We start from the raw sequence: 72,089 nt of genomic DNA, 5'->3' as shown, positions 1-72,089 counted from the left end.
ACTGATTAGCTTGGAGCCTGGAGCCTGCTTCGGATTCTGTGTCTCCCTCTCTCTCTCTACCCCTCCCCCACTTGTGTGCTCTCTCCCTCTCTCTTTCTGTCCCTCAAAAGTAAATAACATTGAAATAAATAAAGTCAGAGGATTGAGACATTTTTTCCTATTTGAAAGAAACAGAGCAAGAAATATTTAATGGATACTAAAATTTAAATCTGGAAAACCATAAACTCTTCTCCTTGGATATGAGATATAATCACAGATTTATCTTTTTAAAAAACTGTTTCCTCCAAAAAGAGCACGGACTACACTGATTCATATCCTTTTCTGAACTTCTAGTGATGTGGAAATGGTGTTCAGAGATTTCAGAGTCTTAAGAACAATGGGCTGTTTGAAGAGCTTCCCTCCAAATGAATTTAACAATTGATGTATACCTGAATTGACATTATTATGTAGCAGATAACATAACACATATGTATTTCCCTATACAATTGACCCTTGAACAACACAGGGGTTGGAGCACCAATCCCCATGTAGTCAAAAATCTGCATGTAAGAAGCCTTACCCATATATAAACAGTTGGTTAACACATTTTGTGTGTTGTATTCTACAATAATGTAAGCTAGAAAAAAGAAAATGTTAAGCAAATCATAAGGAAAATATATTTACAGTACTTTACTATAAATTTACTCAAAAAGGAATCCAAATCCATGTATAAGTGGACCTACACAGTTCAACCCCATGCTTTCAAGGGTCAGGTGTACATATATAATATATATGTAATTATTATTATGATAATTTCTCTCTCTGCCCACTGACATGCCTAGACTCAATGGAATCTCAGGTGGGACCAAACTAATATATAAATAGGAAACCCAGATTATATTTATAAAATCAATTTTCTGTGAAAAGGAAACAGAGGTTTTTGGAAGAATAAGTGATTCCATGTCTGGGGAAGGAAGGTATAAGACAGTATAGAACTCCCATCTGTGGCCCACCTGGGATCGCTTAATATTAAAAAAAAAAAAAAAAAGACAGTATAGAACTTCCTTATCAGAAGACAAGATTTCATCCCAAGTTTAGTGAAATCAAATAAAAAAGACACAGGAACCAAATTATAGAGGTTTGATTGTGACAATTTGAGCATCAAAAATGAAATAATGATTGTGGTTAATTAAAAAACATTAAATCTATTCAAGTCTTGAGTCTATTACACACAAAGATATATATTAATTTAAACACAACAAAGAAGGTTAAGAGATCAGAATATATTCAGCATATTCGTACTGGATTTTATTTTTAATTTTTTTTGGTATTGTTGACAAATTTACATGTTGATGAATGACACAGATTCTAGTAAGCATTAAATACATCATTTAGAAGACCTTTTCTGTCTCAGGAATGGCCTCATATGTATAACATCAAGTCAGATGAAGACCTATGACATCCATAATCAATCTGCTATTATTAAAATCAGTAAGATTTGCATGTTTTAAGAATAGGAATGAGCAGAAGATTGCATTAATGTTTTAGAGTCTTTAAAATTCAGGGGATGGGGCTCCTGGGTGTCGCAGTTGGTTAAGCGTCCGACTTTGGCTCAGGTCATGATCTCATGGTTTGTGGGTTCGAGCCCCGCATCCGGCACTGTGCTGATGGCTAGCTCAGAGCCTGGAGCCTGCTTCAGATTCTGTATCTCCCTCTCTCTCTGACCTTCCCCTGCTCACGCTGTCTCTCTCTCTTTCTCAGAAATAAATAAAAAACATTAATTTTTTTTTAATTCAGGGGAAAAGATATTTACAGATAAAATGTTCTAATCAACTACATATCCTAGGTAGGGCTGCAGACTTCCATGAGACAGAATTATCGCTTGAGTAACTCTTGTGCTGAAAATTATTTTAAAAATTGGCATAATAGTTAAAAAGAAGATTTGAAGTGTTTCTTCAGGGTCATAGACAAGAATCTAAGATATTCCCTTGGGCTAACTCTCTAGAAGCAAATAACCTAATTAACTGGAATATTAACTGACTTCCATAATTAGGTTAGCACCTTTTGGCCCTAGGGAGACTAGGATGAAAATATAGATACTTTCTGTGGAGAAGAAAACAGAGCATTAATACTTTTTTATATTTCTATGTTTGTAATGGGTAAGAGAATCTGAGCTATTACAATGGTAGCTTAGAAGCTAATCTGAAATATGTAAATCAAGAAATTTATTTAGGTGAAAGCTTGCATTTATATTTAGTATTAAAACATCCTAAAAATAGATGGACGGTATTCATAAACATAAATCTTACTCAGATCAGCAGTGTGTGGCAATTCCCAATGTTCCACAACCACATACAAAATGAGTCAAATCATATATCAAGAAGTTCTGATTTTTAATTTAACACATTTTAAATGAAATAGAGCATCTTTGCATACTGGTTGATATTTGTTTCCTCTTCTATAAAATGTCTGTTCATTATGTTTTATTCATTGTTTTTTTTTTACTTGATACACTCTGTTCATTATTATGTTCTCTGCTTTATATTTTTTCTGTTTTTATTTTTAAATTAATCCTCTCAGTTGTGTATCTTGCACAGAACAGTTAAAGCTCTATTGTCTTTTTGCTTCACATTCTCTATAGTATCTTCAATAAATATATCAATCCTTTCCTTTTGACTAGCAATTTCTGTGTTAAGAAATTCTTTTCTACACTAAAGTATCAAAGATATTTCTATATGTTTATTTCTAAACATTTTAATATTTTGCTTATTCATCTGTCTTCTTTCTTGCTGGTATTGATTTCTGTCTGTGGTGTAAGATTTGGATCCAAATCAATTGCTTAGTTTTTATGGATATTAAATTGTAACAGTATGATAGATTGTCTTCTCCGTGTGATCTCTGTCATGTGTCAAGCTTTCATTTCACATGAAACTACTTCTGAGCTACATACTTGACACCATTGGTCAATATGTCTATCCCTGAGCCAATACCATATCATCCCCAATATTATGGCTTTAAGTCTTGATATCTAGCAGAATAGGTTTCTCGTCTTCCTCTTTTTCTGTATAAATGTTTGGAAATACACGGACATTTGCTTTTCTATATGAATTTTTATCAGCATGTCAAACTTAAGATTTTCAATGACATGTTATTGAGTCTATAAGTAATCTAGGAACCAAGAGGTATCTCTATGTGATACTGAGTTTTCTATCTGTGAAGTGTTTTCTCTCTCCATTTATTGGGGTCTTTTTTAGTTGAATTAAGTAATATTTACAATTCATATGGCTGTCACATACCCTTTGTTTATTAGAAGGCAACATTTTTTGTTAATATTAATGATGTGTTTTTAAAGTGTGTTTTCTCTTTATTGCTCTTTTAAAGAACTTCAATTACAATTTGTATAACGATCTTATACCTACCCACTTCGGTAAACCTTTACTAGTACTAATAATTAACAGGTTTTTTTTTTTTAAATTATTATTGTATATTTTATTTCCAAGTAGATACACTTTGGGGTATCTGCTTATCTCTGCTGAGACCCCAAAAGGAGTCAGGATTTCTTGACAAATATTTTGCATCATATTCCTACCCTGCTCCTGGCCACAGTTAATGGAACAGGGAACCCAAAGTGGACCAAATATTTTCACTTAGAAAATAAGAACTTGGAGTGAGAGTTCTCTTTTTATCTGGGCTATTCGCTGAAATGCAAGAGGCACAGACTTGGGAGGTACAGAGCAGCCACCTTCCATAGATCTTGTAGATAGAGAAGAGGAGATATCTAGTCCGCAGGGAATGATGAATGCAGCAGAATGGAGCAGAGGAGAGGCCAAGAGACGCCCTCCTGATTCTGGAAGCTCCAAGCCCTGCAGAGGCCAGGCTGCCTTTAGATTCCACATGATAGCCCAGTATCTGTGAAACCGACTTCCCTGTTGTTCAAGCTTGCTTGAGTTAGTTTCTGTAACTTGCAGTTTGGAACACTGACTAATGCTGTGTTTTACTGAGATATGAAGCCATGTTGAAACTACAAAAAGTTCACGTTTTTCTTTTTTTTTTTAATTTTATTCCTTTATTTTTTTTTATTTAGTGATTCATCACTTACATATAATACCCATTGCTCATTATAAAAATTGCCTTCCTTGATACTCATCACCCATTTAGCCCATCTCCCACTCACATCCCTCCATCGACTCTCATTTTGCTCTCTGTCAGTAAGAGTCTCTTATGGCTTGTCCCTCACCTCCCTGTCTCTCTATCTCTGTTTTTTCCTCTTCCCATATGTTCATCTGTTTATTTCTTAAATTCTACATATAAGCGAAATCATACGGTATTTGTCTTTCTCTGATTGACTTATTTTGCTTAGCATAACACACCCTAGCTCCCTTCACCTCATTGCTAAATGGCAAGATTTCATTCTTTTTGATGACTAAGTGATATTCCAGTGTGTGTGTGTGTGTGTGCGCGCGCGCACGCGCGTGCATGTGTGTGTATCCCCCATATGTCCTTTATCTATTCATCAGTTGATGGACATTTGGCTCTTTCCATAGTTTGGCTATTGTTGATAATGCTGCTATAAACATTGGGGTGCACATATCTCTTCAAATCTGTATTTATGTGTTGTATCCTTTGGATAAATACCAAGCAGTGCAATTGATGGATTGTAGGGTAGTCTTCTGTCTCTCTCTCTCTTTTTTTTAAATAAGTTTACTTACTTTGAGAGAGAGACAGACAGAGAGAGAGACCTGTGCAGTGTCAGTGTAGAGTCTGACACAGGGTTTGATGTTACAAATCAAGAAATCATGACCTGAGCCAAAATCAAGAGTCAGAAGCTTAACAGCTTAACTGACTGAGCTACCAGGTGCCCTTAAGGAGGGTAGTTCTATTTTAAACATTTTGAGGAACCTCCCTACTGTTCTTCAGAGTGGCTACACCAGTTTGCATTCCCACCAGCAGTGTAAGAGGGTTCCCCTTTCTCCTCATCCTCACCAATATCTGTTGTTTCCTGTGTTGTTAATTTTAGCCACTCTGACAGGTATGAGGTGGTATCTCATTGTGGTTTTGATTTGTATTTCCCTGATGATGAATGATATTGAACATCTTTTCATGTGGCTGTTAGTCATCCGGATGTCTTCTTTGTAAAATGTCTATTCATGTCTTACGCCCATTCTTGACTGGATTATTTGGCTTTTGGGTGTTGAGTTTGAGAATTCTTTATAAATTTTGGATACTAGCCTTTCATGAGATATGATTTGCAAATATCATTTCCCATTCCATAGATTGCCTTTTAGTTTTATCAATTGTTTACTTCACTGTGCAGTTTTTTTTGTTTGTTTTTGTTTTTTGTTTCTTTATCTTTTTTTTAATGTTTTTATTTATTTCTAGGAGAGAGAGAGAGAGACAGCGTGAGCAGGGGAGGGTCAGAGAGAGAGAGGGAGTCACAGACTGAAACAGGCTCCAGGCTCCGAGCTGGCAGTCAGCACAGAACCCGAAGCGGGGCTCGAACCCACAAACCGTGAGATCATGGCCCAAGCGAAAGTCGGACGCTTAACCGACTAAGCCACCCAGGCGCCCCTTTTGTTTCTTTATCTTGATGAAGTCCCTATAGTTTGATTTTGCTTTTTTTTCCCTTGCCTGTAGTGACATGTCTAGCAAGAAGTTGCTCCAGTAGAGGTCAAAGAGGTGTCACCTGTGTTCTCCTCTAGGATTTGGATGGTTTCCTGTCTCATATTTTAGTCTTCCATAAAGTCTTTCATTCACTTTGAATTTAATTTTGTGTATGGTGTAAAAAAGTGGTCTAGTTTCATTCTTCTGCAAGCTGCTTTCCAGTTTTCCCAACACCATTTGTTGAAGAGATGGTCCTTTTTCCATTGGACATTATTTCCTGATTTGTTGATATTAGTTGCCATATAGTTGTGGGTCCATTTCTGGGTTCTTTATTCTATTCCATTGATCCATGGGTCTGTGTTTGTGTCAGCACCATAATGTCTTGATGACTACAGCTTTGCAATACAGTTTGAAATCTGGAATTGTGATGGCTCCAGCTTTGCTTTTCTTTTTCAAGATTGCTTTGGCTGTTTGGAGTCTTTTGTGGTTCCATACAAATTGTAGGATTGTTTGTTCTACATCTGTGAAAAATGCTGGATTTTGAGAGGGGTTGCATTAATGCATAGATTCCTTTGGGTAGTATAGACATTTTAACAATGTTTGCTTTTCTAATCCATGAGCATAGAATGTTTTTCCATTTCTTTCTGTCCTCTTCAATTTCTTTCATAAGAGACCTATAGTTTTCAGACTATAGATCATTTACTTCTTTGGATAGGTTTATTCTTAGGTATCTTGTTGTTTCTGGTGCAATTGTGAATGAGGATCAATTTCTTGATTTATTTTTCTGCTGTTTCATTGTTGGGTATAGAAATGCAACAGATTTCTATACGTTGTTTATATCTTGCAATTTTGCTGAATTCGTATATTCTGACTAGCAACTTTTTGGTGGAGTATTTCAGGTTTTCTACATAAAGTATCATTTTATCTGCAAATAGTGAAAGTTTGACTTCTACCTTAACAATTTGGATGACTTTTATTTCTTTTTGTTTTCTGATTGCTGAGACTAAGACTTCCAGCACTGTTAAATATTAATGGTGAGTGTGGACATTTCTGTCTTGTTTCTGAGTGTAGAGAAAAAGCTCTCATTTTTTTTTTTTTTCCTATTGAGGATAATATTAGCTGTGGTTCTTTTGTATGGCCTTTATGATGTTGAGGTATGTTCCATCTATACCTACTGGTTGAGGTTTTATATCCAGAATTAATGCTATATTTTTGTCAAATGCTTTTTCTGCATCTATCAAGAGAATCATATAGTGCTTACTTTTTTTAATTAATGTGGTATAAAATGTTGATTAATTTGCAAATATTAAAACAAACCTGCATCCCAGGAATGAATCCACTTGATCATGATACTTCTTTTAATGTGTTGTTGGATTTGATTTGCTAGTATCTCGAGAATTTTTCAACCATGTTCATCAGAAATATTGGACTATAATTCTCCTTTTTAGTGGGGTCTTTGTCTAGTTTTGAAATCAAGGTAATGCTGACCTCACAGAATGAGTTTGGAAATTTTCCTTCCGTTTCTATTTTTTGGAACAGCTTCAAAAGAATAGGTATTAACTCCCCTTTACATGTCTGGTAGTGGGGCGCCTGGGTGGCTCAGTCAGTTAAGAGTCCGACTTCGGCTCAGGTCATGATCTCATGGTTAGTGGGTTCAAGCCCTGCATCAGGTTCTGTGCTGACAGCTCAGAGCCTGGAGCCTGCTTCAGATTCTTTGTCTCCCTCTCTCTCTGCCCATCCCCGACTCATGCTCTGTCTCTCTCTGTCTCAAAAATAAATAAAACCAATGAAAAACAAAACAAAATGTTTGGTAGAACTCCCCTTAGAAGCCATCTAACCCTGGAATTTCTTTTGTTGGGAGTTTTTTGATTACTGATTCAATTTCTCTGCTTATTATGAAACTGTTCAAATTTTGTGTTTCTTACTGTTTCAGTTTAGGTAGTTGGTGTGTTTCTAGGAATTTATCCATTTCTTCCAGATTGCCTGCTTTGTTGGCATATAATTTTTCATATTTAAAATTCATTCTTTTTGAAAAAATGTTTATTTATGAGAGAGAGAGAGTGAGAGAGAGAGAGAGAATGCATGGGGGAGGGGAAGAGAAAAAGCCCTAAGTAGGCTCTGCACCACCATGCAGAATCCAACATGGGGCTCAAACTCACAAACCGTGAGATTATGATCTGAACTGAAATCAAGAGTTGGATGCTTAACTGGGTGAGCCACCCAGGCACCCCTGTAATATTCTCTTACAACTGACTGTATTTCTGTGGTGTTAGTTGTGTTCTCTCCTCTTTCATTTGTGATTTTATTTACTTGAGTCCTTTCTCTTTCCTTTGTGATAAATCTCGCTAGGTGTTTGTTAATTTTAATTCTTTCAAAAATCAGCTCTTAGTTTTGTTAATCAGTTCTACTCATTTTTGTTGTTGTTGTTTCTATATTGTTTATTTCTGTTCTAATCTTTATTATTTTCCTTCTATTTTTTAGTAAAATTTTTAATTGTTATTTATTTTTGAGAGTGACAGAGCATGAGTGGGGGAAGGGCAGAGAGAGAAGGAGACACAGAATGTGAAGCAGGCTCCAGGCTCTGAGTTGTCAGCACAGAGCCCGATGTGAGGCTTGAACTCATGAACGGTGAGATCATGACCTGAGCAAAGTCAGATGCCCAACTGACTGAGCCACACAGGCACCCCTATTATTTTCTTTCTTCTGATGGCTTCAGGCTTTATACGCTGTTCCTTTTCTAGCTCCTTTAGCTGTAAGGTTAGGTTGTGTATTTGAGACTTTTATTGCTTCACCTGTATTGTAATATTTTTCCCTCTTAGCAGCACCTTTGCTGCATCCCTAAGGTTTTGGACTGTTGTGTTTTCATTTTCATTTGCTTCCATGTTATGTATATATGTATGTATGTATGTATGTATGTATGTAAGTATTTTTAATTCCTCATTAACCCATTCATTCTTTATTAGGATGATCTGTAACCTCCATGGATTTGTTTTTTCCAATTTTTTTTCTTGTGGTTGACTTCAAGTTTCACAACACTGTGGTCAGAAAATATGCATGGTATAATCTCAATCTTTCTGTACTTATTGAGGGCTTATTTGTGACCCAGTATGTGACGTATTCTTGAGAATATTCCATGGACACTCAAGAAAAATGTGTAATCTGCTGCTTTAGGAGAAATGTTCTGAATATATCTATTAAGTCTATCTGATCCAGTGTGTCTTTCAAAGCCATTGTCTCCCTGTTGATTTTCTGCTTAGATGATCTCTCCATTGCTGTAAGTGAGGTGTTAAAGTTCTCTAGTATTATAGTATTATTATTAGTGAGTTTCTTTATTTTTGTTATTAATTGATTTATATATTTGGGGACTACCAATTTAGGTACATAAATATTTACAATTGTTAGATCTTCTTGATGGACAGACCCTTTAGTTATATTATAATGCCCTTCTTCATCTCTTGTTACCATATCTGGTTTAAAATCTAGTTTGTCTGACATAAGTATGGCTACTCTGGCTTTTTTTTTTTTTAAGTCCATTAGCATGATAGACAGTTCTCCATCCCGTCACTTTCAATATGCAGGTGGTATATTTAGATCTAAAATGAGTTTCTTGTAGGCAGTATATAGATATATAGATGGGTCTTGTTTTTAATCCATTCTGATACCCTATGTCTTTTGATTGAAACATTGAGTCCATTTACATTTGGAGCGATTACTGATAGATATGATTTTGTGCCTTTATGTTGCCTCTAAAGTTGGTGTTTCTGATGATGTTCTCTTTTCCTTCCTAGCATTTGTGGCTTTTGGTGGCTTTTTCCCCACTCAAAGAGTCCTCTTTAATATTTCTTGCAGGGCTGGTTTAGGGGTCACAAACTCCTTTAGCTTTTGTTTGTCTGAGAAACCCTTTATCTCTCCTATTCTGAATAACAGCCCTATTGGATAAAGTATCCCTGGCCACATATTTTTCCCATTCAGCACACTGAATATATCCTGCCACTCCCTTCTGTCCTACCTTGTTTCTGTGGACAGATCTGCTGAGAAACTGATCTATCTTTCCTTGGAGGTTGAGGACATTTTTCCCTTGCTGTTTTCAGGATTCTTTCCTTGTTTGTATATTTTGTGAATTTGACTATGATCTGTCTTGGTGATGATTAGCTTTTGTTGAATTTAGTGGAAGTCCTCTGTGTTTGCTGGATTTTGATACCTGTCTCCTTCCCCAGATAAGGGAAGTTTTCAGTTACAATTTGCTGAAACTTCTCTCTCTTTTTCTTCTGGGACTCCTTTGATATAAGTGTTACCATGTTTTAAGGAGTCACTGAGTCCTCTGCGTCTATGTTCGTGATCCAATATTTTCCTTTCTCTCTTTTTTTCAGCTTCATTATTTTCCATAATTGTATCTTCTATATCAGTCATTTGTTCCTCTGCTTCATCCATCCTTTTTGTTATTGCATTTATTCAATTTTTCATCTCGGTTATGGCATTTATTTTGGCCTGACTAGTTTTTAGTTATCTTTGAAGTAAGGGATTCTCTCGTATCTTCTATGCTTTTCTCAAGTCCAATTGCTTATAATTGTTATTTTAAATTCTGGTTCAGACATCTCACTTATACCTGTATTGATTAAATCCCTAGCCATTACTTCTTCCTGTTCTTTCTTTTGGGGTGAATTCCTCCATCTTGTCATTTTGTCTAGGTTACTGTTTTTCTTGTGTGGTTTTTATGAAAGCTGGTTATATTCTTGCTCCTGAGTAATGCCTATATTAAGAAGCAGTCCAAAAGAAACATTAGAAGAAGGAGAAGGAGAAGGAGATCCTATACTGTCCTGGGCCTGGTGCTTCAGGAGGTGTTTCAGAGTGTGTACTCTGCTCTTGTGTTTTGCCTGCTCCTTCCCTCAGGTCGGTCATCTGCAGAGTTTATCCTCCTCTGCAGTGAGGGGTGTTTGGAACTTGTCCACTGTGTGGCAAGTTTTAACTAGGTGTGTTTTCATCTGTTTGTTAAAAGAAGCTAGATAAAAAAAAAAAAAAAAAAAAGAAGCTGGTAGATCCCATTTCCCCTAGAGCTGAAGCTTTGTAGCATTCTATGATCAGTAAACTTGGTGCGTGCAAGGGTTTTGTGCTGGTTTTCTGAGGAAGGCTCTTGCTGCACTGATTCTCAGATTCTTAGGTGGAGATGCACCTGCAGGGTGCCATGGGGCAGGGCTTTGTGTAAGCAGTTCCGGCCTCCATTGGGTGGCAGGGTGTTGCTCCCTGAAGTAGGTCAGTGCTGACAGGCTGGGGGGGATGGTATGACCCCAATGTTTCCTCCTTGGACTGAGGATTTCACACCCATCACTCTTCAGGAAGCCCTCACAAAAGAGCAAACAATCACCCCTCTTGTGTCCCTGTCTTCTCTCAGATCCCTGCCTTTACCTTGTCTCTGTCTGAAGCACAGTGCCACCGTGTTTTAGCTCAGGCACACAGCTGGCTTTCAAACTTCCAAATTTTAGGGACCCATGTGGCACACCTGTGCTGATTCTCCAGGGGAGAGTCTAGCCACACCATGGTGGTGCTGGTTTGTCCCAGAAGAGTGACTGCACAACTGTGTAGAGGTTCAGAGTTTCCAGTAAAACACAACAAAAAGGAAGCTCCAAGGCTCCAGGCCCTCAGCTGTGTTCCTATACTAGTGAACAGGGCAGCATGTTGGTGCTACCAGGTTTTTTTGACCCCAGAGAGTCGTTGCCAGCACTCCCAAATAAAGTTCAAGAAAGGATACTGTCTTTCCCAGCCTGATCTAGAGGATCCTCAGACCATGCTCTCCACTCCCGGGCCTCTGCCCTCCTTCCCCACCAAAGCACCACTGAACCCACCAGGTATGACCCAGACAATGGCATGGACTTCTAAAACTTCAGACTTCATACTCCACTGCTTATAAAAGTGTGCATAGTCAGTCCCTCACTTTTTCCCATTTAATGGTTTTGGGGAAGGTTTTTTTCTTTTTTTTTTTTCTTTTTTTTTGGGGGCGGGGAGCACTCTCTTGTGTTTTCACTTTTCCTCTCTGTCTTTCTCTCTTGCTGGTCTCTCCATGATCAGGGCTCCTCCCCTTCACAGCACCCATGAGAAAGGGCATCCTTTCTCCTTCAAATCAACTCTCTACAGCTCACACCTTCCATGAGGTGGCTGTTTTTCTACCTGTAGATGTGCAGTTTGTCCTCTCAGTTGTCATAATGATTTCTTGGGTGTTCATAATGAAGTGACATTTATCTAGCCGTGTTCAAGGGACAAGACAAGCTTAGGGTCCCCTACTACTCTGCCATCTTAACTCCTCCCTGTAATTTTTCAATATAAATAGTTTTATGTAAGATTAATGATAGTTTCCTTTTCTTTTCATTCTTATGCTATCCCCTTTTCTTCTTTATTTTACTACCCAAGTCAAGAATTTCAGTGCAGTATTCAATAGGTGTGTTGATAATAAACTTCTGACTTGGTTCCTGAAATTAAAGGAAATTCTTCCTTTTTTTTTTACCCTTAACAATAAGTTTTGATATATTATTGATCCTTATTTTGAATCCTAGTATTTCCCAACTCTTTGGGCATAGTAAAGTCCACAGAGGAAGATAAATCTTTTAGGGCACTTTGAGGTAAATGAATGAGGTGGTTCAAGGCAGGAGATGAGAAAGCCTACTCCAGGCCCCAGCTGTTGCACCTAAGCCTGAGGGATGACACAGCACAGTGGCAACGTGCTGTTGGTACAACAGGTTTAAAGCTTTACTTTGATCTGAGGACCGCAACCACAAGGACCAAATGTGCTCAATATTTTTGTTTCTGTTTTTCAGTCCTCAGGTAGTTTTGGCAGCAGTGGCTTCAGTTACTGAGGAGACAAAGCCAAATTAAGAATATGTATCATGCCTATATACCGCCTTCAAATCCTCTTGAAAGAACAGGGGAAGAGTCAGTATGATCTGATTTGCATGTTATGTGCTGACTCCTCTTCCCTAGAAATATTTCCCAGAATTAGCTGCAAATATTGCATTTCCTGTTCCTGTTGCCTTTCCTGTTCTGTGTTGCAACACAATCTTAGTAATGAGTGCAGGTTCAGCATATCCCAGTGGGATATGTTGCCATTCAGCCTATCACAGCATGGTTTGAATTCCAGCATGTTCTTACATGGCCTCACGTTGCCACTTCAAGAGATAGAGCTGGAGCATCAGTTGGATTCCAGCCACATACAGAAACTAGCAGTTCTTTGGTGAATGTGAATAGGCTCTACTTTGATTGCACTCAGAATTGCCATAGTGACGTCCACAGAGTGGTACCTGACACAGTGGTGTCTTTATTATCCAGTTACCGATGGCCCACTAGCCAGACCAATTTGCAAGTCCATAAATAAACAACAGTCCAAGTATAAGTATGCCCCCAATTGTAGGAATTGTATTTGTTCCCGATAGTTTCTTTACTGTAACTCAGCCCATGGGCTTCTCATTTGTTTTGTCTCTTTCTATGAAGAGTTTATTATCTGCATGGCACGGAGCAGCTGGCAGCTGGCTCCCATGGAGCCATGGCACTCCATTCTGGAACTGCCACCTATGAACCAGGTGAGTCCCCTAACATCCTTTGGAAATTGGTGGAAAGGTGACACACATCAATAACAGCAGCAGGTAAATCTTTAGATGCTTTTTTCATGAGGTCCTAGTGGAAAACAGCCTATGTGCTCATGAATACGTTGAGTCCTACTATGCCCCATGGCAGGATGCTTCTATAATACCATTTTCATTTTTATGATGGACATTTGTCTCCTTGTTGGGATTCTTTTTTGACATTACCCATCACATGAGAGGTAATTCAGGAATTGATACAATGCTATGTCCTTCAGTTAGTGGGGCTCTCTTAGTAAATGCCCAATAACTAGATAATTACTGTCTTTCAAGGAAATGTAACAGATAATTTTCTAGCCCCAAATCCCAGAGATCACTGTTAACTATGATTATGGGTTTCTGCCAAAAACCTGAGTCTGCATCAAGGCAGATGGCTGACATTTCAAGTATCATTTCAGCATTAGTACCTATATTGGTCATCTCAGGACGTTATATCAAAATACCATAGACAGGGTGTCTTAAACAACATATATTAATTTCTCAAAGTTCTGGAGGCTTCGAAGTCTGAGATCAGGATGACAGCACAGTTGGGTTCTGATGAGAGCATCCTTCCTGGCTTGATGACACCTTATGTCTCCCTGTGTTCTTATATGGGGGAGAGGAGAGAGCTCTCAGCTCTCCTTTTCTTCTTATAAGGGCACTAATCCCATCATGGCGTGGGGGGGGGGGTCCCACCTCCCATGACCTCATTTAATCCTAATTATACTCCAAAGACCACCTTTCCAAAAAAGCATCACATTAGGAGTTAGGGCTTCAACATACAAATTTGGCTGGGGGGGGGGGGGCAGGTGAGGGAGGGCAAAGGGTGGTGCACAATTGAATTGTTAGCAGTAACAGAAGGAGCAAACAGGATATCTTGGGCTGCAGCTTCTCCAGTTCCAACAAGGCCTTCAGGCTTCCAATCAAATCTTACCTTCTCCCAGGTGATTTAAATGGATCAAGCCCAACAGTATCTTTAAATGGGGGATATGATTTCTCCAAAAGCCAAATAAGCTGACAAGGTATTAGGTCTCTTGTTTAATCTATGAGGCAAGGAGCAATGACATTTTATTCTTAGTGGTTGGTGGTGTGACACAAGACACTCTAGCCATGCAGTCCTCCTAAATTTTAGAGCCTATACAGTATCAGAGATTTTTTTCAGGGTTCATTAACCATCCTTGATCAGCCATGTGACTTACGATCACAATGAAGTTGCTATTAGGTTGGTCCTCAGTTTCAGAAATAATCATAATATCATCAGCATAGTGCATGAGAACACTTATGGCTGTATTATACGGGATCTGTCTCATAGATTGTGACAACGCACAGAGGAGTCCAAATATTCTTGAGGCAAATGTATATTGGAGACCATTCCACCCAAATGTGCATTGCTATTGACGCTCCCTAGCAACTAATATTGAAAAAAGTCATTAGCCAGATCAACTACAGAAAACTGGTCACCTTCAGCTTATTAAAATAATCTGTTCAGTATTTGAATAATTTGGAACATACCTGAAGTTATTAGGGTTACTTTTTATTGGAGTCCCCTCCAGGAGCCATTGGCTTTCCTCACTGGCAACATCAAGTGACTGCAGAGTGAGTGTATAGCTACTAACACACCTGCATCTAACTCGTCCTTAATTAAGGGAGTAATTTTTGTTGCCCTCAGCATATAATAGGATTTCAAATTAACTATTTGAATAGGCTTAGATAGCTCTAACAGCTCCCATATTTCATACCCAATTAGTACTAGATTTAGGGTAGATCTACAAATTATTTGTTTTTCTCACTTTAGCAGTAGAGAAAAGACTTTTTAGCCAATCATTATATCCATACCAATTACACATTCAGGCGAGGGAGATATCCCCACAGTATACTCTTTAAAATCATGTATTTCAACTTTTAATGAGATTTTAATTTTTATTCCTTTTACAGTAGCATCTCCCTGTTCCCCTAAATTAATTCTATCACCCCTGAGGGGCTCATTAGCAGGCCTAGACAGTGCTCCTCTAACCAGCTGACCTAAAAGAATTTCTTCCACACCTACAGGCCATTTCGCCCACACATTTGTCAAAGGCCTTGGCTCTGCCATAGGGATTGATTTAGGTGGAGACCCCATCCTTCTTGTAATGCTCTTCCTCTGTCACCACCTATAGTAGACAAAATTTTTAAGATTCCTCTCAAGAGTCACATACTATCCTTATTCACTCAAAAAATAATCCAGGCACTACTCTGAAAGGACTTTGCCAATGGAATGAAGGTTACTAAGGTGACTTTAGGGTAGGGAGACCATCCGGGGTTATCCAGGTGGACCCAAGGTAGCCACACAAACCCATAAAAACAGAAGAAGGAAGAAGGGTCAGAAGATTGCAGCAGAAGGGGAAGTTAGAAAGATATGAAGCCTGGGAAGGACATGATCCACCGATGTTGGCCACAGTCGAGGAAAGTTCTCTCCAGGAGCAGAGAAGAACTCCCAGCCATGAGCTAGCAAGGAAACAGGGGCCAGAGTCCTGCAGCCACATGGAAGTGAATTATGCTATAAACATGAGTGAGCTTGGAAGTGGGTTCTTTCCAAGAGCCTTCTGACACCTTGACTTTTGGCTTTGTGGGACCTGGAGCAAATAAAAAAGCTTAGCCTATTGGACTTCTAATGTGCAAAACTGTGAAATAAATTTCTGTTGTTTTAAGTTGTGGTAAATAGAAAAATGATATCTCACCTTAGTATTAAAAATTGGTATTTAAAAACTTGATGTTGTAGGCTCAGTAAAACTTTTCTGTATGTGGAATTCCTCTAAACTCAGATAAGTATATATGCTTTGGTATTTTTATATCTTGAGAAGCTTGAGGAGAGGCAGTTGTGCTTTACTGGCTTCTTTACAAGTCTATCCAGGTTTCAGTGTACACTCCACCAATTTCCCCACTATTTATTTAATTAATTTATTTATCTGAGAGAGAACACCAAACAGGGAGAGAGGAAGAGAGAGAAAGGAAGAGAGAGAGAAAGAGTGAGAATCTCAAGCAGGATCTACACCCAGTACAGAGCCCGACATAGGGCTCAATCTCATTACCGTGAGATCATGATCTGAGCCCAAATCCACAGTCAGATGCTTAAAAGACTGAGACACCCAGGTGGCCCAATTTCCTCTTTTTTAATGCTATTTTAGTTTAACCATCTAAAGACCTCCACATCATTCAGTCCTGAATTCTTGTCTTTTTCTTTTTTGGAAGGTGGGAGTGGAGGGTTTTTATTTATTTTCATTATTTTATTTCATTAACTTTTAATTTTATTCTAGCATAATTAACATCCAGTGTTATATTAGTTTCAGGTGTACAACATAGTGATCCAACAATTCCCTACATTACTCAGTGCTTATAAAGATAACTGTACTCTTAATCCCCATCAACTACTTCACCCATCCCCCCACCTCCCCTTTGGAAACCATGAGTTTGCTCTCTATTATTTAAGAGCCTGAGTTTTTGTTTGTTTGTTTTTTTCCTGTGTTTGTTTCTTTTGTTTCTGAAATTCCACATATCAGTGAAATCATATGGTATTTGTCTTTCTCTGACTGACTCATTTCATTTAGCGTTATATTCTCTGGATCTATCCATGTTGTTGAAAATGGCAAGATTTCATCCTTTTCATAAATGAGTGATATTCCATTCCACATCTTCCTTATCCATTTATCTCTTAATATACACTTAGGTTGCTTCCATAATTCGGCTATTATACACAATGCTGTAATAAACATAGGGGTTCATTTCTTTTTGAATTAGTGTTTTTGTGTTCTTTGGATAAATACTCTGTTGTGGAATTACTGGATCATATAGTGATTTGATTTTGAGAGTTCGGAAGAACCTCCATACTATTTTCCAGGGGCTGCACCAGTTTACATTCTCACTGACAGTGCCCAAGAGTTACTTTTTGTTCACATTTTCACCAATGCTGGTTTCTTGCATATTTGGTTTTAGCCGTACTGAAAGGTGTGAGGTGATATCACATGGTTTTGATTTCCATTTCCCTGATGATGAGTGACATTGAGCATCTTTTCATGCGTCCCTTGGCCATCTGGATGTCTTTGGAGAAATGCCGGTTTTTGTCTTCTCCCCATTTTTAATTGGGTTATTTGTGGGTCTTTGATGTTGAATTGTAGAAGTTCTTCATGTTTGTCCCTTTCTCATCTTGATCTCCTTTCCTTTGTAAAACTGCAAGCTTTATATTATCCTGAAGTCTCACAGAAGGGAGCTGGGATAGAGAATCTCGGAACTGCCTCTTTACATCATCTGAGCTCTGAGAGCAATTGTCACATGTGGTTTCCACTGGTAGGGTTCCTTTTCCCATAATATGAGTGAGGGGCATCCCATGCAGGGCTGATTTCACTGTCCTACAGCCTCTTTAGGACAGTCCACATCCACAGCATTATTGGGGCTTCAGGAGCCACTGACATTTATTTAAATGACGAGACGGGCAGAGGAACTACCCTTCTCTAGCAGGAATATCCCTTGCCTTAATCCATTCTAATCAGCAAGGACTGCTCAGTTAAATTATCACTAGGAAGATAGCAGCCCAGGGAAGATCCAGGATGAGTGGAAAAATCCTCTCCACTCAACAGTATTCAAAACCAGAAACAATGCTCCTTAATCTAAACCTCTCAGGAACCAGTTTAACAAAGGTCATCAGGACCGTGCTTATGACCATCTACAAAAGGCCTCCATTTTGTTAGCAAATAATCCCTTCCTTTATAGCTTTCCTCCATCATCAACAGCACTAATTACCTTCTTAGTTGTAATGGGTCTCAAAGGCTTAGCTGACCCGTCAGAAGTTACAGTGCCCATGTTCCTTTGGTTGGAGCTCCATTTGCAAGAAAGAGAGGACAGAGCTCAATGGAAGGAGATTGTGAACTCTCCCTCTAGCTCATGCTCATGCTGAAAGAAGCCAAGTAGGAACTGATTCAGCCAACCTGCCATCAGTTTACACTTGTCTTTGAATTTTGCTAGCTCCTGTCATTCAGGTTCTGTCATTTCTGTCATGGAAAGTCTTACTATCAGTCACTGATTTCAAAGCTTATGCTACTTTGAACCAAGCCACGCTGGACAATCACCTCTGCATAAATAGTTCCATTCCATCCCCTTATCAGAGTCATCCTTTTACTTTCTAAATAATGCCTAGACCATATTTTTAACAAAGAATGAGTCAAAAGTCTGCTAAGCAATCCCTCCTCTAATGCCAACTGCACTAAAATAGGATTTGATTCAGAAGACTATTAGGACCCCAAGGAATAATACTTTAAATCTATAACTCCTCAGAGGTAAAGGATACCATATAACAACAATGCTGAAATAAGAATTTGGGTCACTGTCCAATGTTGTCCCACAACAAAGCATCTGCAGAGACCTGGCACAAAAGTCCTACCTTCTGAAACAGCCATGGCTGTAAGCACTTTCTCTCTTGGATCACGAACCCCCTACACTTGCATAAGGCATGTTGTAACAAGGGACTCTGGGAATCTCAGTGGGCTTTTTAATGTTTTGGTGGTTACATATGCATATTCCTGGTACAAAATAGGCCAACAGCAGAGCACTCTGCGAGGGGGAATCTCATGAAGACCAGATGCAAATCAATGATCTCAATCTTACCAAGAAACAAGGCTAACAGACTGTTAAAAACTAGCATAAAACTCCTTAGGTCCATGGTTACAAATGCAACATTATTAATCAACATGTTTCGGGTGTTGCAAATAGATGTTAGTGCCCAGCAGAAACTTTTATCGCAAAACAGCTCAGCCTAATTCCAGGACTGCTAGAAATTGACCTGAACAGAATATTATGTTGAGAAATTCCTCCTCTAGTCCTGGTTTACCATTCTGATTGAAGGTTGATGTATATCAAATTCATATTATTTCATTTCATTTGTTTAAATGTTACATAAATTTCACCTTTCATCTTTAATTGTGGAATATTTACACTAATTTTCTACCCTAGTGTGAATCCACATTCGTTTTTCTGGACAAAGAAACCCAATTTAATCTTTTTTTTTTTTTGTGCATTGCTAGATCCCATTTGATAACATTTTATTTGGAATTTTTTGCATTTTTGTTCATGAATGAATTGACCTGTATCATTCTTTTCTCACAAGCACCTCCTCCGGTTTTGAAATCAACTTTATACTCACTTTATTGAACAAATTGAGGAGTTTCCTATTTTTTTATTCTCTGGAAGAGTTTGTAACAGACCTTATTTTCATAAAAGCTGGATAGCACCTTTTCTTTATAAGACACTTTTAAACTTCTGATTCAATTTCTTTCATGTTTATCTTATTATCCTTCTAGGTCTTGAATTCATCTTGGTAAATTATATTTTTATAACTTTTTGATTTTGTTTAATTTTTGTCATATTGTGTTAAAGTTGTTTATCCCTTTAACCTCTGCTGTCTATATCTATATCCCTGTTTAGGTCTTAATGTTAATGTAATTATACTGAATGAACTATAATGGCAACATAATCAAAATAACTGATTTCCTTTTATCATTCATTTAAATATTGCTGTGTAGGTATTCTTCCCCACTGCCTGGATTAAATTCTAACAAGTCCATCTGGATACAAGATGTAATTAAGTTGAAAGCACAATTCAATTATTTGTATACTCAGTCCTTAGTATTAACAAAATTCTGAACTAGATTTACCATCAAAAATTTTTCCCTTTCCAGTCCCAGAGACTGCGTTAGGCTGGAAGCTTGCAGTGGGATGGGGGGCGGGGGGGTGGGTCTTGATTCACCTTCTCACTTTTTTGCCTTTCCCAGCTAGCTAACTGGGGCCTGATGCTTCAAGAGTTGACATGTAGACAGGGGAAACGAGATGGGTGAAGGTCTCTTACCTGAACACCTGAAATTGGCTTCCCCTTCTCTGGGCCTGAAGGATGACTCAGTCTGCCTCTTGGAAGGTGTCTGGGGTAGGATTTCTGGATGCTTTAGATGTTTTCTCATGCTATTTCTGGACTCACTAAAACAAGAAATTTGTCCACTTTATTGCTTGTTTCAAAAAACACACTTGGGGGTGCACCAGTGTGGCTCGCTTGGTTAAATGTCCAATTGTTGATTTTGACCTAGGTCATGATTTCATGGTTTATGGGATTGAGCCCTACATTGGGGCTGCTTGGGATTCTGTCTCCCTCTTCTCCTATCTCTCTGGCTCTTCCCTGCTCATGCACATGCTCTCTCTCAAAATAAATGAACTTAAAAAAAATAAAATAAAAACACATTGTTTGGGACTTCCTTTGAGTCTCTCTGTTTACCTTTTTTCCCTCTTTCTAAATGAGTTAACATATATAAAGCATTTAGAACACTACCTGACTCAATATAGAAGCCTTATAAGTGATAACTCTTATGACCCACGAGGAAGTGAACTGCACCAGAGTCCAGTTTATTCACTGTTATGTTCTCCATGCAGTTTCTGGGAAATAAAATGAACATCCCTGTGTATCTTTTGTGCTGTCCTTTTTCTGTTTTATCACCCACTTCGTAAGGAGAATATTTAGTTCACTGATTTTCATCTCTTTGATTCTAAAATAAAAAGGTATTTGCATTTATACATTTCTCTGAGATTCTGCTGCATCCTACACTTTTACCAGGCATATTTTGTTTACTTCTAAGTATATTTTAGGACCTATTTTTTTTTTTACAAAGATATTCTTTATATGTGTTCTTAAATCTCCAGATGTGGGAGATATTTTTATCTTTTATAGGTTTATACCCTTATTGTGTTGTGGTCAGAGAACATTGCTAACACAGATAAGGTTGATAACACCATTGATAACACCATGTTTTTTTCAATCTGTTGAAATTTACTTTATGATATGCTAGGTATATCATTTTCTTTTACCTCTTCAATGTATGATTCTGTATCCATTCCCTACTTGTTTAATGCAGATTTCTATAAATGTCCACTTTGTTTTTAAACTTTTGTTCTTAGGACCTTTGTACATTCTTAAAAATACATTGAGAACTCCGGAAAACCTTTATTTAGAATGTGGGTTATATCTAATAATATTTACCAAATAATAAATTAAATCTGAGACATTTAAAATATCATTAATATTTTTTAATGTTTTAGTTATTTTTGAGAGAGAGAGATAGAGACAGCGTGAGTAGGGGAGGATCAGAGAGAGGGAGTTATCAGAATCCAAACACAGGCTCCAGGCTCTGAGCTGGCTGTCAGCACAGAGCCCAACATGGGGCTTGAACCCACAAACCATGAGATCATGACCTGAGCCGAAGTCAGACGTTTAACCGAGTGAGCCACCCAGGCGGCCTAAAAATATCATTTAAAATCAGCAATAGAACCATTACACACCAACAGGAAATAACTATTTAAAAAAACCTGATTTTATTTCTACATTTTTTTCACTTCATATATTTTACACAAAACAACCTAAACAATGAATGGTATTTTCTGAATTTATTTTTCTTCCACACTAAATGAGATCTGCAGACCAGAGCAACAGAATCCAATGGGAAGTTGTGAGAAATACAAATCCAGATCTACTGGTTCAGCTTTCGTAAGGAGTATTCAAAAACTGTGCTTTACCACATTCTCCACACAAATGGTTACAATTTGTGAAGCCCTGTTTAACACCATATAATGGTCACCTTTCCATTAAAAAAAGAAAAAGAAAAACGTATATACCTTTATTTCCTCTTAAACTCTCATTGTTACAGTGCATATAAAGAAAAGTACATAAGCTGTAAGGGCAGAGCTCAATGCATTTTCACAAAGTGGGCACATCCATACACCCAGGACTCAGATCAAGAAAGATACCATTACCTGTACCTCAGCCTTCTAACGCTTTTAATTTCCCTTTTTAAGCTTAGGTATGGAAACTCATACAGCGAGTACCTTGCTTATGAAGCTGGAAAGAACCTAGCATAACTCCCAGGGAAATTGGTCAAACATTTGCACGGTTAGCCAAAATAGGCTGACTTTTTGAAAATGAGAGGAAGAGGGAGGGAGAGAATTCTCCAGCGGTTAAGAGATCCTGCCAGGCAGTGTGGAGTTTTACAAGCAGAACAGCAGCTCTGGAGTCTGAAACATTGTTTCAAAAGGGAACCACATTATTCAGAGCTATTAAGCAAATTACCTTTTCTGAGGCCCAGGGTATATAATCTGTATTTTTGAGAACCTGTAGGAGGATTAAATACTTCTGTATGTTAAACTCAGAATAAACTAGTCACTCAATTAAAAAGTCTGCAGGAGGCCTGCACTGGATACCATGGTGTAATAATAAAATGAATGACATCTAGGGCTTGCTCTCAATCAGATCACAATTTAATCTCCTAGTAATCAGGAAAGGAGCTTTATGAGATCTCTGCCTCTTGGAATCTTGACCTAAAGTGAACTGGCTGACATCATAATCCACTTCTATTCTCATAATACATGTTCAAAACTGATTTAATCTAAATGCTCTGGTATTATATGTCCGATAAAAATTTCATCTGAATTAGAGGTAGGGATTGCTGTAGGAATACTTATAATATTTTTGTTGTGTAGAAAAACATAACAATAAATATTTTATAGTATTTTACTATCAAAAATAATCAGAAAACACGCAGAAATTATCAATTACACCGTAAGATCAAGTTGTCTCAGATTCCAAGAAAAACATTTTTTTTTTTAATGGGACTCCTTTAGTTGGCAAACAACGCATTGGTGGAGCTCAGCACCAGAGTACGTCTCTCATTCTGCAATGAGAACTGCAAATTCAAGTAAGATTCCAAATTCATTTTGGAAATAGACGGGGGCTCACACAGCAATCCACAGCCTCCCAGCTTTCTGCGCACTGCTGACACCCACCTCTTTTCACGAATTTGATCGCTCGCTGCCCACGAGCAGCAAGGGAAAGATCTGGCCGAATTAAACCTCAAGCTGCCTTAGAGTTTGCCTCACTTTCCCCTCTAAGTTTAGCGGGAGTGTAACTTCCCGGAAACGCCGCTCCGCCCCCACAGGAAAGCGCCCATAGGCGCTTCCCATAGGTTCCCACGCTCCCGGAGGCAGCCGGGGGCGCACGAATTTGAAGGAGCGACTGCGCAAGCGCTGCGGTTGCGCGCATGCGCAGCGGCTCCGCGCATGCTCAGAGGCGGAGGCCGGCAGGGTCCTGGGAGAGCAGGGGAGGCCCGCCTGCCCCGCCCCCGCCCTCCGCGCGGAGCTTCCCTTCCGCGCGGCGACTGCCAGCTTCCCTTTCCGGGAGCTCAAGCAGCGGCCGCCGGTGTCTCTTTCTTCTCCGCGGCGTTTGCAGCTTCCCCGGGGCGGGTATGGCAGCCAGGAGACGCGGGGCCGGCCTGCGGCTCTGCGCCACTGGTGAGGACCGCGCGGGGGGCGGCGGGGGCGCGGGCGCGCGCGGGGACCCTCTCCGGGGCGCGGTCGGGCCTGGGCAGGGGTCTCCCGCCTGCGTGCGGGGAAGCTGGGGGCTCCGCCGAGACAGCCCCCGCCGCCGGGTCCTTCCCCCAGAGCGGCCGTGCCGGGGCCCCGTGCCAGGAAAGGATGCGCCTGCCTTCCATTCGGTTCTCTGCTTAGTGTGGCAGGAAGTTTCTATCGCGCTGACTCCACCGATGAGGCGCCGCCACCCCAGCTCGGGGCCAGACCTTGCTTTGGCTCTAGGTTCCGAGTCACGTCCCTTCTGATGAGTTTTGGCCCACCTGCGGCTGAGAGAGATGGCCAAGGAGGGGTCACGGTCAGGTCACGGTCAGGTTGCCCCCTTGTGCACTGTGAACCGTGATCAGGGCACGTGGGGGCCTTTCGCAGCCCCGTGCCGGCGTCCCCTACTCTGGTCCGCACTGGTGGTGTGTGCGTTTACCCGGCCGCCGTCCGGCTCCCGCTACGTGCCAGGCTGCGAGAGGTGGAGCTCCGTGTTGTTTCTACCCACACAGTGGGGGGAAGATAAACCAGGATTTTGAATGGCAGTTGGTTTTTACTGATAGTTACTATTGGAGAAATATAGAACGACTTCTGCGTTAAAGAAAAAAAAAGGTAAAATGACAAAAAGGAAAAACAGGATGAAAGTAAAAATATATTGAAAGAGAACCTCTGTTTCTCAGACTTACGAGCCTACATAAACCTTGCTGATCACTGGATAGTTGCCTGCAGAGTGAATATTTGTTACACCGATAAACTGCTTAGACTTCTGCATTGTTGGTGCCTCAGAATGGATCTGTGATGGTTTTTATGGTTTGTAAAAAATCCAAAACATTTTATAGATGACTAAGCACGTGGCACGAAACAAGTAATGAATAAGTCCGCATTTATTATAAACATTTCCCCCTGTTTTTTTTTTCTTCCAGTTTTTTTACTTGATATGGCTTTCTGTAAAGGATTTGTAGAAGATTTAGATGAATCGTGAGTATACCTATTTTTAAATAGTGTTTTAACTTCTTTAAACTCTGATATCTGAATATTTCCATGAACTAAAGTTTTGATAACAGAGGTAGTAATGACGGGTATTTATATAGCACTAAACTTGTTTCACGAGTTGTCCTGAGTGCTGTTGTACTTAAGAGTTTACTAACAATTCCATATTCTGCTTTATCATTTTTCATTGTATTTGTTACGTTTTTCTGCTTAAATCACAACCGAGCAGGTGCTGGAATTTGGAAACCATACTGTATACTTATTTTTCTGGTGCCAGGGCATGAATCACAAGGCCTTGCATATAATAGGCAAATGGGTGAGGAGTCCAGCTCCAGAGAGAACAGAATCCTGTGTGTGACTCTCAGGCCTGACCCTGGGCGGTTACAGGACCCTTCCAGGCAGGCCTTAGCAGGGAAGCTGTCCTCCCCACACCAGACTCAGGGCGCCAGTGCATGGCAGACTCTGGAGGGAGTTGTAATCACAGACTTGGGCCCCCAGGCCAGCCATGCTCACAGGCATATGTGCATTCCAAGCCCAGTTGCCTCATTTGGAGGCTTCCTTATTTGGGGCCCCATCTGGGGCGCCCCCTAGGCATCTCTGCTGACACCTCATTATGTGGGGGCTTTGCTGAGGCACATCTCTGTGCTTGGACTCAGTACTTTTCCACTCGTGTGTCTTTCCATCTTTCACTCTCCTGCCCACGTGTCCGTAATGAAGAGAAGCCTTTGGTTCAGTGCTCCTCTCCAGTGAGGTGAATTCTTTTGTCTGTGCTGCATCCACCCGAGCCTCACCTGGTACTGTTCACTTGGAAAAAAGGAACACTAAGGAGCTAGCACCTTTTTTTCCCCCCTGTGGGCTTACATTGTCACAGTAAGTGAGTAAAGGCTTGATGATTACTTTCAGTTTGGTTTGTTGTCCTAATTAACTGCCTCCTCACAACAACCTTGGTACGGTAGTGAGGAGGTCATTTGGGCACTGTGCTGTTCTGGAAGAGCATGATTCCTGAGGATCCATGGAGCACTAGCTATGCTGATGGATAACTGGAGAGTGACGGCAGATTGTGTGCAGAGTTCTCGATTCTGAAAGGACCCATTGTTAATGTGGAGGTAATCTGGTAAAATTTGGCAGTGCCTTGAAGGCTGTGTCAGAATAGATTTTCTTCTTCAGACTGCTGTCACTGTGGTGGCTTTGGCCTAAGTAGGAGGAAGGGAAAGAGGAGCAGGTGTGGAGACCAAGACCCACACCCGGCTCGGCAGGGTGCTGTGTGAACTTGCCAGGTGCAGCTCACCTGTGACAAGTTTCCTGTCACCAAAAAACACATCTGACCCACTCTCAGAGGCTGCAGTGGTCCCGCGAACCATCCTGACGGTCCCTTGGGTCTACGTTGAAAGATTAGGAAACCGGGGATGATAAGAGTATTACCCAGACTCAGATTTCTAGGTTTCTCTTTGATGCTCCTGCTTATTACCAAACCCAGGTAAGCCTCCTCATCTAATCAGTTCGGTCTGAGACACGGTCCGAGTCTTCATGGACACGGATACCTAGACATGGAAAAAGCAGCCACCAGCAAGATAGCAAAGATTGAGCAGCACAAAGAGTGATGTAAGACGGGGAACCGAATACCTGCTTTTAGGCAACCCGGGCATGAGCCTTTCCTAAAAACTCTCTGGGTCTGCTTATTCAGTAATGGGGTCTCAAAGGAGGAGATTGGTAGGCTCCTCACCAGGGACCTCATGGCCAGATCCTAAGCAATGGGGGGCCTGGTGGGCAGTCCCCACGAGGGTCAGCCTGATGACAGCCCGTGTGACTGTATGCGCAGGTAGTATCTCCTGCAGGTGCGCGGAAGAGCCCGGGAACGTTTCCCCACAGCCTCAGAGGGATTGGGTTGAGTCCCTCTGTCCCCAGGGTGGGCTGGAGGCCTTGTGCCACGGTCAGAGTTCAGAGGGAAGGTTGGGGAGGATTGTACTTCTTGGGCCTTTGGGATATCCGTGCACACTGATCCTGCTACCAGGGTGACGAGGATGCGTATGGGGCCCCCAGCTTGGGGTCCATGGCGACCAGTACAGCACTTTGGCCAGGCCTGGCCCTGGGTGAGGGCTTTCCGGCCCCTGCTGCTAAGCGTATTGTTCATGTAGATGTATTGTCTGTGTGACCTGCCATTCACCTTTGTCCCTAAGCCCCAGTGGGAATGGCTGTAATTCGGGCCATTTTAGTGGAGCGTGCGGAAGACTGAACCTGCTCGACTACCAGCTCTTGGTGCCATTTTCTCCCCAAAACAGTGTTGGCTGCCTGGTGAGTAAACAGCCACCCTGGTCGCTGAGCTGAAGGAAGACAGGGGTACGTGAGACTGTGTCTCCATTCAGTAGCCCCGTCTGGCCTGCGCGTGAAGCTGCGGCTACCGGGAGGCCGGGTAGTCGTTACAGTTCCCTCGATAAGAGAGTGCTGCTCTTGCCCCTCGAGGCACCTGACGTCGTGAAGAGGCTACTGGAGGTAGCTTGGGAGACAGTTATTGACCTTGGACACGTGCAGAGCAGGCTCAGGAGCAGAAATCCCAGGCTTGTCCCTAAACAGGGCCAGCTCTGGATCTCCAGTGGAATGGACAGGGAGCCTCCGGGAGCCCAGCTGCCGTCTTGCACCTTCATGGAAAGGTCTCCCAGGCATGACACCGAAGGAGGCGCTGCGTCCTCTGGCCCAGCGGGGACCTGATAGACCTCCAGGACCACCGAGGGGCCTGGTTCACTAGTGGCTCCTGTGGCTTAACTTGTGGGAGTTGGACGTGGCCGCCATGCAGCCCGAAAGCGACCTGTCCTTCAGCGCGCATGGGAAGGGGCCCCTGCGCGGCAGGCAGCTTCATGCGGTGGGAGCTCGTGAAGGTATCTGCCCCCCGGCCCCCACCTCCTGCTCATTGCTCCAGCCCCGGCGCAGGAGCCCTGCTGTGTTCTCGCGGGCTGTGGCTCACGCTTGGCCGCTTGGTTGCGTGGCAGATAAAACAGGATCCCCTGGCGAGATGAAACACTGGGTGAAGATCACTTCTGCTCCTAATAAGTGGGTTTTCCCGTAATTATTTTTACGGCATACAGTGTTATGTGAGTTTGAGGGTTGCCTTATATGAGTTTTGTGCCTTATGCAGTGCCCCCCCCCCCCCCATAAAGTGTTTTCTAAGCTGTGTGATTGCTCAGCCGAGAGGCCCGCGTGCTGCAGAAGGAGACCTAACCAACGAGCACAGCCTGCGTTTAGCCAGGTGTGGAGGCTGAAGCGGGCAGAGGACGGCCCGTGGGAATTCAACCTGCTTCAGGTTGGCAGGGCACACGGCCACTGTCGTGAGAAGACACTACACCGTTGTGAGAGGTGCGTCCCGCTCGTCAGGCTGCAGGCAGGGCTGTTCGTCCCGCCGCAGCTGGCTCCGCACGCGAGGGCTAGGGCGCGCCCGCACGCGGTGGCGGGGCGCCTCGTCCCTCCGCACGAGTCCACGGCATCTTGGGATCGCCGACGTTTCCTCTGCGTTTGGCCTAGCCACGTCCATGCCTCCGCGTTCCACTGACTCTGGCCACGCTCTCGGGCCCGGCGAGGTCACGTTTCCTGTTCAGGGTCCCTGGGAACTGCATCCGATAGCAGCCCGGCTCCACAGCAGCAGGCGCAGTCATGGAGCGTGTAACGGACTCTCGCGCTGCGGACCGCTCCTGACCCACAGGGTAGCTGAGCGCTTTGATGAACATTTGAGGGTCGGGCTTCATCCACGGGCGGGAGGGGGCAGGATTACCCCAGCCTGGGCTGCGCGCCTCGGGTCGCAGCAGGTGGCCAGCAGCTACTTCTCACCAGTGCTGCGTGGTTGCCCAGGCTGTCGTCTCCTTCCTTCAGGTTGAAAGTTACTGACTCTGCAGCCTCTCTGCCCTATAAAGGACCTCCACACCCTCTCAGCTCCTTCCTGAAGACTCGGGTCCCCGAGCGATGAAAAGACATTAAGGACTGGGAGACAGTAACCTCTTCCATTTACCACTGGGTGCAGAATGTGGGGTTTTGCCTCAAGAATAGTGACCATCAGTTGGAGAGCTCTCATTCCATAATTGGCCTAAGGCCTGGGCAGCTCCGTGTGATAGATACCAGTATGCACAGTAGTTTTTACTGAACAGAAGAGGAGCAAAGGGAGAAGGCGTGGGTTCACCAGCCTGGGAGATTGAGTAAGAGCTCCCACGGCACAGGACAGACTGCGTCCCGGTTGGACAGATGCGAGCGCCTGTGACCGGAGAGCTCGGCTGCTGGAGATGCGCTCTCTGTCTTAGTTGTAGGTTGAAGAATCTTACTAAAATATCCCCATAGAGACTTTCTGTCATTTCATTCGGTGTAGATTTTGAATACTGATTGCTGTGCAAGGTATTAGGAGATGAAATGAGCATTTTTATGGTTGGATAATACGTAAATAACTACGGTGCATGTGGAAATGGATGCGATTCATAAAGAGGATGAAGCTGATACGGAAAGATTGTTTCTAGCTGTGAGGAATTTAGGAATGCATTATAGAGTAAGGAAAGCTTTTAGCTGAATAGGATGTGAACGTGAAGGAATGTAGAAAGTCAAATAAACCTTTTGAATTTAGGGGCGCCTGGGTGCCTCAGTCAGTTAGGCATCCAGCTTCGGCTCAGGTCGTGATCTTGCAGTTTGTAAGTTCGAGCCCTGCGTTTGGCTCTGTGCTGACAGCTCAGAGCTTGGAGCCTGCTTCGAATTCTGTGTCTCCTCTCTCTCCCCTCTACTGCTCTCTCTCTCTCTCTTTCACTGAAATATTAAATTTTTTTTAATTTTAATAAAAATATTGTGAATTTAGCTGTGATACATACCACAGGCTGATTGGAAATCGTAGGGTGCTCATATCTGAGCAGAAAGAGAAGTTGGAGCTAGTACGTGAGTACGTGTAGTATTTATACTTCTTTTTGTTGGTGCTGGGAGGATATTTAGAAGGTGTCACATGAGATGAACATGATCAAATGAGCAGAATCGTGTTTTAGGAAAATTCTGTGGCTGTAGGGTATTGTGTCAGAGGGTCTAATCCCTCCCGCCCCCACCAGGTTGGGTGATTGACCAGGTGCACTCAGAGGACTCAGCCTGTAGTCGAAGTCACAGCTATGACTTATTATAGAGAAGGGACTCCATGCAGAACCGACAAAGGGAAAAGCCACGTGGGGTGAATTCCAGAGGAAACCAGGAACAAGCACCCAGAGTCCTCGCCCAGTTGACTCCCCTAGGAGATGCTAATTCCTTTATCCGGAATTGTGGCTGCAGGCGTGAAGTGTTATCCACCGAGGAGCTCAGGAGGGACTCAGTGCTCAGGGATTGTTACTGCGGGGTGGCCATACAGGCGCCCTCCTGCCCGGTCTGTACCAGGCGTTCAGACACCCACAAGGAGAGCAGATGTTCACCATAAAATCAAATTGTTTGCATGGCATTGGAACAATGAGCCATCTTTTTTCTTTTTCTTTTTAATGTTTAGTTTTGAGAGACAGCATGTGAGCAGGGGAGGGGCAGAGAGTGGGGGAGACAGAATCCTAAAGGCTCCAGACCCCGAGCTGTCAGCACAGAGCCCAGCACAGGGCTCAAACTCATGAACTGTGAGATCATGACCCAAGCTGAAGTCGTACGCTTAAGCACCTGAGCCTCCCCGGCTCCCGGAACAAGGAGCCATCTTATCAGGATGTGGTGGAAACCCTCCTGAAATTCAAGTTCCCAGATACTGACCGAGGGCCGAACTTTTTCAGGAATGCAGCCTGAGCTTAGCTGTGGTAACTGCAGTGCCCGGGTGTCAGCGGAGAGGCAGGAGCCACGCATCCCCCTGGGTTTCTACCGGGTCCCACCTGAGTTTTATTTTTTACTGTTGATTATTTTTTTAGTTCTTTACTTTTTTAAAGATGTTTAACGGATAACGTTTAGAGGTCATTTAGTAAAAGAATTACATAAAAATTTTGTGGAAAGAATTTGTTCCGTGCCCCAATATTTATCAGTTTATTATCTCCACCTGCTGTTCAGTGGAAACAGACACACAATCAAAGGTTGGTTTTCTGATTTTTTTTTCTAGGTTTAAAGACAATCGAAAAGATGACATTTGGCTTGTAGATGTGAGTATGTAAATTTTTGTACAGTTTTCTACCTTTGCTGTTTTGTTATTTTCTAGTCTCTTCCACATAAGCATGGTAATGCATGGTTAGTGCTTAGTGGATATTAGCCAGGTTTTGTCAGGTAGTACTCTTTGGGTTACTGTGTTAAAATGAACCTCAGAACGTTTGTGCTAAAATTCTGAAGGGGCCGACACATGGGTTATGGTGAGGGAGATTGTGGTCTGATTTTACTACAGAATTCACTCTGAAATTATCTGTATCACCTGATAGTCGAAATCATGTTTTCATCTTAATAGGGAATAAAATCAAATCTTCATCTTCCTTCTGTTCCTCACTTTCAAGTTTGGAATTTATTTAACCCTCATGTTTGGGCTTCCTTCTAACTTCCCTCAGTAAAGACTTAGCGGCACTGAAAGATGGAATGAGCACAGCGGACGTGACAATTGCCAAAGCCACGTGATGGGGTGCGAGAGCCGCTGTTCAATTTTTCTCTCTCCTTTTGTGTCTGTTTGAACATTTCCATAGCGTAATATTAAAAGATAGCTAAGTCCTGGGGTGCCTGGGCAGCTCAGTGGGTTAAGCGGCTGACTCTTGATTTCAGCTCAGGTCATGATCTCATGGTTTCTGAGATCGAGCCCTGCATCAGGCTCTGCACGAACAGCACAGAGCCTGCTTGAGATTCTCTCTGTCCCTCCTCCACTCGCACACTCTCTCTCAAAATAAATGTTAAAAAACAACAACAAAAAAAACAGATAAATCTTGTTTCTTGAAGGCACAACAGTCTGTTACCCCTTTTCACTGGAGGGACCTGATTCCACCATCTGGTGATATTGAAGAAAGAGGAGCTGTGGTTTCAGTTTAATTATTTTTTTAATGTTTTATTTATTTCTGAGAGAGAGAGAGAGAGACAGCGTGAGCAGGGGAGGGTCAGAGAGAGAGGGAGACACAGAATCCGAAACAGGCTCCAGACTCTGAGCTGTCAGCACAGAGCCCGACATGGGGCTCGAACCCACGAACCGTGAGATCATGACCTGAGCTGAAGTTGGACGCTTAACCATCTGAGCCACCCAGGTGCCCCTGATTTCAGTTTAATCGACCGGACTTGTCCTTATGCCAAACCAGCCATCTGAGTGATCCCCTCCTTGCCTTAGCAGGAGTTATGCCTGGCATAGCAAAGGTACCTCCTGTGCTGGGATTTTTGTAAGAAAAGTCAGAAGTGTTCATTCTGAACACTTAAGGGCTGTCTGTGTCACGTGTGTGTATTTGGTGGTTTCATTTTATATGTAACATAGGCTCACTGTAAAGCAAAGGCGTTTTTCTCATAAGTTATTTATTTCAAATAGGAATCCCTAATCATTTTACATGAATTTAAGGTAAAACCAGTGTTGAAGTATATGGGAGTTACACTGTCTAGACTCATGTTTGCATGTTTTATACTTTATTGTGTACCCCCTTTAAAAATTATATTTAGACGTTTTGTCTATCAGATCATTTAGTCAAAGTGATTCTTTAAACACTAAGATTGATGTACGTCATAACACAGCATTTTAGTAGTTGTCTTTTCTTCCCCCCCAACAAGTTTTATGCACCGTGGTGTGGCCATTGTAAAAAACTGGAACCGATTTGGAATGAAGTTGGTCGTGAGATGAAAAGCATTGGTTCTCCAGTAAAAGTTGGGAAGATGGATGCTACTTCCTATTCTAGTAAGCATTTGCTCAGTTTATTGTGTTACTGTTCACCTAGTGAAAATGCTGTAAGTACATGAAGCGGTACTCAAGGTAAGAAGAAGTACCTGTTTTTTGCTCATATAAATTAAGGTTAACTTAAAAATTGAAGATTATATACTTTATTGAGGTAAGTGAATTAGCCATCAGGTGTGTAGCTTGCTGTGTGCCTCACTCGTGTACCTGACCTGCTGGGCCCGGCCCCCTGGAGGCGTCCGTTTACCTGAGGCAGCTGCAGACCTTTAAGTTCTGTGCCGGTGTGTTGTGTGTCGCAGGATGAGAGCTGCTGTGACAGCAGCCTGACGCGCGTGCTGGAGGAGGAAGTAGGGACTTCAAAACGTCAAGTTGAGTTAGAATAAATACAAGAGAGGATCTCTACCACATTAGAGAGAAAGTTACAGCAAAATCTTAGAGTTGAAGCTGGGTAGGTGTGTTCCGGACACTGGCCGGTCCCGGAGCGGAGGTGGGCAGGTCACAGCCGTGGGCACAGCCGGCCCACTGCCCGCGCTGTAGACAGAGCGGCGCCGGAGCCCAGCCACGCTCGCTTGTTCACCACCGGCCGTGCCCGCTGCCGCGTTCCGCTGGCGGCCGGGCAGGTGTGACGGAGGCCGTCGTCCCGCGGCGCCTGGGGTACTTGTTACCTGACCCTTTACAAAAATAGCTTACTCGTGCCGATCTGAAAGGATTTGAGAAAAGAGAATTAACGTTTAATGAAGTATGAGGTATCCTAGAAATTTGGAAGGAGCAAGGCTTCACAGAGCTAAACTGTAGTCACATCCTGCTGCCACTTTAACTACTGCATTGCCGTTGTCTTTTATTGTTTTTTTTTTCTTTTGAGATTTGATTGATGTAGCACATGTAAAGTCCCTTGTGTTCATTACATACAGGTTCCCTTTTCCTTTAGTTAATGAACAAAGTGGAATTAGGTAGTGCACGTTTGTTTTTAGGAAATCAAGATTGTACTTGGCGCAGCTTTGGAAGAGTACAGACCTGTCGGGGTTTTTTTGTATTTTTTTTTAATGTTTTTTTTATTTCTGAGAGAGAGAGAGAGACAGCGTGAGCAGGGGAAGGTCACAGAGAGAGGGAGACACAGAATCTGAAGCAGGCTCCAGGCTCTGAGCTGGCAGTCAGCACAGAGCCTGACGCGGGGCTCGAACCCACAAACCGTGAGATCATGACCTGAGCCGAAGTCAGATGTCCAACCGACTGAGCCACCCAGGCGCCCCAGACCTGTGTTTTAATCCCACATCTCCTGTGTGCTGCTTCCGGGGCTTTGAGGGAAGCCTTAACCTCGCCATGTTCGTTTCCATGTCTGTAAGTGGGCGAGGAGGAATCCTCAAGGCTGTGAGGATCATATTAGCATTTCCTATTCGAAATCCTTACCACAGTGGCTAGCGCATGTAAGATGAAGTATAAGACCAGATTTCAGGGGTACCTCACGTCATAGTGTTTTAGATTTCACCAGTTGTAAGTTAAGAGTAATACACATTTTTGAGAAGGCAGATGACTAGATAACAATGTTTTTGGCAGCAACAGGTAGGATAGAAAAGAACAGTTAGAGACAAGGTCATCTAAGGCGACTTTCGTATGCATCTTGGTGCAGGATGGTGAGAGCCCAGACGTGGTGGGGACAGTGGAGTGGAGAGGAAACAGTAATCCTTAGACACAGTTTTGAGGCTGAGGTCACAGAGCTGATGAGTCGGCTCGGTGGTACAAAGAATGATCAAAAGTCACAGGGTAAGATTCTTAGCATCGTTACAGAACTGCGCCACTACTGGCTGTGTGGAAAAGAAAAGCTGATTTTCTGTGCATTTCCCTGTTCTCAGCTGGTATGAATTTATGGTACTTGGCTTAATGGTGTTTGAGAACAAGGCCCTGGGGTACAAAGAGCCAGGGTACAGTTAGGTGTGAGGGTTGCAGTCACAGAGTCAAACACATGCGTTGTTGAAAGTCTGAGAAGAGACCAGAGCGACGCAGGAGTTTTCACCCAGAGAGAATGGTATGCTTGGGTTGATTGACTGAAAGAAGCGTTTAACAGTGTTTGAGAATTGTTGCTTTCAACTGTTGCTCCTGAAAGTATGTTCTTGTCTCTTGGGAATCTTGTCTCATTCGTTCTTGTTGATTAAACGTGCGAGTACTTAAACTTCATCCTCAAAGTCTGCCATATTCCCTCAGTCTGTTCACTAACTACTGTGTTAGTCTCTAGAGGTTAAAGACAGACCAAGCAAACTCTTTTTGTCCAGGAAATGGTTAGTCTGCTAGAGGGGAAGATATGAATAAACCGACAGGTGCAATGAAGTCTCAAACATGGCAAATTCCTTTGACCATTTGAATCATTTAATGGAGTAATAAAGTCAAATAATACATAAAGGGATTAGGGCATAAAAAGAAAAATGAAAAAAATAAATAATAAAAATAATGCTATGGTTCACATTAGGTGAATCCTGTTTTATAGCATCTGATTCATTAGCTTACCGTTCAGTACGTATTTAGTGCCTGTGTATGTCACTGTCTAAGTGACACTATGATTAGGGAAAAAGTATCTAAGACCTTTTTCCTGTGTAGCTTAGAAAAAATGTTTTAAATGCTGTGATTGAAGTGCAGTGTTCTTGTAGGTACTAAGATTTAATATGTGGATTGTAGCTTTTTAGGCACTTTATGGCAGGACTGTTTTTCATCCTTTTGTTCATAATCCATTAAGAGGTTTCAGTTTCTGGCTCTGATACATGATTGTTACAGATTTTATTTATTGTTCACTTAGCGTTGTGTCCTGCGTCATGTCGAGTTAGTAGGAGAAAGAAACCTCTATAGACCACACAGAGCGCCTTATCTCCAGCGGAGCACCGAGCTTTGGGGAAAGGGATGGGGAACTGGTGCGCCAGGAGCACCCTCTGCCAGATACTGTGACGGGTGCTTCCTACACCTCATGTCCTTTACTCCCCTTTCCCAACCTGTGCGGTGATGCTTGCTTGTAAGTCTTTGTGGCTACCTGAATCATACCGACATGGCTTACTGAAAAATCATTCTTTTGTCGAAAAGTTGTAGAGTCCGTATTCATTCAGTAGGTATTTAATGAGCACCTACTGTATGCCAGAATGTACCAGACACATTCTAGGCATCAATGATACATCAGTGACCAAAACAGACAAAAATCTCTACTCTCTTGGAATTTATTTGCTAGATGGGAGAGACCAACGATAACCAGTAAACAAGTTAAACTGTCATGTTACTTAGTGTTTAGTGTCAGTAATAGATGCATTTTATTCTTTATTATGAATTCAAGGTGATATTTATGTGCTATTGAAAAAATATTCATGTTATTTTTTAAAAAAGGTTTAATATATTTGCAAACTACTGTTTAGAGATTACAAATAGATTTATGGTATGTAAATCTTAAACTTCCCTTAAATACCTCAAGGCAGCTCCAACACAGGCCTCTTAGTAGAACTTGGAATCAGACAGATTAATAATTGATTTAATTATAATTGTCTAATTGTAAATACTTAAAGGATTGGTGTATCACATGTATTTCATCCAACTCCATGGATCACTTTTGGCATTCACCGCATTAGTGTTTCTCAGCATTTAGTCCACAGACAATCTATATTAGGATTACCTGGGCTGCCCAATATAAATTTAGACTCTGAATGGGGCATCTAGGTGGCTCAGTCGGTTAAATGTCTGACTTCGGCTCAGGTCATGATCTCACGGTTTGTGGGTTCGAGCCCCACGTCGGGCTCTGCTGACAGCTCAGAGCCTGGAGCCTGCCTCTGGATTCTGTGTCTCCCTCTCTCTCCCTGACCCTGCCCTGCTCACGCTGTCTCTTTCTGTCTCTCAGAAATAAATTTAAAAATAAATTTAGACTCTGAAGACCCACACCAGCCCCACCAAATGAAAGTTTTGAGATTGGGTCATGATAATCTGTATTTTTAACACGAACTTCAGGTAATTCTGTTCTGTCTCAGTTGGAGAACCATAGAGTAAAGTATTATTTTAATGAATAGTTGTTTATAGGATTTGGGCTTGGAGAGGGATAGATTATTCAGTGATCAAGTACGGAAAATCTCGTAGAGTACCTGAGGGTAGCTTATTCTCAATCGTGTAATTGCAGAGATCAGAGGTGCACGTCATCACACTCAGTCAACAAATCTCTGCGTATAGAATTCTTGAACTAGAAACTTGAACTGTCATGAATTATCCAGCCCTATGTGTTTGGAATGTGTGAAAATTTTCCTGATGCATGATTTTAACTAATAATGCTATAATCAACATTTAAAAAACTATATATATATAAAGATACAGATTTTAGTCTTTCTTAATTGAGAACCAGAATTGCTTCTCATTTGTAAGTTAAAATATCTCCTGATACCCCCGGTGACGGTATACTGGTTTGTATTACGAAACCACTGAAACTCTGTTTATTCCTCAGCAGAAGTGTGATATCATTTCATATTCAAGATTTTACTTCACCTCCCACTGATCATAAGCTTGAAAGGACATTTGGCCAATGACACTCTTACTCTGATTTCTTGCTCACAGATGACATTGGCAAATAAGTTTTACCTTTCTAGACTACAAGCCCTTTGGATCAGTGACTCTATTTCAGAATTGCTCAGTCTTGGCACTTCGGACATTTGGGGCCAGATGATTCTTGTTTGTGGGGAGAGGCTGCTGTGTGTCGTAGGATGTATAGCAACGTCCCTGATCTCCACCTTCTAGGTACCTGCAGCACCCTTCTCCCCAGCCCGCCCTCCCCTAACTTGTGACCAAAAACCTCTCTAGATACGGCCGGTGTCCCTGGAGGGCCATCTCTCAGTTGAGAACAACTGCTGTATTTGATAACGTTTTCGTGTTAGACACGTAGTGACACTCAGTAAATACTAAAAATAATATTTTGAGCTGAGAAGGATTTCACATTAAGGCCGGCCCCTCCCTTCTCCCGCTGCCCACTGTGTAGGTGAAGTGATAGCAGGTAGTTAGCAGTGAAATGACTGAGTAGTTTCAGACACCAAAATAAGAGGCGAGAATCCGAGATCACCATGTTTTACATCCAAGCCTGTCTCCACCATCGAGTTGTTGTTATCATTTCACGGAGAGGACAGAAAGGAAGTAAGGGGCTGCATGTGTAACCTCATTTTATGAGCATTTAAAATGATGTAGTTTCAGAGAAGTTATTCATGTTATAGACGGATTTATGAAGGAATGGATCTCAGGTCTCTACTATGGAAAAGTAAAGAACAAAATGTTAAAATTCAGACTTTGAGCTTAGTCATAGCCCTGCTATCGATTCAGTGCTTGCGCTCAAACAAGTTACCACATCTTCCTAAGTGTTAGTTTCTTTATCTGAAAAGTAACATTAGCACCCTTCCCCTGCTTACAAAATTGTCTGAAGGTGTAGTTGAAGGTACATTAAAGTCAGTTATAAGGTATTTTACATTGATAGTTCTCCTTACTGTTATCTATACATTGATGTCTCAGCAGCTACCTAACAGATCAGGATCAAAAATAGAAAGGAAATGGACATAACATTTGAGGATCTCTGTGTGCTAGGCTCGCTCTTAGACTCTTGTCCACATGCTTTCTCATTTTAAAATGCCAGCCACAAGTCCAGCCAGATGAGTGCTGTCCTCAGAAGGAAAAGAGCTGCCTAGATGATAAATGGGAAGTTGGAATCCTAACCTTCATCATTTTAAGTCTATAACCCATGCTGTCTTTGCTTGTGTGCTTTTTAAAAACTTTATTTATTTATTTATTTATTTATTTATTTATTTATTTTTATACAGCTGTTTTCCTCTAGAGAAATGTGTTTTTAGGAGTCACTGTCAAGTTGAAATTATATCAGAAATGAAGTTACTGCTCAGAGTCAAGGTGCTAGAGAGAGGGTAGAATGCGTCTCCATCTTACGCATCTGCCAAGGAAATTAAGTACTTAGGTGGACTTAAATGTAGATTTTTGCTCTGAAAACCATTTTGATAACCACCACTGCATTTTCTCATTGATTGTATATCTTCTTCACTAGATTTGCTTAAAAATAAACCTTACTATAAATTGTTAGTGGAATATACACCCCCTCCCAGTCAATTCGATTAGTCTTAGTTGAAGGTAATAAGGAGTGAAATTTCCCCACCTCCTTGATTTAGGAATGAGGGGCATTAAGAGCATATTTATTTGCATAATACCACCCCCAAAGCATTTTTATATTTTTACTCAGAAGAGATGAGTGTCAATAGCTGTAGTCTCCAATTAAAATAGACTAGACAAAATTAAATCCTGCAGTAGAGAGGGGCACAAAGAAAGTATGTAATTGGTTTAAGTTCATCCGGTTGTTCAGAGGCAAAACCTCTGTCTTCAGAACCTGTTATTTTCGGTTACATCTGCTGTTTGTGTTGCCTCTAATAAAACCTTCATCGCTGTCCCGACCTTGACCCTGTCCATCAAAACCAGTTCATCACTGTCCTCACCCTTTCAGTCACCTTTGTTCCTTTTCAAGGGAGAAACTCTATACTGATGAGCAAGGAAGGCCGAGAGATTTTGACTATTACTTTGCCACAGATTCACTTTGTCATGATTCTGTGTATTGGGCAGTGCTGAGAAGCCAGAGATCACTGGTTCCTAAAGTGACTGGTAAACCAGAACCCCCGTACCACAGGGTCCTTACACCCAACTGTGATAAAATATCCCAGAAATCGCTACAGTTAACAAAGGGAGAGATCCTATGAATGAAAACACTATATTTTATATAAACTGATATGGTTGTATAAATTCACTGTACACTGCCTACTAATAGAGACTGCTTTCTTTCTTTCTTTCCTGTCCTGATTGCCTGAATCTGTAAAGGATAGTATTAATTTGCAGTAGTGATTGTTGTATCTCTTCAAGTCCTAATTCTGTATTTGATTGTTTTTGTTTCTTCTTTCCCTCAAAAAGATGGCTGTTGTAGCAGCCGTACCTCATTTTCATTAACCTGAGGACTTCAGAATAATCTTTGAAAGTAACTCGAATGATTCTAGGTTATTACAACTGCAGAAACTTATAACTAAGTAGATAGTTTCTAGATCATGTATCTATCGAGTGCAGAAATTAAGTAATTTTGCAAATACAATTTATCTTTTTAAAATTAAAATATAATGCACTTCTTTTAAAACTTAGAAAACACTAAAGGAAAGAGCGATTTTGCTGTTTTTTGTTTTTGTTTTTTATTTATTTTTATTTATTTTTTGCAAGGAGCCAATGAGACCTAGAAAAAAGTATTTGTCTTGGAAAATGAAATCAGATGACAAGTGAGACTTTATATGTACATAGATATAATATTTTTTTAAAGAGGAATATCTTTTAAAATAAATATTCTTTTACCTATTCTTTTGGCATTTGTTTCTTAATTTGTTATAGTGTTTTGTGCTGGCCGTAGGTTGAATTATTAAGTAATTGTTTTGTATGAGAATGTCATGTTTTTTTCTTTTTTGTGTATGAATTTACATTCTTTTTAAAGACTTAAAAACAACATAGCTATAAGGGTTTGTATAAATCTATATTTTTAAGTAAAAGGCTCATTTACTACCTAGTTTCTCATTTTTAAAAAAAAAATTTAGAATTATTTATTCTTTTTCTTATCAAGGCATTGCTTCAGAGTTTGGAGTTCGAGGTTATCCAACAATTAAGCTGTAAGTTGAGTGTTGTATGTTTATATGTGTATTTTTTATTAGTTCACTCTACTTACGTTCTAGTACGTTAATTTCTAGTAGATTCCTTGGAAGATTGGAGATGGGTTCAGCAGTTCTTTCTAGGTGCAGTATGTGATCAGAGGAGAGGGGCTGCCTTTCCGCTTTGCTTTGTACTGAAGCGAATGTGGGGTTTCTGTAATTGACTGAATGCGCTCTGAGTGCTTCCTGTGTGACAGGCGCCCCCCGCCCAGGACCAGATGTCCAGCTGTCAGTGATGAAAAAGGGCTTTTACCCTTGAGGAGCCCAAGAGTGTATTCTACTGTATCATGCGAATCCTGTCTCCTAACAAATTTTACTTTTATATAATTAAAATAGACTTATTTCAGTAGAGATGAAAGTAACAAAGAGAATCAAATTGATGTATTTAATTCTAATCTCTAAGTGTTGACGAAGTCTCATATAGGGTGTATACAAGTTGGGAGGAATGGTGTGCAAATTAATTCTAAATGACTTATAATCATAATTTTATCGAATTTTCTCTTGAGTTTCTTCCTTATTTTGGTAGTGTGCAAGTTGAGGGATAACTTTGAAATATATTTTTATAATAAACTCAGTTTTATTTCAGTATTTTGGAAAGCTCACATTTCAAAATTTGACTGATTTTAATTTTTTATTTCTTGGGTTTTGTGTTGACTTCCTTCCTTCCCCTCCTTTCAAAACATGTTTGCCAAGCTTCTTTTATTTGTGTTAAGTAAATTACCCTTTCTGTTCTTTTTGTTTTGTTTTACATGTTCCCTTGTGCTTTCACTTTTTTTTTTTTTAAGTCACAGTTGGACATATAATTCGTTGGCAGGCTTCGGGAAAATTAATTTTCTAGAATGGGTGTTTTATGCATTGTTTTTACTCTGTAATCTTAGAACCTCAGTCAAGTTACAGTGATGTTGTGTTGCTTAAAATTTGTTTTCTCTCTACCAAAATACTATTAATTCCCTGTCATTTTTTTAACCTAGAGAAGATAGTGAGAATTACAATGTTTTGACAAGTTTTTGTCTGTGAATGTGTACAGTGTGTACTTTTCAGAAGGCATAGATACAATGCAAGTATCAAATACAGACTGAACTGTTTTCATGTGATTTTAATAAAATATGCCCTTTTTCTTTATTTTTTGAGTTGTTGGTCCCCTGAAGCCAGTTGCCTACTGTATTTTACATGGTTATGCTACTTCTAAAACAGCGCTTCTGCATTTACTATTTTATATTTCATAATTTTATGTAACAATAGTGATTAGCATTAAGTACTAAAAGAGTTGAAATAATCTCAGCTTTCATCCTTTTTTATTCTTTTTAAGATTAAAGGGGGACTTGGCATATAATTATAGAGGACCACGAACTAAAGATGATATTATTGAGTTTGCTCACAGAGTATCCGGGTAAGTTTTTATTAGGAAAGGCCTTTACTTACATATGATACTGATACTTTTATGATACTCATACATATGATACTGATATTTTTAAATTAAATGTATTTTAATAGACCACATTAAACGCACATTTTTTAGGGTCTTAAATAAAATCTGTTCATTTATAACCAAAGGTAGGGTTAAGTAGCATATGCAGAGAGATACTTTAAAGAAGCAAAATAAACTGTGATGTGTATTGTATATGTGTTAACCTCACATTTAAATTCATTTCATATGTAGAAATAAATTTTCCCCAGTGGATTTTTTAATGCATTTTCAACATTTGATTACTTCTAAGAACTTTGAATTATAATTTTTATTTTACTATAAATTTGCTCTTGTACTGCCTCATTTATATCAACTTATTTTTCTTGTTCCCTAATGTCAGAGTTTTTAAAAGAAACCCCACAGTATCATTCTTCTGAATAGACTTGGGTTTAATCCCTGGCCTGTATTACTGGAAAGTTTTTTTTAGATATAGTTAACTAAAATACTTACCTTGATCTGTTACATGCTGCTTTTTGCCAGCTGTGAGGTATTATTGCACATTTTGCTCAGAATGTGGCATAATTAGAACCCAGGTGCCTATTTAAGTTATAGATCTGAGGTTTTACTGATAAGGAAACAGAAATTCTTTCATAAGCATCCTCTTGGTTTGAATGTGGTGATTTTGTTCTTTTAATCTACATCTCCCTTGCTGGGGTATAAAGAAAGTTGGTGCTTATAATTATTCAATGCGGGTGTGTGGTACTTCTTAAGGAGAACATTCATCAAGGTAGGTTAACCTGTATTAACTTTGAAAGTATAGGCACTTTCTTGTGAGTTCAACAGAACATATTATATAAATACCTTTAAAGAGCTTTAAAGTAAACTGGAATATTGGTGTGGGTGGGGTGGCTTGTTGAGTGCATGGCACTGTATGGGTTAAATTATTTGAGAAAAGGCACAGAATTAAGAATGATCTTTATTCAAGTCTGCAAGACTTATTGATAGAATTCTCACTGTATTGTTTCACTAATTGCATATTTCATTTTCTTTACATGCTCTCTGAATATACTTTAAGATACCTTCCTCTTATACTGGGGCGTTGCCGGTGGAATGTACCTTAATCCCTGTGGTTAGATTAGTCTTCATGTGTTGGCAATTTTTAATGAGTTTTACTTCAAGCTTAAGATGGACCTCTGATGTAACTGGGGGTGGGGAGGGGAGGACTCTGTTGCACACAAATTTCGTGACTCGGTTCTGGACTTGCATCACTTACCGGTTAATTACTCAAGTACAAAAATAGAGGCGAGCACGATGCGGTGCATCTGAGGAATTGTGCATTTTGAAAATATGTTTGCCTTTGCAAACTCCGTATTCTTTTTGCAGATTTAGTGCAGTAAAAATCTGATAATGCAGACCACATTTCTGAGAAGACTGGCTCTTTTTTAGTTTTTGAATAACATTTTGTAAGTGATATGTTTTATAATAACCTTTCATATGAGCTTTCTAGCATTTAAATGGATATAAATCTTCTTCACAGAGGATTCTAGTTCCCTGAGATAACACATACACATGTGTGTTAGCATGAATGATCTCATGAAAGGGAAAAAAAAGTAATTCTCATGTGGATCACTTTATTTTTAGCTGAGGACTCTCGGTGGATTATAGTTCTGTTCTTCCCTACCTAAATACTGGCTAAGATGGTACTCTCTAAAGTGATGTACTTTAAACTTGTTATTTTTCTTAAACTTATTTTTTAAATTGATAGATTAACTCATGGGTACTCTGTTTTTATTATGTGGATACAATAGTGGTCATGGCTATACTTTTATTAGATTTATGTGGATCGGGTGATTACTTAAAATGCAATTACTACAACATTAAAACATTATAACTTTAGACCTGTATTGTGTACTATCTTTAGGTCAAACACAAGTTAGTTTTTTGTTTTGTTTTCAAACAGGGCTCTAATTCGGCCACTTCCAAGTCAGCAAATGTTTGAACACGTGCAGAAGAGACATCGTGTGTTTTTTGTTTATATAGGTGGAGAGTCACCTTTGAAGGTATCACATGGTTTTATTTTTTAAAGTCATAAATACAGATGTATTGTAATTGAATTTTCTGTATAGCCAAAACTTCATCCAAAACTTGAAATTACTTCACTCTTATTGGAAATATTTTAATTCAGTCTGAATATTTTTCTAATGAAAACACTCTCTTATATGCCCTCTTTTGTGTTTGCTTCAGGAAACAGAAATGAATTAAAAGATGTTGCTTGCCTTAGTATTTCTTCTCTTATTGACCTGATTACTCAGATTTTACTTTTTAGCATTTTTGGCTCTTTGAGACTGCAGAATGCAACTTGAGTGTAAACTTTTTAAAGATCTTTATATATATATATATATATATACATATATATATATATAAATATCTTTTCCTGTAACTTTCATGTTAGTAAATAGGAATTGAGCTTGTATTACACTTTATATTTAGAGGAGTATGAAAGCACTGAGTTACAGTGGTCTTTTTGCCTTAGAAACAATTTATTTCATGTGCTACTTACATTCCATCATCTTCTCACATAAAAACACTACGGCACCACTTGTGAGGAGACTGCCGAGGACGGTACTGCTGCTCTGAGTGCTTAACGAGGAATGAATTCTGATCTTCGTATTTAAAAGTAACCGTTTTTCCATTTGTATCTTCACAGGAGAAATACATCGATGCTGCTTCAGAACTAATTGTATATACATACTTCTTTTCTGCCTCAGAAGAAGTGGTTCCTGAGGTAATATTTAAAATTGGATTTTAATGACTTAATTTCATTGTTTAAATTATCACTTGATCTAACTTATAGAAACAGTAAACATGTTAACTCTTTACTACTAGTACCAGATTGCTTTTTATTAATAAGCAAATATCACTAGATTCCTAGCATTTAGGGACTGTGTTTATTGTTTGTGCTTTTTTCCTCTTTAAAATAATAGCAATAGTAAGAAGTGATAACTCAGACTGTTAAATTGGCTTATAAGTAATGGAGTGATTAATGTATTTATATATACTCACAACTACTTCTTACATGATCATGTGCTGTGCATTCTGTTAAGTCCTTGATAATTGATGACAAGCAAGATCTTCAGGGTCCTGATAGGGCGGAACTTACATTCTCATGGGAAGAAGAAGTATGCTAAATTTTACTGTTGCTGATGACATCTTTTGGGTAATGTTCAGTAAATAAATACATAAACACAATATAACTAATATCAAGACAGAAGTTAAAGAACATTGTGATAGTAGGGACATGAGGGTGGGCTCGCTACTCTAGATCAGTTGATCAAGAAATGTCTGATAAGAAAATATTTGAGCTGGGACTTAAGTGATGTGAAGGAGCCATGCAAAGATCTGTGGCCAGAGTGAACTAGAAACTGGGAAGAGATATTACAAATGCCCACGATGAGAACACTCTTGGGTGTATTTGAGAGGCAGGTGGTGGGGCCAGTGTGGCTCTAACACAGTGAGAAACGAGATAGGCCAAGAGGCCTGTGGAGGCCTTGCAGGTCATGGCCATGCATGTGATGCACTAAAGTTAGTGAAGGACTTGGTCTCATGTTCATCTTAAGGACTTTCCTCTGCTAAGAGTGGAATGAATTGGATGGGGAACAGAGTAGATCACAGAGCAGTTGAACGCATGAAGTAATCTGGCAAGTTCGGGCTTAGAGGTTTGTAAAGGAATGGAGAGAGGTGAAAATTCTGTGTTTTAGAAATGAAATTGTTCGAGGTTGCTGACCTGGAGGAAAATGGAGGAATCAAGGATAACTGCTAGGTGTTTGGTGATAGTTTTCTCCGCGAGCTTGGGAATATTGCGCAAGGAGCAGGTTTGGGAATGGGCGAGTGATCAAGAGCTTTGAGTTGTTCATTTTCATTCCGTTCAGCCTATTAGACATCCAAGTACAGCATCAAATCCACAATTGGTTATAGGGTTCTGGAGTTAAGGCTATGTAAATAAACTTTGCAGACACAGAATGCAAGTTTTTAAGGAAATAAGTGGGCCCAGGACCTGAAGACTACCAAAGAAAATGAGAAGAAAGTAGCCAGTGACTGGGAAAACAAGATGAGTGGGAAGCCAAGATTAAAAAAAAAAGAAAAACAACAAGACAAAAAATGTTTAAAACAGAGGGATCCAGGGGCACCCAGGTAGCTAAGGTGGTTAATACGCATCCAACACTTGGTTTCAGCTCAGGTTGTTAATCATGGTTTGTGAACTCGAGCCCCACATCAGGCTCTGAGCTGACAGCGTGCAGCCTACTTGGGATTGTCTCCGCCCCTCCCCCCCCCGACCAAAATAAACATTAAAAAAAAACTTTTTTTTTAATGTTTTATTTATTTCCAGGAGAGAGAGAGAGAGAGACAGCGTGAGCAGGGGAGGGTCAGAGAGAGAGGGAGTCACAGACTGAAACAGGCTCCAGGCTCTGAGCCGGCAGTCAGCACAGGGCCCGACGCGGGGCTCGAACCCACGAACCGCGAGATCATGACCTAAGCGAAAGTCGGACGCTTAACCGACTAAGCCACCCAGGCGCCCCTAAAAATTATACTTTAAGAAAAGAGGGTCCATTGTGCAAGGTCCTCGCAAAGAGGTCAAGACGAGGAGTGTAAAGTTAACCATGATACTTGTCCGCACATGGAGTTTCGTGGTGGTTGGTTTTATGAGGGCAGGTGCCTCTCTGCTGTCGTTTGACAGAATGCGGGTAAGAAATTGTAGGTTTCTCTTTAGAAAGGTTTTGCTGATCAGGGACCTGAGAAGTTTGGCAGTAGCTGAGGAGAAACATGAAATCAAGGGAAGCTTTTTCTTTCTAATCAGTTTAAGTTACGAAAAATCAAAAGTTTTTCTTTTTCCACAAAGGTAACTCATAATGTATATTTGATTAATTTTTGTTCCTTACTTTTTAATATTTAGGTAGTGTTGTTTTAAGAAGATGACAGAGTTACCTAGAGCACGTGTCTAGTGCTTCCTGCAATATGTACATATACAGTTCAGCTCCTCGGGGAGCCTCAGACCATTTCTGGTCAGCTAAAACTCATTCTAGGTTTATTTACTTAGTTTGGTCTAAGAAGTTATTTTGAAATATTTTTCTTATGCATTTATTGGGGGAGGGGTAGATAGGATGAATGAAGAGCCATTTTCACCATTAGATTCTCAAATAGATGCACCAAAGGGTCATGAACCTCTTTGGAATATCTCACTGTGACGGAAAGTTCGAGAATGGACTGGAACTTTTAGTCCATTCTCCTCTCCAAAGCCCAGGGGACCACATTTTAGTGTTAGACACGAGAATGCACACCACAGCCTCACCTCTGAAGCTCCAATTTCCTTGGAGCGCAGCAGAGGGCATGCTGCGTTCTGGGTCCTGATGCCGTCCGACTCCACGCCAGTCTTTGTGCAGGGACAGTGTCTTAGACCAGAATTCTAGCTGCTAAACATCTGGGTGGGCACAGGCAGTGTCTGCTACATGGACACACTTCTGGTCATCATGTGTTGTAATTATTACTAGCTTCTCAACTAGTTTCTTCAAACATTCCTTAATTATTCCTGCAAGTATCAATATTTGTCATCACTGATTTAGTTCTGTGTATATGGTTGCAAAAGTCTGTTGGGTGGGGAGTCAGTATTATTTCAGAATAATAAGAGGATTTTTACTCCCATAGAGAATTCTCAAATAAGGACAAAGCCCATGATTTTATTTCCCCACCCACCTACTCCCATTTTGAACTTTAGGTTTAGTCATGCAAAGCTTCCTTAGCTTTACAGCTTTTCAGCTAGTATTTATGAAAACCTTAGTAAGTGTAAGAAGGGATATAAAGATGAAGACAATTTCTAACTTCAGGATACTTAAAGGTGAATGGACAAAAATGGCCTATAGACAAATAACTAATATTAGTGAGTTTAAGGGAACACAGAGAGGAGGAGAGGTTCAGAATATATGGAAATCAATGCCTGTAAGATTCTTTCTACGTAGTAATGGTAAGAGTATGGCCAACTTGGGCATCCTTGAAAGAGAGGGATGCTGAATGTTAAAACTACTTTGAAAGCATGTTTTGTAGATGAGTTGCCAAGAGCAGGTGCTTAGAGGTACTCGATGATAGAGCCTTACCTATGAGCTTTGCTGCTGCCTTTGGAACAGTTATTTTCGTGGTGTTGTACCATGTGTTAGCAGTCATGTTAAACAGATCATTCTGTCTTACCTGAGGTATGCCTTTCCCCCTTTTCTGTATTTCCAGAACAGCTGTCTCTATTTTTATTTTGTTACTGTTATTGTCATTAGTTATCACTTGATTATTTGTTGCTTTTCATTATTACCACATCATGGAATAGTTTTATGTGGCTTACCCAAATTACATCTGTTCTGCATGGATAGATTTCTCTACTATAATATTTGTACTATTTAGGAATAATTACAGCATACCTTCTGAAAGAATTTCTTATTATTAATTGCCAGTATAGGTTCCCATGTATAAAGCCAACTTACAGTTTAAACCTGCCCTCACATTTGTTAACGGACCTAATTTTCCTTACTCTGTGGTGAGTGGAGACTCCGGGTCCCTGATTTGCAGTGGAGAAAGCCCAGCTCCCGGGGACAGCCGTGGACTCCATGCCCCACAGCCCGGGAATGGCAGGGAGGGACTCGAGTCTCCCAGTGCCGATCCTCCGCCACTGCTCCTCGTCGCCTCAGAGCGGGGCTCCCGCACTTCCTGTGGTGTCATCATGTCTGTTACCAGCCCTAAGAATGTTCCATGGTTCTCACAGCAGCAAACAGGGCACTGTGCCTGGGGATGTATAAAGAGATGCCAAACGCGTGAAGCTTGGGATTGACTGTGCTTCTTAAATGTTGGCAACACGGTTGTTACTGTTGCGGGTTTTTCTGGTGTCTTGCAATACTTCTGAAATTTTAGCTACTGATTAACAATTTGTGTAATGATGAAAGCTGCTTGCACATCTTATTTTCGCAGTATGTGACATTGAAGGAGGTGCCTGCTGTCCTTGTTTTCAAAGATGAGGCTTACTTTGTTTATGATGGTAAGTTCCAAAGTTTTAACTGATACAAAACATTTTAAAATTAAAATGCTGTGTCTCTTACAGGACTGAGGTGTTGAAGGAATTTGTAGATGCAGCAATTCTTACATCTCCCATTAGTTGAGTGACTGGCAGGTTTTTCTTGCCCTTCAGCTTTACTTTTTCCATCTAATGTGCTTTCTGGGTCTTGCCTACAATGAATTTCTAATTTATTTTTTTGATCCGGTCATTTGTCTTTTGAGCAATTTCTGTGCCATTTTTTTAAAACATTCAAAGTTATTTATATAGAAAAAAAGATCTAATGTTTCAGACTCACAAAAAGATGAAGAAACAAAACCCCTTCAATAGTGGTGAGGTCCCCGTAGGTATGTTCTTCCCTCGCTCCTTCCCTCCCTTCCTGACAGAATAACCACTCACTGCTATTCAGCATTTCTGCAGTGAAGTAAGTACTTAGCCTATTTTTAAAATACTTGTGTTCTACCAAATGTACATCATAATCAAGAGAATGCTAGAATAATAAAAAAAACACATACCCACCACCCAGATTGGACAGTTACCATGATCTTACCACATTTGCTTCAACAATTTTTTTCTTTGTTGAACTGTTTTAAAGCAAATCCCAGAGGCTTTACATCACCATGTGCTTCATTACGCATCTCTTTAAAAATGTTACTTTTCCTTTATATATAATTACATGCTGTTATAACACTTAATAAAATCTGCAGTAATTCTTGGCATTATCAAATACCTACTCCCACAGTCTCAAAACTGTGCAATGGGTTCCTCAGGCCAGTGGAGCAGACTCCCAGGGGCTCCAGGAGAGCATTTAAATTTCAGGGGAAACAGTGAAACTGCATCGGTTAGACCCCACACAGCCACTCAGAAGCAAAAGTAAATGCCAACTCACGCCCGATAGCAGTCTTGGAGACCTTCTGCATTACAACTTGAAGTTGAAGCTTCAGTTCCTTATTTTATGTTTTTCTACATTTATTGAGAGAGAATTAACATATATTTAAGGCACATGATGTGATGCTTTTTAAAAATTTTATTGAAGTCCAAGTTACCATGCAGTGTAGTGTGATTGATTCATCACTTACATATAACACCCCCTGCTCATCCCAGCCAAGTGCCCTCCTCAGTGCCCAGCCCCCAGCCATCTCCCCTCCAGCAGCCCTCGGTTTAAGAGTCTCTTATGGTTTGGCTTCGTCTCTGTTTTTATCATTTTTCCTTCCCTTCCCCTCTATTCATCTGTGTCGTTTCTTAAATTTGACATATGAGTGAAATCATATGGTGTTTGTCTTTCTGACTTATTTTGCTTAGAATAATTCATTCTAGCTTCATGCATGTCATTGCAAATGGTGAGTTTTCATTCTCTTTGATCTGCGAGTGACATTCCATTTATATATATACCACAGCTTTATCCATTCGTCAGTCCAGTCTATGGACATTTGGGCTTGAAGCTTCAGTTTCTTATTTCCACCAGCTACGTTTGAAGTACCCAGTGTCTTTGTGTGGCTTTTTGTTACCATGTTGGAGAGCACAGATATGGAACATGTTATTCATTGCAGAAATATTCTAGAGTCTTGTTATCTTATAACAGACAAGAAACTAGAACTACTTGAGAGCTGTAAGCTTTGGAGTCCTTACGTAACTCAAGTAAATAGAAGAATATCTAATAAAAGGAATATTCTGATTTTTTTCTAATGAAAGGAACGTTTTAATTATTTTAATAATCATGAAAACTAAGCATTTCTAAAATTTTGAATATTCATTAATTTAAATAAATGTAAAGGCTGAATTTTAGTTTTTTGCTATAGTATAACGACCACTATTTATTTGTATGGTTTATACAGTAAATACTATTATGTATTTGATACTTCATGTTATCCTTACCATAATCTGTGGGGGTAGATACTAAAGCAAGTAGATTAATATTCCCAGATTATGAAAGAGATAACCAGAGTGTTAGATAAGGAGATGGATGTCTAATTAAATCACAGGTTCATTGATTTATTTGTTCATTCACTGGATATTTATTGATTGTCTGTATTAGACATTGGGCTTAAAAAGGAAGTTAAAAGGAACTTGGCATATATGAAAATATGAGAAGGAAAATAATGCATATCTACACCGATTCTAACCATTTGGTCTTTGATTACTACACTCCTTGTGCGATAAGCACTTAACATATATTGTAACATATATTGTCTTATTTGATAACAGACCTTCTGAGATCACTATTCATGCTATTTTACAAATGAAAAGATAGGATTCCTGTGGGTTTTCCCCCCTAAATCAGAATAGTGTAATCAAGCATTAGTGTTCAGATCTCTTGTTCTGGTTCTCTTATGAGTTTGTTAACACTTCAGAGAGCCACTTTGTTTCTTTTAGGGAAAAGCCTGATCATATCTGTTTAGACGTAAATCTGTTCTTTATCATGGCTAAGAAAGTACCCACCCTCATCTTGCCTTGGTTCACATGGGGCCTCCTGTGAGTGGGCAGGAGGAGTAGGTTAAGTATCTGTAGCTATTATAGAGGCCAGCGTTTTCTGATGTGCAGTTAGTTTGAGAACCTGCCTGAAGCTTCAGATAAAACGGGTTTGCTTTGAATGCTTCTTCTAGTAGTTAATTGTTATCAGTAAATTTAGAAGCTTTGGGATAGGGGCTCAGGAGCATAGTTTCTTTTCTTTTTTTAAACATTTATTTTTGAGAGAGAGCAGGGGAGGGGCAGAGAGAGAGGGAGAGACAGAATCCTAAGCAGGCTCCAGGCTCTGGGCTGTCAGCACAGAGCCCACCATGGGGCTCGAACTCACAAACCCTGAGATCATGACCTGAGTCAAAGTCAGGCACTTAACAGACTGAGCCACCCACACACCCCAAGGATAGTTTTTCTGATGAGTTTCAGATGTATCACTTTGTATGATCTTTAGAACATTTGCTTTTGACCTGGAGTGGAGATTGTGGCCCAATAATCAACTCAAATTTTATGTTTATTCTTCTGATTCTAAATCCAAATCCATAAGTACTTCCAGATTTGCAGTATGTCACTTATTTTATAGAATTCATAACTTGAAAATGTTTTGCTTAGCAATTCAAGTGACAGAAAAAGCACATCTTTCAAGAAGTATTAAAATCCAGTCTTTAACCAAACATATTGAAGGCCATAGAGGCTTTTACATCAGTTTCTTTATCATCCAGTATTAATAATTGTTCACAATTACTTCAGAATTCTATTTCTAATCAGGACATAATACTTCATATTATAAATGCTTTCTACTTAGCAGGGGAAGTAGTTGACGTTGGAAAAAGGTCAAAATACTATGGTTTTATATGTATGCTGTGTTAGTTTTACTATGAGAAAAGATCTTAAACTGAGGTAGAAATATCATAAAATAGAAAAGAGTAAAAAATTTTAATAAAAAATTACCCATAGTGCCATCATTCAGGAATAACCGTCAGCCCAAGATAACCATTTGGTAGGAGTATTTGCCTTCATTTTATCATTCTGTCCGTTTCTTTCATACTTCATGTTTTACAGAGTTACAGTTATGTTGTAATACTGTCTTGCAACCTGCTTTACCACTTAATTACTAATGTTTTCAAAGTCTGTAAATGGTCTTCCATAAGTTACCATAATTATTTAAATTACTTTATGTTTAGGGTATTTCACTTATTTCCTTAATTTTCATTTATCTTTTGTTGTTTTTAATGATGCTGCGGTGAAGAATTGCTTTGTGCATTAATCCTTTTATACATCTAATTGTTTGCTTAGAATAGACTCCTAAGATGAAATTTATGAATTTAAGATATTTGTTCTGTGTCAAGGCATTTTATGTATATTGCTAGGTTGGAACGCTATGAACATTTTAAAGTCATATCTGCATATAACTTAACTAGCTTTGTTTTATTTTTAAGAGTACGAGGATGGTGATCTGTCATCGTGGATCAACAGGGAGAGGTTTCAGAACTATCTTACCATGGACGGTTTCCTCTTGTATGAACTTGGAGACACGGGTAACAAGCATATATACAACTCTCTGTCAGTCTGCACTGCTTTTCGTTTACTGGTTACTTTACTTTGATTTTGTAGGGAATGAATTTTAAGCTCTGTTTCATAATTTCATTCTTGTATAAGACCTGAATGCCAGTTCCACTTTATGAGAATATAGATTAATATTAACAAAGAACAAACATCCGATAGGGATCAAAGATCGGTTAGAAAAGGTTCACTGGCTACAACTTACAGTGACAGAGAAAACCAAGCCTGTGTAATAAGGAAATGAGAAAAAATAACCAGGAAGCTTTATTAGGAGGGTGAGTTTGTAGTAGGAGTTGGAATTCAACTTATCACCACCTATTAAGGCCTGCTTTTACTTGTGAGGAAAATGTGGGCACCGCATTGGCATGGTTCTTAAAGTTGCATGATTGGAAAGGACAAGCCAAGTAAATATATTTATAGAGGCAGAAATGAAAGTTTATCAGAAGCTGACTGTAGGGTCTCAAATAGATGCAAACTATCATAAGGAGTTAACCATGTAAGTTGTAGGAGGAAGTGTTTGTCAGTTTATATTGAATTACAAATGAGAAGTAAATTATGGATATTATTGCCAAATTTTTTTTCGTTTACAATTTCATTGGTAAGTGTGATGAAAGTATAGTTTTAGATTTTAAAAAAATGGGAAAATTTTACTTAAGCGTTCAGTTTTTTTACATGAGAAGTAGTATGCATAGTTTCCTCTTCATGTTTTCCTGATCTTGAATCTGATCAAGAATACAAATTAGAAATGTTCTAATAGGTTCTCATGTTATTTTCTGACTCTTGGGATATTTGTTCTGGCTCCTGAGCCCACTTTTTCATGTTCTGAGTCTAGGGACGTTTCTATCTTTGCTTATCCTCACAGAGGGAGAGGCGGGCGCTAGCTCAGTGTTGGAAGTTGATGTGGATGCTGTCGAAGACTGTGGTTTACTTCCGGACTCTTTCAGACCCTTGTGAAGGGAAGACGGGAGCAATATAGGAATAGAGTAGTTTTACTTTTGGTTCAGTAATCATAAGGGACCCCATGACCTTGAGGTGGTTAGAGTCTCTTCTCCCAGATTAATTCAGAAAGAAGTTGGCTCTGGAATGTTCCTCTTTTGTGTCCAGCATAATTGCCCTTGTTTGGTAGTGCTGCGGCTCAGCCCTACCCCTTGTCCCCCTGGCCGCTCTCCACATGAGCACAAGAGACCCTGGCTTTGGTGGCAGCGGGTCCCTGCGTCCTCTGACCCCGCCCGAGTCTCCCATCTCCTCTCCAGCCACGTCGACTTCTCGGTTTCCTGCAAAGCCTGTGCACCATGGGCCAGTGCACCTTCATTCCTGGGAATGTGCAGTTAATTCATGTTCACCCATCAAACTCAGACCAGACATTGCTTCTTAACAACACCTTTTACTGGTCTTCGCAAACTAATGAAGTTCACTTCGGAGCACTCTTTTGTTGCTTCCTGTTCCTTTCCTTCAGAATCTTCTCGTTGTTAGCTTACATGTGTTTGTCTGTTGTAAATGATCCCTGTATGTTACTGTAACTTTCTCTGTATGTTACTGTTACTACTAGACTGTGCTGTCCACTGATGCAGGGCTGTGTCTGTGTGGCTATCACTGTGTGGTTAAATCCCTCAGCTAATAAATGGTGGTGCCTCACTGCTGTGCCCCTCCCCCTGCCCATGCCCCACCCGCCACCCGCCCTGGCCTAGAACAGAATAGACACGCTGGATTGCAGCGTCTGGTCTTCTGACTCCAGTCCCAGTGCTCTGCTTACTACATCATGTTGTCCAGTCCACTAGAGGATAGTAGAGATGAATGTTGTGTTCAGGGTTAGATAAATTGGGGTCAGGCTTGTTTTGTGTAGCATTAGTGGCAGGTAGTGACCCATGCATGGTACTGGAAGGAGTAGCCTGTAAACATCATTCCCTTGTTACGTGTCATTCTTTCAGAGCTACGTTAACTGATAGTAAATTTCTTTTATCAGCTTATTTCTTAATGTCTTAGCTTTTGACAAAATACTTATTTTAGTCAGTTTGTGAGTTGTGTGAAAACAAGACAATTTGAGTATATAAATAGTTACTATTATTTACAGATGGGGGTTGGGGGTTGGGAGAGAGGATGTCACTTGGAGTTGACCAGTGCACTGATTTATTCTACTGTGTATAACATGTAGGATCATCGGAGTTAAATTCTAGAAGCTGTTTACTAATTACCAATTCACATCTACAATAATAATTGAAGTTTGACCAGGGCTTTGAATTTAGATATGCCATTCTTCATTTCAGGAAAGCTTGTGGCGATTGCAGTTATTGATGAGAAAAATACATCAAACGAACACACCAGGTATAGCGTCTTCAAATAGTTTTAAGCTTCAAATACCATCTCATGGAAGCTTTACATGGCTTCAGATAAACTTGGTATAGTATCTTACTTTTCCTACACTGCTGTAGATAAGGCAGCAGATATTGTAATTGAAAAATCATAATATATTTTTAAACTGCAGAGATGAAATGTTCATGTGTTCCTTCACAGATTAAAATCAATTATTCAGGAAGTTGCTAGAGATTACAGAGACCAGTTCCATAGGTAAGTGATTGCATTCAGGAACATTCCTTTATCTTTGCTTAATTACATTTTGTTATATGGTAAGGCAAAAGTAGTACTCTTTTATACTTTCGAAGGTGAGTCAAGATACTGAAGCGAATTATAGTAAGTTGCATTTCAGTATGAATTGTTTGGACTTAAAATTTGTTGATATATGTCATATAAGTGAAAAAGAAACTTTCATTTGTAATTTGTAGCCTACTTCTTGATAGGATTTGGGATACATTTGTGGTAAGGATATATGCACTCATGCATTGAAGACGAAGTTAAATGTGGAATCACAAGTCAGATACAGACAGATGATGATTTTCAGGAGAACTCAAAGAATAACTATGAAAAAATAACTGATCTTTTTCGCTTTGTGCTAATCATTGTGTTTGTTGCTGCCATAAGAGACCTTCATTATAAATCTGTTAATATTTACTTATTATCCCCTTTTATTTTTAATACTAATGAAGTATAAGTGATACGTGTTTATATATCTCCTGCTATGAGCATTTTCTGATTAGTTCTTTTTAGAAGAAGGGGGTAATTTTTCTTAAACATATTTTAGTTAGAAAAGCTTATATTGCCCTGCATGGTAAATGTAGAGTAGAAATGTTTTAGGACTTGTTTAATTTTACTCATGTGTATTTGTATCTCAGAAGCCAGTAGAATTCATAATCTTTTGTACATTGATTTTATGTGATTTATATTTAATGTTTTCAGTGTTTATATGCTTACCAAGCCCTAAAGTTCAGTTCTTGGTATATATTTACCTTATTTTGTATCTAATATTGCTCTCTCTCTCTCTTTTGTTTTTCTTTTGGTTGTTGCTCGTTAGAGATTTTCAGTTTGGCCATATGGATGGAAATGACTATATAAATACTTTGCTAATGGAGTAAGTAAAGTTCTAAATGAGTAAATGATTTCCCTATCAATTCTGTCAGTTTTTAAATTTCTGTTTCTGATAAACAAAAGGACTACTAGCTGGAAAGAAAACAAACTTTCATATATGCTGATGCAGACATTCTCCTCTCAAATATCTTACCTTGGTTTGTAATCTAAATTTGAAATTCACTGAGCTTTAATAATTGCACTATATTAAAAAAAATTACCTTGGGGGGCGCCTGGGTGGCTTAGTCGGTTGAGCGTCCGACTTTCGCTTAGGTCATGATCTCGCGGTTTGTGGGTTCGAGCCCCGCGTCGGGCCCTGTGCTGACTGCCAGCTCAGAGCCTGGAGCCTGTTTCAGTCTGTGACTCCCTCTCTCTCTGACCCTCCCCTGCTCACGCTTTCTCTCTCTCTCCTAGAAATAAAGAAAACATTAAAAAAAAAAAAAATTAAAAAAAAAAATTACCTTGGGGCGCCTGGGTGGCTCAGTCAAACATCCAATTTTTGATTTCAGCTCAGGTCATGATCTCACAATTTCATGAAGTTGAGCCCCATGTCGGGCTCTGCGCTGACAGCACAGAGCCTCTTTGGGATTCTCTCTCTACCCACCCCCACCCCCACCCCCACCATGCGCAATATGGGCATGCACACACACAAACTACTCTTTCGGATAAAATTAGAAAAAAAAGTATTTCTCAATTCCATGTTAATAATTTACAGTATTTTGGAAAGAAGACAGTGTTCAAAAACTTCTAGATTTTGTGGTTTCTGTTTAACACACCTTAAATTCAGTTTTAATGAGTAAATGTAATTTAAGTAAACACATTTTTATTCATTTTGAGAGGGAGAGAGTGCACGCGTGTGAGTTGGAGAGGGGCAGAGAGAGAAGGAGAGAGAATTCCAAGCAGGCTCTGCACTGCCAGCACAGAGCCCAATGTGGGGCTCAAACTCACGAATCATGAGATCATGACTTGAGCCGAAATCAGGAGTTGGACGCTTAACCAGCTGAGCCACCCATGCATCCCTTAAGTAGAATGTTTTTACATTCAAGAATTAACTGCTATTCTAGAAGAATTTATTTTAACAGATTAAAATAAATTTATAGGGAAAATATACAATTTTAAAATAATTTTATCAGCTGTGTTTATGACGTGAAGATTTGATTTGTGACTTCAAAAAGTTAGTATTAGAAAACACTTAACCTTATACTGAAGTAATTTCAGATAAGAACCACTCTATGGAGTAGACCTTTAATATTCACTACATGTCACATGCTGTGATTGGTACTGTTGATGTAGAAAATGAGTCGAGCCCCAGTCCAGATGCTTCTAGTCTGCTGGGTAAGACGACACAGTAATTGCAAATCTGTATGAAAAGGTCTTTGTCGTAGAAGGTTCTGGAAGCCTGGAGGCTCTCACCCCCACCCCAGTGCAAACAAAGGCGGGAGGTTCAGAAAATGCTTGCTAGAGGAGGCAGTAATTAGAAGTTACCTGGACGAAGAAATGCAGAGAAGTTCTGTGAGGCAGAGCTTAACAGCACATACGCAAGAGGGGGTAGGAGAATGGGGCTTTGGAGGGCGTGGAGCTTGCAGGAGCCCCTGAAGCGAGGGTGCGGGAAGCCCGCTAGAGGCCCTGACCTGGCCAGCAGCATTGAGGTGCCAGTTCAAGGTCACAGCGTTGTGCCGTGTTTGGTGTTCCCTGACTTTGCCTGGTTGCGAAGGTGCAGCAGTTTCCTTCATTCAGGTCTCAGGGTATTTGTTCCGTTTCCCAAGGAAGAGCACTGAGGAGATACAAACCAAACTTATAATCCCAAGGGAACATTTGTAGTTTTCAGTTAAAAGCCTTAAAATTATAGTGTTACCTTTATTCATTTATATTTATTACCCCTTTTCTTACAATAAAAATTTGGGAGTGTTTACCAGTGACATAAAGTATCAGATATCATATATAACAAATAAATCAAGACAAAGGAAAATAAAATAAAAGATCTTTATTATTTTAGGTATTTATCGTTTATAGGTAATTATAAAAGGTCCTTGAAAAATTTGGCCTTGAATTTTTCATACTCAAAACAAAGTAGAAAAATATTATTTACACATTTCCCATAGTCTGTCAAACAACTATTGCTTATAAGGAATATGGCAGATCTTGTAGAAACCTAAGAGAATAGGCTGTGGTGTATGATCTCATAAAGGGGGACACTCTATAATAGAAATACATTTTTATGTATAAGGAGTTTTACAGTATATATAGTAGGTACTTTGATACACTCATTTTTTATAGTGCCCTTCAAGGCCAGGCAACATTCAGTAAAACATGGTTTGTAAGAAGCCAAAGCAGTTTGGGTCTAATAAACAACTCCTTGATCCAGGGTAATATTAAGAATATGTATAGATGATGGACCGTCCTTCATGAGTATGACTTTTAACGTGAGTTGTGAGATAGACATGTTGAGCTACAGTTATGATCAGAGAACAATAATCACTACCACCAACACCTTGTTGTGCTGTGTTTGTTTTTTACTCCTATTTTGGTTTTTTTTTTCCCTTAAAGAAAAGAAAGCATATGATGACAGTTATGTGATAATAATTGAAAGTCTTTATTGAGCACTTAATTCTGTGACTGACACTGGACTGAGTGGTCAATATGTATTTTTTTAAGTTTTACAGTAACTCAGTAAGGTGTAGGTACTATTATTTCCATTTTATATAGATGAGGAAATTGAAATTTCTTAGAAGAAACTCAAGGAAGCTAAATAATATGCCAAAGGATGCCCAGCAAGTTAAGTTAAAGAGATCCAGTTCTCAGCTCCAGATCTCTCTTACTCCAGAGCTCTTCCGTGGCATTAGTATTGTCCAATAAGGCAGTGGAATTTGATAGGTATTGATACCTAAAATGTTAGTAACTTCAGACAAATACAAGATATTTTTTAAGATAGTTACATGGCAGCACTGACTGTGTTTTTTAAATTTTCTCAAACTAAATAGGGTTCTGTCAGACCCTTGGTCTACTAAATTGTTTTGTTTGGGGTTTTTGTGAATATAAGAGGGAATAGGATAAAGTGATGTTCTCCATTTCTGTCATTATTCGAATAGAATTATTTCACAACAGATAGTCTCTAGTTCATCTGTGTATTTAAGTTTTTTACAATATGTGCTTTTATAGGCAGGCCAGATTCTGATCCATTATGTAAAAATGGAACTCTTTTGTTACTTTTGCATTATGATAACTAATAACAACTGTTGTCAGTCAAAAAGTTGTTTTTTGTATTATGAACAAGAATGAAGATTTTTTTTTTTTTTAATTATACAATCAGTTAATTTTTGCCTGATGATAATATTGGGTAGTCAACCACCTGATACCAGTAGCTTCAAGCAGTAGTATTCACTCTCTCACTTGTCTGGGCTTGGCTCCTGTTGAGTGGGCGTAGATGGCTTGACTCCACACTGCCACTGAGGCCCAGTCAGCCACACAGTCTTCCATGGCCTAGACCTTGGCAGGAGTTTTCCTGCGGGTCTTGCTGCGGCAGTCGCAGACATACCGGAAGGCACGCCTGGCCTTGCAAGCACAGTGGAAGCCTCTGCTTTGGTCCCTTCTGTTACCTTTCCCCCGGCCTGCTCCATGGCTGAGCCCAACATCAGGACTCACACAGCACTCACTACCTGCCTCACTGGGAAGAGGGTGTGGCATCAGGAGGGGTAGGGAATTTTGAGCAATAAAGCAATCCACAGGACCCTTGTCACTTATGTGGTGATAATGCAGTTGTGTGAATTGTTCTGTAGTTTTGTGCTTTTGTATAGTATTTTCATATAGGCACACAGATAGCCATAAACCCTTGTGTAGGTGACATCCAGAATTGAGCTGCTATGATTATTCAGCCAACAACCTATCCTTGAAAGGAAAAAAAACCAACACATTATTTCAATTAAATGATGCCTGTTGGTAAAGTTTCCTGTCGTATCAGCGGAGGCCTTCCTGAGGACGCGGTGGAAGGCATAGTGGAGAGCCGGGGTTCAGAGACTTCGGAATCGTGTCTGTAGAATGTGTGTCATGGACAGGGGACTGTGCTGAGTATTTAACTTGAGGTTTCTTAATTTTTACAACTAGGTAGATACCCTCCCACGACCCACCTTTTATTCATTTATAAATGAAAAACATTAGGCTTAGAAGGTAATGGGTGGGAAAGCCCCGAGCTTGATCACAAGCAGTGTGACCCCAGACCCCGTGCTCTTTCCCGTCGCGTGCCCTCCGTGCCCCTTGACTGGAGCGGGTGTGTGACCACCGCGGCTGGTATTCGGATGGAAAGGACTGAGACTGCCCGGAAATGGACACTTTGTACCTAATAATTTCTATCCTTCCGCTTAATCGTAAATCCCAAGCTGTCTGATGCTGTACATTAGAATATTTTTCAGACAGTCTTAGTTTAGCTGTTTTTTGAATTGATGCACAATTTGAAATTTTCTCCGTGTAGGCACAGGGAGGAAAGCTATTCATACAGCTTCCTCCTCTTATAACTTATTATTACTGAGAGGTCCTGGAAACGATTGTCAGAGTATCTGTTATGTCTGTTCAATGTGTGTTTTGCTTTCTTTTTCTATTTTCAGCGAACTGAAAGTCCCAACGGTGGTCGTACTGAATACTTCGAACCAACAGTACTTTTTGCTGGACAGACAGATCAACAGCGTGGAGGACATGGTGCACTTCATCAGTAGCATCCTGGATGGCACAGTGGAGGTGAGTTGCTCACCTCAGGTTCACGGGGCAGTGGGAGGAGGGAGAGGAGAAATGAGTTTTCTTCTCCTCCGACTCTGAGGGGAGGAGCCATCACCGGGGTGAGGGGCGGCCTCCGGCCTCGTTTCCCTCAAGCCGCAGAGCCACAGTCTCTGAGACAGAAGGTTCTCTGGCGGAGGTGGTTTCCGGGTTGGAGCTGTCTTATGGTCATTGGCTGTCACAGTGACCGGGAGGCGGTGGCAGCATTTGGAGTCAGGGCTGCAGCTGCCGAGAGGTCTGTGGTGTGCGGAGCTGTCCCACTAGTGACCGCTCCTGGCCCCGAACCTTTCTGGGTTCAAGAGCACAAGTGGGTTGAGTTATTCAGATTGCTTTCCTCCGAAAACCTTTGGTAAGAGAGACGAGGAAACGTACTGAGAGTCGGCCTCAGTGGAGAGTCCAAATCCGGTCGGATAAAGTATTTCATAGAAATAACGAACAGGTGGTCTTCACTTCGCACTTCTCCCTGTAAGGAGCACTGACTGCGGTGTTTACTCAAAGTGTGGGTTGTAACCCGTGTTACAGGCTCATGAAGTCACTTCACATTATGAGCAGCAGGCATCGTAATTCAGGACACTAGAATAAAAGAGAAAAAATAAGAGACTTCTGTGAAATTCTATGAAGTGTAATTACTATTTTGTGAGACTTTTGTTTCAGTTTTTTACCAACTTTATTTGAAAGTTGGCTCACAGAATAACAAGCGTTTCTTCTGGAAACAATCACATAGTAGGAATTTTATATTTGTGAAAATACTACTTGTTGAAACGAAACTCACTATATGAGTGAGAATTCCGTATGTAAGTTAGTGACACCTGGTTCAAACTGTTTGACCACAGAACGAGATTCATATAGCTCGGAAATTCAAGGAATGAGCCAGACTTCAGAGACGGCTCAAGGCAGGGATTTGATTTTCATCAGGAATTTTCCTCTCTGCCTTTGAGCACATTTTTGCCTTTTGGGCATCCCTCTTGGGGAGACTGCCCTACACAGTAGCTAGGGGGTCCTGCGGTGACTATAACCAGCTCAGCTAAGCCCAGGGGTGGGACAGGGCTCAGGTGGGTTGGCGTCGGCCAGGGTGCTTGCAGTATCAGTAGGGGAGACTGAGTTCTTCAGAGGAGGTCAAGTGTTCACACAGGAAGACAGATGGAAGGGGGTGCAGGTCAGAAAACCCACAAATATTTCCCGCATGGCTCTTTGCAGTCAAATGCTCTGCCCCTGAGCTATAACCCGTCGTCCCCCCCCCTCCCCCCACCGCATGGCTCTTTGAGGTGCTTTTTGTAATCTCCTGGGGTCAACCCTTGACCTGTAGTTGTAAGATTATAGAACATAAAAATGAAGTTGTAGTACTTAAATAATTTAATTGTTCTTTCCTGGTTAAATTTAAGGCACAAGGAGGTGATAGCATTTTGCAGAGATTGAAAAGAATAATATTTGATGCCAAATCTACTATTGTGGTAAGTTGTGACAGTTTGCTTAGTGTCACTGATAATTAAGAATGGATGGGTGCTTTATGTCTAATGAAGGTAATCTGAAATATCAAAGGATTAGGTAAAAATACACCTGTTATATTGAGAAAGAGAGCGTGTGTGTGTGTGTGCGCGCGCGCGCGCGCACACTGGCACACACACAGAAATCACGGAGGGGCGGGGAGGAGGAGCGGGGGACAGAATCTTAAGCAGGCTCCTCACCCAGCATGGAGCCCAACGCAAGGCTTGATGTCATGACCTCGAGATTGTGACCTGAGCCTAAGTCAAGAGTCTGGTGCCTAAACAACTGAGCCACCCAGGTGCCCCTAAAAATATACCTTTAATTTTAAAGGTAAGAACTAGTCCATGTTTACATTAAGAAAATGTATTCTTCAGGTAGAAATGAGGTTTCTCTTATTACTCATTTCTGGATGATGGGTGAGTTCACTAGAATTCGGAACCATTACCTCAATGGCATGACTTGAAAGTACTTTCCAGTCTCCTTCCTCCTTCTACCCTTTTCAGTCGCTGGATCTGAACCTGCTTCAGCTCCCGGTCAGCATTCCTAAATTTGAGCCTTACGTTCAGTTACAGTTGTCTGTCTTGAGCTACTCAGTCCGTGGGTGTTTTCATCCATTATGGCCAAAGGCAGTTACCAAAGTAGAAGTCAGCAGAGCCGGCCCTTACCACGTATGTCTGGCTACTGCTCCGACTTCGGCACGGTTTCTTCACTTCCTTTTACCCTGGCTCTGTCCATTCTGTATTCCTCTACACAGTGAGTGTAACTAAAATCGTCACATGTGATCGCTTTCCTTCCCTTTTCCAGTCACACATGTGAGAATACTCTGTCCATCTCAAGTGTTCTCATTAGGTTTTGAATACCACAGAAGCCGCCTGGTGCCCTCCGTGCCTCATTCTAACTCATGCTTAAATTTCCACTCAGAACTCTTTAATTCTGGGAAGCCTGCTTCCGTTATCTCAATCCAAAGTGACCTTGCCATCCTCGGAACTTGCCTATATCGTTCTCAGAGTTACAGTCTGAGAACTGTACAGTCACAACCCATAGAATATAATATAGTTGAAAAACCTATTCAGTAAAATTGCTTTTACTTTTCTGAGACCTGAGGAGATGGTGTATAAACTGAGGGGAATTGTTATTAAGCTAATGTGGCTTTACTACTAACCAGTAAGTAGAAAGTTTTTAAATGTCCTGTGAAGTGGAATGTGTGTGTCCCTTCTATACGGTAAATAACCAGCCTTCTCGGTGAGCTGATTCCTCTAGTCCAGGATCCGACTCCAGAGCTTCTGGGCATGTAGTTACCATCTTGAGAGACCTTTGTGCTTAAAGCGAGGAAAATAAGTGTCTGTAGAAAAGTTAGAGAGTATTTGGCACCTTTTTCTGCTGCTGGTAGTGGGATACGCACACAAAGGGTAAAATTTCTGTCGCTTACAGTGTCTTTAACATGGTAGTTACTGCAGAAATCTTGACATTGATTCACTAGAACTAAAAGCAGTTGGGGTGTAGCAAGAGGGAGAAGCGTGTAGAGGTTTTACCACGTGCTGAGCTGCGACCGTCTTCCCGCAGTCTATCTTCAGGAGCTCCCCTCTCATGGGCTGCTTTCTCTTCGGCCTTCCCCTGGGCGTCATCAGTATCATGTGCTACGGCATCTACACAGCGGACGCCGATGGCGGGTATATAGAAGAACGATACGAGGTGTCCAAAAGTGAACTTGAAAGCCAAGAACCAACAGAAGAAAGCAAAGAACAGGGGGCGAGCGGCGGAGCCGCCCTCGGGCCTACGGAGCAAGAACCTAAAGATGTACTGGAGAAGAAGAAAGATTGAACTTTGCTAGTGTGGAATATTTGATAGGATTTCAGATTATTAAAGAGTCTATTTATTGAACTTAGGCATTTAATCATGATCTTTACAAAAGAGAATATGTTACTAGTATTTTGCTAACATCAGCTTGCATGGATTAAAGTTGCCCTTCACAGATGGGGAGGCGTTTGGAGCAAACAGAGGAAATGTTTATCTAAAACAAAAAAAGAAATGAGGAAACACTCCATCAACGTTTACTGCATAGATGTTATTTTAGCAGAGCAGTTCTCTTGCATGTTTCTCTATCTGAGCATTCTGAGACAAAATTAAGATTCCTGGGCAGAATATTTAAATTGGTCAGTCAGGTAGAAGTTACATGTGTGATAAAGAAAAACAGTACCTCCACCTTCTACCATTCATTCTCCTCATATATTTTAGATAAGATTTCCATGGGCAAAATTACATCTTTAAAGTTTAGCACTTTAGGGAGAACTAACACTTTTTTCCATTGGTCAAATTAAGACTATGACTTAAAAATAATTTGGTTTTATATAGTATAGCAATTTTATTTTGTTAGTTATTTTTAAAGGAGAGGAAATGTTACTTTTTAACTTTCTACTCAGTTACCTTATAAAATTTTCATATGGATCTATATAGTGGGAAAAAAATAAGTGTAATCTTTGGAAATTAAACAGGATTGACCTGGAGCAGTGATTTCAGGCCACGGGCTGGGCCACGCTTCACATGTGTCTCGGTGACCACTGTAGAAAGGGGAGAGTGTGAACTCCTGCCCTGCGTTAGCCAGAACGACCTACTCGTTTTTCTCTTTCTTGTTTTATATATTGGAATTTCTTCTAAAAATTTCCTTTGATAACAAGCTCCTGCTGCTTTTTAAAAGTAATATATATTGTATTTTTAATGTTTATGCTATGGTAACTTTATGGTAACTTATAATATGTGTGTATCTGTGTGTGTGTATACACACACACATGCACATGTATTTACATATACATATACAATTTATCGACATGTCTGTCATGTAATATTATGGGCATGTCTATGTTCATAATGAGTAACGAGTGACATAATCAGCCTGTCAGCAAAATTTATATCCAGTGATTAAGAGCCAACTGTTACCTTCTCCCTCCTCTCAATTCTGACACCCATTTCATTTTCTCTCTCTAATGAAGTAACATAGGAATTCTGTCCCAAGTAGTGTATAAAAATTGGCATTGTTGTAAGTAACATTATGATATATTTATTGTAGATTATATTTGAGCCTTTCATTTTAGCTAACTTTAGGTTTTTATTAGATGACCATTGTTTGGGTGATTATTCATTGAGCAATGGAGTTAAACAATAGAATGGTTTTTATTAAATGCTGAAAAATCTGTAATCATTTTAAAAATATGCAGCTCATGGCCCTGATACTGAAGTTGTTCAGGGCTTTGGTCCCAAGGCAGCTGTTGATTTCTGATACCGTGCTGCTCACGACTAAACCAAAACTCTTGTCCAAATCAGTTTCTAGCAGTCGTTTTATCGTATCCACGTGCTCTTTTACATATAGTGACTAAATGCTTATTCTTACTGTTTGGCGCTCTTATCATTTTTAATAATGAAGCACATAGGAAGTCCCAGGAAATTTCAGGAAATAATGGAAAGAAATGTTCTCAAGTGGAAACTGGAGATGAATGCTGTTAATTAAACAAGTAGATTCGTCTCCAAAGAGTAAAGAGGGATTCTTTGGGAGGCTAAATACTAATGTTCCCGGGGGTCAAGCTTGTTCTGCCACAGTGAATAAAGCTTAGGTGGGTGCAAAACCTCACTTGAGTCTAGGAAGGAAGGTAAAGCTTAGCCTCTGCCAGGGGCAGCAGGAATTTGTAGGAAATGTCCCCGTTTTCTTCTTGCTTATCACCATCAGATGTTCATCATCTGTACGTTTTCAGCCTCTGTTTCCTTTTCACAGCCTCTACCGTTGCCCAATACTCTATTTGTGTTTCTCAGTGTCTGTTAGGAAAACAAAATGGATAGATAGTTAATAAGTAAATACTTTTTTTTCTTTTTCTATTAAAATTTTGCATTTTATTTGTTTCTACAAAGCTCTTACAAAACAAATTTAAAATTTTCTTCACTAGTACACTTTTCCCTTTTATGTGGTATCTGCACTTGGAATGCTATTTTCGTTTCAGGAAAAATTACTGCAAAAGAAAGTTAATTTCTTAATGAAGTTAGTATTAGGACACATACACCCTAATTCATTGGTGAATCTTATCATGATTACATATTAAGTAAGTTGGAGTTTTACCTTTCTTTCAGTTGTAATAAAATTTCTATTTCTAACCCTAAAATTCAAAATTCTAGATGCTTGGTGGTTGTGGGATCTGAGCTCAATTTAATTATATTTCAAAGACAGAAAGTACATGAAACAGTGCCCCCCCCTCCATTATAGCTTGCAGTCCTTTTTGTTCATCATACACAGTAATATTTCTCTAGCTACTTTTATCTGAAACTTACTTGAGGTGTATTAGACCTGAGTTTTTATCTTCTTCATACCTAATGCTTTCCTGGTGTCTGACATACAGATAGCATTAAGAGCTAAATATCTGGAGGTTGAAGGAAGGGCCTATGTGAGTAAACGGCTGTATTATTATTTTTTTTTTTTTTAGTGGATTTTTGTTGATGTTTCTTGTGTTTTGATTCAGGGGCTTTTTGGTTTTGGTTTTCTAAAAAGTAATTTACATATTTTGATCATTGCTTCATATGCTGTGGACACAGGACAGGAAAAAATACTAAGCTGTTCTTATTGTGCACACATTGTTCAAATGAACCAGTGTGGGATGTTAAGACTATCAATTAATTAATGGTGGGATTAGGTTTGCCATTTTATTTTTATAAATATATATTTTTTCTGAATGTGTCTGAGTCCAAGAGTGGGCAAAAAATAATTTTCTACTTTGGACTAAATCTATAAAGGTTTTTGAAAGTCTGTATTACTAACTTGTTGAATTCATGATATCTTGCCTTATGGCACGAATTGTAAACCTGTTTTTTCTAAAATAAATTAATTGAAAACATGTTTATTATTTTTGCTATTTATATTTTGTTCTCAACACAAATAGTTCTTGTGCAAGCAAAGAGAATAGCTAAGACTGATCTTCCACAAAATGTTTTCCCTTTTATTAAGTTGTAAGTTTTTCATCATTTTAGAAACAGAATGAGTTTAAACACATCTGAGATCAGATTGCTACCTAATCCCTTTATAAATGAAGAACCTGAGATTTGTCAGGTATATGTTATATTTGTGAAAGTTGATTATTTTTAAATATTAATTTCATAGTTTAGAGTTAATGCAATGAACCTGAGTCCACGATGGACATCTACGTTGTGACCTCGGACATAACACAGCCTCCCCTCCTTTTCATCATCAGTAAAATGGGAGAATCTAAAGCCTCAAGATGTTCTTTTTTAAAATAGCACCACAGAGGGGGCCGCCTGGGTGGCCCAGCTGCGTAAGCATCCGACTCCTGGTTTCGGTTCAGGTCATGATCTCACAGTTCGGTGAGTTCGAGCCTTGTGCCGTCGGCGCAGAGCCTGCCTGGGATCGTCTGTCTCCCTCTCTGCCTCTCCCCCACTCGCGCTGTCTCTGTCTCTCTCAAAATAAATAAGCTTAAAAAAAAATAGCATCAAATGGGGAGAGTATATTATGAAAAAGCAAACTTTATACAAATACTAATTTTTTAATAATTCATTTTTCATATTTTATACCATGGGCACGTTTTTCATAAGAATTGGCTCTGGCACGGGTGTAACAGCCAAAAACAATGGCCCCACCCAACTTGGGAATCATACAAACGAGCTGGTTAGAATAGACCTCATTAAGAGTGACCAGGCGTGTCCACTGTGTGAATTCCGTGGGTGAGGACAGGCTCCCGGGGCCCTGCTGAGAGGCTGGACTGTGTTGTGGGTGTGGGGGGCCTGGAGTCCAGTCCTGCTCTGTCACCTGCTGTGCATAGTTGGTAAGAGGCTTACCCTCCCTGCTCCCGTGCTAACTCCAGGATGATGGTGCCCATCTCATTGGATTAGGAGATTGAGTGAGTTGCACATGAGGCATGTTTAGAACATGCCTGGCATGTGAAAACAGCTCAGAGTATCACATTTTTGTTTCCAATTTATTTCTCTTCTCCCTTCTTTTTGAATTTAGACTTTTAAGCATATGAAGTACTAGTATGCTTAAATTTGCTCAGCTACCTTTTCACTTCAAGCTCTAACCTTGCCATGGGTAGGAATGTGAAGAAGTAAGTTTTCTTTAAAACTGAAATTAATTTAGGTTCACAAACATCTCTGAAAATCCTCTGGGTTTTGTGCTTTAAGTGAACGTGAGGAAGCAGAAGAGGAGGGTACACGTATCCAGTAGGCTTATCAGCCCACGTAGTTTAGACAGATACAAGAGTTATTTGGGCCCAGATTTAGAATACTAATTGATACTGAATATAGATGACTTGATTATCCTGAAAGCCTTCCTGAGTAGTTCTCAGGAAGAGAACTCTTTCCTTTGAGTCCATCTCCCTATAAACTGAAAAGGGATTTTCAACAACTAGTAAGAAAGTGGTAGTTGTTTTCTTGCAATTTATTTCTTTTGTGTGTGTTTTATTTATTTCTGGGCGAGAGAGACAGTGTGAGCAGGAAAGGGTCAAAGAGAGAGGGAGACACAGAATCTGAAACAGGCTCCAGGCTCTGAGCTAGCTGTCAGCACAGGGCCCGACACGGAGCCCGAACCCATGAACTGTGAGATCATGACCTGAGCCGAAGTCGGACGCTTAACCGATGGAGCCACCCAGGTGGCTCTGCAATTTATTCTTTCAACAAAGGTTTATTAAATGTTTTCTGTGTGCTGAGGATACAGTAGTAAAGAACAGTCACGACCTCAGTCATCACTTAAAATGTTCAATTCCAAGGTTTCTACTATTTTGTTTGTCTTCGTGTTCCTTCTCCTATCATCTGTTGTTCAACATGAAATCCTTGCTGGGTCTTCTGGATCTCTGGGACACGGGGTAAGAGACCAGGCGGTGCAGAGCACAGTGGCTTTCTTCCTACAGATGAAGGCATCGGATCTACCCAGCGTGTCTGTAACTGCGCCTGTACTGTAGATACAGGTAACAGGTGTGGAGTGCAATGCGAGGAAAGGTGTCTCCACAAAAGAGATCTCCAGAAACCGAATGGGCTGTCAGGGGGGTTCAGAGCACCCACACTGAAAATATTGACACACTACTTTCCTTCTTAGACAGAGATTATACAAGGCCATTAATGTAAATAAACACTAAAGCCACCCTCTGTCCATTTTACAATAGTCCCTTCTCTTTCAAACTAAAAAAAAAAATTTTAATTAAAAATTGGCCGATTGTAATATATTGAATTTAATACATTTTACTTGGGTCTGTGGAGCAGTCCAGTGAAACTTAAGCATATATAGTAACTGAGGATATTCTTCTACTCATTGAATTTTTCCACATGGCTCCATCTCTGTCCTCATCACTGTGTTCACTTGTGGATTTATGTAACTGGTTTTCTTCCATCAGAGGTGCGTGATGTACCGAGTGTCTCAACATGGTTGATGCTAAGTCCTAGAAATTCTATTACAAACCATAAGAACTCAAGCAAACCTAACAGTAAATGCTTAGATGTTAATGACTCATGTAATGACATTTAGTAGTTAAAATTTTGAGGCTATACACAGAAATAATCTGTATAACTAATAAATCTGTTAAAGTCCTCCATCTCCTTTTTATTTTTAAATTGATTGTCAGAGGAACTTTATAAGTTTTTTGAGATTTTAAGATCATACAACTTCTCCAAATACTACGTCACTGCTCTAAATCAAATGAAAGACTGACTTAATCTGAAAAATTTTTTTGTTAGGTAGAAGGTGACTCTTTTTTACAAGGGATAATTTTGGAAAGAGTAAAAGATTTACCTTAAATTTGGACATAGGTAAATTCACATTTTTCATGAAAGCCTAGGTAGCATAGTTTCCAAGATTATTATGTAAGCCTCTCATGCCCAAATTACCACACTTGGTACAATCGGAGTTGTTAATAGTGTAATCTCAAATTCCGAATTGCTAGCCTTCAAAATAATGTACTTTCCTCCCTAGGGTCCTCATAAATACACAGTCATTCCAATATTAATGTGCAAATTATAACAATAATTTTCACAGGGGCCCACCAACGTCTAGGGAGATAATAGCAGAACTTATTTTTCCAAATAGAGCCACCGTTATTTATAAAATTATTAGATATTCCTCAGATGTATTGTGGAGAAAAGTCATTGATACTTTAATTTTTTTTTAATATTTATGGTAAGATGTACAGCTCAAAAGAGTCTTTGGAGATAAACTAAGGTTGAGATCTCTGTAGAATTACTGATGATTGTTCAACAAGTAACTTACTACTCATCCATTAGCAGAGTCCACGTGGGAAAGGAGAAGTGAGGCAGTGACTTGTTCACTGTTCCCTTCGAACAGTGTGCTCATATGGGACCTGGTAGAAGTATCTCAGGGCATTAGGGCATGTTGCTACTCCCTGTAAACTTCTGGAAGGTTCTTACAAGAGACTGCAGAAAGCTAGAAGGGAGCTTTCCTTCTAAGAGAAGCTTCCTGGAGCCAACGGTACAAGACAGGTAACCATTTCCCCTTTTCACTTGGCAACAAGCAAATTTCTGGCTCCAAGCTTGATTTAATTTAAGGATCATCTTCATATATGGGAGAACCATAGACTGGAGTTCCCTGACCACATAACTCATTCTACTGCTAAGTGATGATCTTCTGGCTTTCCCTACTGGTAAAATTTAATATTTCTAGGAAGTAGTACTTGCTGTGTATTTAGATATTCTTGTCTAAATCTCTGTGTGGAAAAGGATTTCTGTAAATGGTACTGAATCGATTGGCTGTATCAATGGGAATCAGTAAATGTTGGTCCATACTAAACCCCATACACAAAGATTATTTCAAGATGGATCATGAACCTAAATATATAAAATACAGGAAAATAAAACTAATGTTTCTTGTAGAAAATATTCATGATCTTCAGTAGAGAAGAAATGTTTAAGAGGACACAAATAACCATTAAAAATCAATTGGATTTTGTTAAAATTAAGAATTTCTGTTTATGAAAAAAAGATGTCATTAAGAGATTCACAATACTTACATCTAACAAAGGTCTTGTGCCCAGAATATATAAGGAACACTTTCAAATCAATAAGGAAAAGACAAACCACTGTGAACAATGAGAACATGACCTGAATAGGAAACTTAGAAAAGAGAAAACCCAAATTGTCAATAGACCTATTAACAGGTGCTCAACATCATTCCTCAATCATTTTCTTGATTTTTTCAAAAATGTTTTTATTTCTGAAAGAGAGACAGCATGAGCGGAGAGGGTCAGAGAGAGGGAGATACAGAATCTGAAACAGGCTCCAGACTCTAGGCTATCTCTCAGCACAGAGCCCAACGCGGGGCTCGAACCCACGAACCAGTGAGATCATGACCTGAGCCGAAGTCGGACGCTCTACCTACTGAGCCACCCAGGCACCCCCAGTTTCTTGATTTTAAAAACCTATGTGTGGACATCTCACAAACTGGGATCGCCAGCTTGAACTCCAGACTTTATATCCAACTCAACATCTCCACTTGGGTGTTTGGTAAGCAACTCAAGCAACGTATCCAAAATACTGATCGCCCACCAAATCCAGCTTCTGCTCTGTCTTTCTGATCTCAGTAAATGATAACATCATCATTTTAATTACCTGGGCCAAATGCCCTGGATTGATCTGAGACTTCCTTCCTTCAATGCCTCTTACCTAAGCTGTGAGAAATTTTTGTTAGTTGTATCTTTAAAATATACTTGGAGGCCAAACTTCGCAGGACTTTACAGGGTAGCAGCCTGGTTGAGGCCACTACACCCGTTCCAGA

At 40.1% G+C, this 72,089-nt stretch overlaps 1 protein-coding gene across 1 annotated transcript; it reads left to right on the top strand.

Moving 5' to 3' along the window:
- The first annotated feature begins 23,323 nt into the window (after positions 1-23,323).
- Positions 23,324-66,070, top strand: TMX3 (thioredoxin related transmembrane protein 3). Its single transcript, XM_039238747.1, has 16 exons — positions 23,324-23,531; positions 24,512-24,566; positions 30,643-30,682; positions 32,262-32,385; positions 40,022-40,067; positions 41,416-41,496; positions 43,475-43,574; positions 44,222-44,299; positions 48,517-48,583; positions 52,495-52,593; positions 54,883-54,940; positions 55,130-55,183; positions 56,025-56,081; positions 60,676-60,805; positions 62,224-62,292; positions 63,890-66,070. The coding sequence occupies exons 1-16, from the start codon at positions 23,486-23,488 to the stop codon at positions 64,145-64,147; spliced, it is 1,362 nt and encodes a 453-aa protein (XP_039094678.1). The 5' UTR covers positions 23,324-23,485; the 3' UTR covers positions 64,148-66,070.
- The last annotated feature ends 6,019 nt before the right edge of the window (positions 66,071-72,089 follow it).

This window comes from Hyaena hyaena, unplaced genomic scaffold (genome assembly GCF_003009895.1).
Source record: "Hyaena hyaena isolate Hyena2069 unplaced genomic scaffold, ASM300989v1 scaffold_145, whole genome shotgun sequence".
Taxonomy (NCBI): Eukaryota; Metazoa; Chordata; class Mammalia; order Carnivora; family Hyaenidae; genus Hyaena; species Hyaena hyaena.
Note: the sequence above shows the minus strand (reverse complement) of the source record. Positions and strands in the feature narration are given on the sequence as shown.

Coding starts and splice junctions, on each gene's coding strand:
- TMX3 (XM_039238747.1), top strand. CDS start 23,486: ATGGCAGCCAGGAGACGCGGGGCCGGCCTGCGGCTCTGCGCCACTG. Junction 40,068..41,415: donor GGTTATCCAACAATTAAGCT/GTAAGTTGAGTG, acceptor ATTCTTTTTAAG/ATTAAAGGGGGACTTGGCAT. Junction 62,293..63,889: donor ATGCCAAATCTACTATTGTG/GTAAGTTGTGAC, acceptor GTCTTCCCGCAG/TCTATCTTCAGGAGCTCCCC.